This window comes from Mauremys mutica, chromosome 13 (assembly GCF_020497125.1).
Source record: "Mauremys mutica isolate MM-2020 ecotype Southern chromosome 13, ASM2049712v1, whole genome shotgun sequence".
NCBI classification, from domain to species: domain Eukaryota; kingdom Metazoa; phylum Chordata; order Testudines; family Geoemydidae; genus Mauremys; species Mauremys mutica.
Window position 1 is genome coordinate 51447121 of NC_059084.1, and position 63402 is coordinate 51510522.

General features: G+C 50.5%; 5 gene segments (V, D, J or C); all 5 read right to left on the reverse strand.

The window, feature by feature from the left end:
* Nucleotides 1–218: 218 nt before the first annotated feature.
* On the reverse strand, nucleotides 219–1022 carry LOC123347653. The segment is given in 3 exon segments: nucleotides 219–280; nucleotides 582–884; nucleotides 977–1022. Coding segments are annotated over 3 exon segments (411 nt in total).
* A 4773-nt stretch (nucleotides 1023–5795) lies between these two features.
* LOC123348497 lies at nucleotides 5796–6245 on the reverse strand (the record flags this gene model as incomplete). The annotated part of the segment is given in 2 exon segments: nucleotides 5796–6106; nucleotides 6200–6245. Coding segments are annotated over 2 exon segments (357 nt in total), but the record flags the coding sequence as incomplete, so codon positions are not given.
* Nucleotides 6246–22646: 16401 nt separating this feature from the next.
* LOC123347654 lies at nucleotides 22647–25037 on the reverse strand. The segment is given in 3 exon segments: nucleotides 22647–22844; nucleotides 24525–24841; nucleotides 24934–25037. Coding segments are annotated over 3 exon segments (573 nt in total).
* A 5291-nt stretch (nucleotides 25038–30328) lies between these two features.
* On the reverse strand, nucleotides 30329–31283 carry LOC123348474. The segment is given in 2 exon segments: nucleotides 30329–30760; nucleotides 31090–31283. Coding segments are annotated over 2 exon segments (396 nt in total).
* A 16123-nt stretch (nucleotides 31284–47406) lies between these two features.
* On the reverse strand, nucleotides 47407–47861 carry LOC123348762. The segment is given in 2 exon segments: nucleotides 47407–47729; nucleotides 47816–47861. Coding segments are annotated over 2 exon segments (369 nt in total).
* Nucleotides 47862–63402: the final 15541 nt, after the last annotated feature.

Here is a 63402-nt window from a genome sequence, read left to right on the forward strand (position 1 = left end):
CTGGATTTTATTTGATGACAGTGTTTTTAAAGAGCCCTCATCTTTAAGTCTAGTGGGACTTGTGGTGTAAGGTCTTGTGGTCCAGTTCGTGTAAATCCGAAGTAACTCGAGTCTAGCGGAAGCAGCTGCGGTGACTTTACACCAGCGGAGGATTTGGCCCTAGGGGAAATTCGCTCCATCCGTTGGGTCTGATGCGAACCCCAATGCGCTTGTCCCGTTTACACTGACATACGCTGTCCTGTGAGTCTGACACCGAGACGGGCCCCGGGGGAGCCAACGTGCCAGGTCAGCGAGGAGAGAGCGACTCAGAACAGGACTCACTCCGGATTGGGGTTCACAGATGAAGCGAGGGATCTCTGCACCCAGCGGGGCTCTGGGCAGGAAGGGGAGACACGTTGCCCGGGAACGGAAGGGTTAAAACTGCCGGGAGGTTTGTGTTACATTCACCCGGGTGCCGGGTCTCCTGTCCCAGCCCGGAGCGGTGTGTGTGTCACTGCTGCCCCCGCGCGGCTGCCGGGAGAAGCGCGATTCCGCAGCCCGGGTTTTTGTATGATCACAAACCGGTTTCGTGTCACTGTGTCTCGCACAGTAATAGCGGGCGGTGTCCTCGGGCTTCAGGCCGGTCATTTGCAGATACAGCTCACTCTTGGGATTGTCCCGGGAGATGGTGAATCGGCCTTTGACGGAATCAAGGTAGTATATAGTACTCCCACCCGTGTTTATATAAGCGACCCATTCTAGCCCCTTGCCGGGAGCCTGCCGGACCCAGTTCATATCCCAGCTGCTGAAGGTGAACCCGGAGGCTTTGCAGGAGAGGCGGAGAGAGTCTCCGGGCTTTTTCACATCCCCTCCGGACTCCACCAGCTGCACCTGGGACCAGACACCTGGGAATAAAGACAGGTTGTAAATTTCGGTATAAAAAGCAGCGTTAACACAATATTCTTGACACTGCCCGTTATTCAGAGGAGGAAAATACCTTCCAAAGCTGCTACAGCGAAAATGAACAGAAGCAAAAATCCCATTTTCCCTGGTGCAGGAGGGGAAAGTTCTCAGGGACTGGCTGGTCACTGCACAGACCCAGGGGCTGCGGATTGTGTCTCCCGGTGCAGCCTGGGCAGGGAGAGGCACAGATTTAAACAGGAAACTGTCTCCCTCATTTGCATGTCCCCGCTTTATAAGAGACACACACTCCTGCTGCCAGTGATCTGAGTGACTCGCCCTAGGGCTCTGGGTTCAGGAATCAGACTGTCCCCTCCTGTGTGTCTGTGCAGCGCCGGGCACAGGGCGCTGGGATCCTCATTAGATTTTCGGACCCCTATTAATTTCATCTGGCGACTCCTGGTTTGTGTATTTGGGGAAAGGCCCAGGGTAAATAACTGCTTCACTGCTTGAACCCACGCTGCTGCGGCTTCTCAGTGCCAGAGCTTCAGGGACTGGGGACTGAGGGGTTTTCAGCAGGGGAGGGGAGTAGCCGCATTTGCACCTTCCCCTTTTCCTAAGGGACTGGGGGATTCAACTGCGAGTGGGGTCCAGATCCCAGCCCCCAGCTCCCGGGGGAGAGTGACGGACTAGAGCGTCCAGCAAGGACTGTGTGACTGTGTCTTCAGCACGGTGCCTGATACTGGATCAAGCCCTGGTACATTCATGTATCACCCTCAGCAAACAGTGCTGGGGCCTGTCATTGCAACACCGATTTTCCTACCGTGCGCACAGGATGAGCTGTTGAAAGGGGACTCGTTATTGAGTGTCCCTCAGTTTGGTGTTGAGAAGTTGGGCGGTCAGCACCCCCAGAGAGGTGCAGCAATGTGGGTCCCCAACACGGGGCACGGTGGCCATTGGACACAGCCGGTCCATGTGTAAGGCGAGAGAACAAAGGAAAATCCATTTGCTGTTATGCTGTTGAAATAAGGTATTTCCTGTGGCGTGTGAGCGCAGCCGGGGCAGTTAGGCACTCTGTGCCCAGGGACAGGAATGGCCTTTGGACACGTGTTTGTATTTCTTCCCAAACTCCCCCAATGGCTCAGGTTGAAGATGTCGGTTGTTTGTGCCCTGGGAACACTCATCAATCGCGTTATTCTTGCTGTGTCTCTGCTCACCTGGCGCACATGGAATTCTCCCCCCGCTCTGCACATTGGCTGATGTCAGCACGAGTGTGGGGACCCCAAACTGCCCCTAATCAAAGCTCAGGGTTAGGGTGCAGGAGGGGTTCGGGCTCCCGCCTGGTGTTGCTTACCTGGAGCAGCTCCAGGGTGGCAGTGGAGCACAGAGGGCCTGGGGCAGGCTCCCTGCCTGTCCTGGCCCCGCACCACTCCCCGAAGCAGCCGGCACCACATCCTTCTGGCCGCTGGGGGAGAGGGAGCAGAGGGATCCACACGCTGCCCTCGCCTGCGGGTACCTCCCCCGAAGCTCCCAATGGCATTTCGGTTTTACCCCACTGGCTAACCAGGAATCGTCATACACGCAATTTCTTAGATAGTCCAAATTTCCATTATCACCACCAGCCACACTCCTTATGGGGATGGATAGTTATGGAAACCAACACCCCAGTAAAAGAGAACGTGTTCTCCCGATGCCAAAGCACCAAGCCCCAGACCCAGGCCAATGTATAAGTCAAATCTTACCCATAAATCATGCTGTTGCCAATCCTTTAGACTCTAAAATCTAAAGGTTTATTCATAAAAAGAAAGAAATAGAGATGAGAGTTAGGATGGGTTAAATGGAATCAAATACATACAACAATCGCAAAGTTCTTATTTCAGCCTTGATGGGATTACTGGTGATTTAAACCAATCAAATCTCCGGAGTGAAAACATCCCAGTTTGGATAGGTCATTCAGTCCTTTGTTCAGAGCATCAGTTTCAAGTATAGATCCTCCAGCGATCAGAAGCAGGATTGAAAATAAAATGAAGGGGTTTCTAGGGCCTTTTATATCCTCTGCCATATGGAAGGACCCCTTTTTTCATACTGTGGAAAGTCATTGCAGCAAGATGGAGTTTAGAGTCACATGGGCCCGTCACATGTGCATGCATGACTCAGTTTGCGGGAGGCAGCCATTGCTCACAGGGTACCTTTATCGTTCCCAGGAAGGCTCCTTGGATGTGGATTGGAGTTTCCCAAGGTCCACTGTCAGTTAAGTGTTTCTTGCTTGGGCACTTCCTCAGAATAGTCCTGTCTCAAAATGCTTGGCTGATGCTACTTAGAACCAAACACACTGAGAAACAAGTACATAGCCAATATTCATAACTTCAAATACAAAAATTATGCACACATACAGACAGCATGATCATAACCAGCAAATTACAACCTTTCCATAGACACCTCATTTTGATCTCCTTTGGTGCAACTATAGGACCTTGGTTGCAACAATGATCTATATGGTCACAGTTCATGTCAATAATGTCACACCTCAATGACTGGTGGGTCTCACAGGAAACCAGGAAGGGGGTTGGGGTGGCTGCTGTGCCCGTCGCTGCACAAACGCAGAGTCTGGGACAATCTCCCTCCCTCCCCCTGAGCCCTACTGAAACTAATAAATCAATCAGTTTGTGTCTTTTATAAGGAGCAGGATCTGCAAATTAGAGTGAGAGTTTCCTGTTTAAATCTGTCCCTTTCTCTGCCCAGGCTGCACCGAGAGACTCTCAGCCCCTTGGGTCTGTGCAATTACCAGGTGTGGGTACCCCTAGCCTGCTTTGAATGTCATAGGCCAGAAGTCCTAAAGAGCTAAACTCTGCTAAATCATATAGTGAAAATGGACAGTCGGTACCTGAAAGAATCTCCAGTCTAGGATTATAACCCTGCAGGTATTTGTACGCATGTGTTAGTGTGATTGAGAGAGAACTCCCATTGCTTTGAATGGGTCTAATTAAAAAAAAATCAGCTGCACAGAAGTGTTACGTCACTCTTCTTCTTCTTCTTAGTATTAGTGTTAATATTATTTTCATCACCCACTGTATATAGGGAATAATACAGATAAAAATGTCAACAAAACTAAATGAAAGTCTCAATGGGAGCACTGGATAAAATAATAAAAAATAACAGTAATACATAGACCTTAGAAGCTGAGCCCTGTCCCTGTGTTGATGCATTCTGATACAGGGGAGTTTTTAAAGGATCTTAACTTAAGCAATGTAACTTCTCAAATCCCATGGGAATTGGAAACCTCACAACTTTGAGTTCCTTTGAAAATCCCAGGCACACTCTCTAATGGGTGGAGGTCCTGTTGTTTCTCAGGCGAGATACAGTGCGCTCAGAGGCACAGCTCAGCAACATTTCGGTGTGGGCAATCTCTTACAAAGATTGCTGTGTAAAATCCCACAGCCGTCTGGGGTTGGGCTATTCCAAACAGTTTAAGGGACATAGTAGGTCGGGGGATGATTTTCAAGGATGCAAGTTAATTCGTGATTTCATCTAGACCCTAGAACAATTTCTTAGGTCTTGATTCAGGAAAGCACTTAGGCATTTGCGTATCCCGATCTCTGTGCAGGACTCCACTTCCAGTTCTACAATTCGTAATGCCATGGATTTAACTTCACACTTAATTCTCGGTAATGCCAGTAGCTATTCAAGAGCTGAAAGAATGTTTGTCTCATATCACTAAAACACATAGAAATCCCTAAATATTTACCTGCTGATATGAACACAAACATGCTCTTTAATACTAATGCCTTAAATGATTTAATGTAACAGCATTTAATTGTAGTTCACTGCTGCCCTCTGCGGCGTGTTGCTAAAGTTTTATCATTTCAGCTCGGTTTTTGTTCCGTGTTTAATAGCTTTAATCTGCTCACTCTGTGCCTAGCCCAGTGATACCGGGCGGTGTCCTCGGGCTTCAGGCCGGTCATTTGCAGATACAGCAGGTTGTTGGGGTTGTCCCTGGAGATGGTGAAGTGTCCCTTGAAGGGCTGGGTGTAGTTGATGGTAGTTGAAGTTGGGTGTATTTCCCCGATCCACTCCGGTCCCTTCCCAGGGGCCTGGCGGACCCAGATCATCCAGTAGCTGCTGAGGTCGAACCCGGTGGGTTTGCAGCAGAGGCGGAGAGAGTCTCATTGAAAATCAATGTCAATTGGCTACCTTAACTCATGTTTGTCCCGTTGAAAATCTCCCCTTTTAAGCTCTCAGTGCCTCAGTTCCTCACCTGGGATATGGGAATAATGCTTCCCTACCTTGAAATTCACTAATGATGGTGAAACTCTCAGATACTGCACGGTTTATAGGGTGCATTTGCCCTGTTTCTCAGCACTTTGTCCTGAATTTCGTGTTCTCAGTTGTGACAAACAAGGCAGGTTACAGTCCGATCCCCAGTTAGTGTAAATCCGGAGTAACTCGAGTCAAGCGGAAGCAGCTGCGCTGACTTTACACCAGCGGAGGATTTGGCCCCAGGAGCTATTCGCTCCATCCGTTGGGTCTGATGCCAACCCCAATGCGCTTGTCCCCGTTACACTGACAGACGCTGTCCTGTGAGTCTGACATCGAGACGGGCCCCGGGGGAGGCAACGTGCCAGATCTAAGAGGGGAGAGCGACTCAGAACAGGACTCACTCCGGATTGGGGTTCACAGATGAAGCGAGGGATCTCTGCACCCAGCGGGGCTCTGGGCAGGAAGAGGAGACACGTTGCCCGGGAACGGAAGGGTTAAAACTGCCGGGAGGTTTGTGTTACATTCACCCGGGTGCCGGGTCTCCTGTCCCAGCCCGGAGCGGTGTGTGTGTCACTGCTGCCCCCGCGCGGCTGCCGGGAGAAGCGCGATTCCGCAGCCTGGGTTTTTGTATGATCACAAACCGGTTTCGTGTCACTGTGTCTCGCACAGTAATAGCGGGCGGTGTCCTCGGGCTTCAGGCCGGTCATTTGCAGATACAGCTCACTCTTGGGATTGTCCCGGGAGATGGTGAATCGGCCTTTCACTGAATCAGGGTAGTATGTACCACTCCCATCGGATTCGGAGCTTATAGCAGCGACCCATTCAAGTCCCTTCCCGGGAGCCTGTCGGACCCAGCTCATGTAGGCGCTGCTGAAGGTGAACCCGGAGGCTTTGCAGGAGAGGCGGAGAGAGTCTCCGGGCTTTTTCACATCCCCTCCGGACTCCACCAGCTGCACCTGGGACCGGACACCTGGGAATAAAGACAGACCATTAATATCGGTATAAAAACAGCGGTAACACAATATTCTTCTAACTCTGCCAGTTATTCAGAGGAGGAAAATACCTTCCAAAGCTGCTAGAGCGAAAATTGCAAGTAGCAAAAATCCCATTTTCCCGGGTGCTGGAGAGGAAAGTTCTCAGGGACTGGCTGGTCACTGCACAGACCCAGGGGCTGCGGATTGTGTCTCCGGGTGCAGCCTGGGCAGAGAGAGGCTCAGATTTAAACAGGAAACTGTCTCCCTCATTTGCATGTCCCCGCTTTATAAGAGACACACACTCCTGCTGCCAGGGATCTGAGTGACTCACCGCAGGGCTCCGGGTGCAGGAGTCAGACTGTCCCGGCCTGTGTGTCTGTGCAGCGCCGGGCACAGGGCGCTGGGATCCTCCTGACACTTTGGGACCCCTGGGAGGAATGAACAGCTCCCTGCAGTGATTCTATTTCCTCACCCAGGAACTGAGGGACTGGCTATTGTGAGGTGATATTGGGGATTCAGGGGGAACTCAGCTCTGGAGCCACGTTCCAGGGGCACAAGGGCCATACAACATCCGGTCATGGGGGTCAGTGTCTGGGGAGGAGTCATGTCCCAGGGATCCATTGGGCTAAACCACCCGCTGGAGAGGGAAGATTCCCCATGGTGCGGCGGGGGGGGGGGGGATTGGGGACGGAAGCCCCTTTCCCTTCCCGGCAGTGACCGGCTCCATTGAAATGATCCGTGACACTAGGAACGTGATCGGAGCAAGCCTGGCTCGTGCTTTGGGCCGGGTCTGGGGCCCGCCTGTGGGTGCTGGTGGGAGAAGCTGGGGGGAGGGGGAGTCTGAGGGCAGAGTTAAGGTTTCGCAGTGGAGCCTCCCTGGGATTAGTGGGCCGAGAGCGGCGTGTCTGGGAGTTTTTCTTTAGGGGGGAGTCGAGGGAGGGATCAAGCTACAGTGAATGAAGATTTTTTCTGTGCGGCTGATATTTATATTCGTGTTTCTATTCCTGTTCCCAGTCACCCGCCAGTTCCCATTTACACTCGGGTTGAAAACTCGGTGGGACTGAGAGAGGTTTTATGGTCTGTGTTTGTACCGTGCCGAGGACTCTGGGAGCCTAGACTGTAATTAGGAACATAAGAAGGGCCAGACTGGGTCAGACCAAAGGTCCATCCAGCCCAGTGTCCTGTCTCCTGGCAGTGGCCAGTGCCAGGTGCCCCAGAGGGAGTGAACAGAACAGGCACTAGGACAGGGGTGGGCAAACTACAGCCCGTGGGCTAGATCCAGCCACACAGTAGCGGATTTACCATGGAGCCACTGCTATAAATGTAAGGTGTCTTGCACCTGGCACCTCCCTGTGCATCCAGATCCCCCACTGAGCTGCCTGCACCCAGACTGCCCCCCACAGAACCCTCTTACCCCCCACAGAACCCTCTTACCCCCCCATCTGGATACCCCCACACTAAGTCCCTCTGTGCTGGGACCCTGCTGCTGGGCTGAGCCTCCCTGCCCATATCTGAGGTGCCTGGCACAAAAGGGGCAGGCCCCCAGGGTGTTTCTGGGGCAGGCCTGGCCCTTGTGCTGGGTCAGGGTCAGGTTCAGCCTCACTGCCAAGTCCCTGTCCCGGGGGGCGGGGGAGGCTGCAGGGATCTCCCACCTCAGTGGCCTGAGCTCCCCACTGCCGTGGTGAAGCTTCCACATTTATTTATTGTAAAAAAAATAAAATTGCAGAATTTTAAAATATTATGCACAGAAATTGATGCAGAATTCCCTCAGAAATATGGGGTGCTGCACAGCTCTGATGGTGGGACTGTGAAGGGGGTGCTGGACAGTAGGGGATCTGCGGGTGGGGGAGCTGGGCAGGGGTATGTTGTGCAGGGTGCTGTGTAGTTGTGGTGGGATGTCAGGGGAGAGGTCTCGAGGCAGGGGGTGCTGGGCATAGGGATCTGTGGGGGGGTCTCTGGGTGAGGGGGCACTGGCATAAGGGCCGGGCACTGGGCCCGGGGGCAGTGTGGAAGGGGCATGCTGGCAGCTCAGGGCTGGGTGGGCCAGTGTGCATCTAGCAGTCTGGGGTTTGTAAACAGTGCCCTTGTGCTGGGCTGAGTGGGGCCACTCCCACTGCCCTGTGCCTCATTGCCCCCAACCGGCCCCTCACTCTGCGGCCCAACCCCCGTCACATGCCCTATTTCCGCAATGGGGGCCCACAAATATGCTTGGCACTGGGCCCACAAAAAGTAAATCCGGCCCTGCAGCCACCAACTGTTTTAATCCGGCCCATTAGCTCCCGCTGGGGAGCAGGGCCTGGGGCTTGCCCCACTCTGGTGCTCCAACTGGGGAGCAGGGTCGGGGGCTGGTTCCTATGTGTAGCGGGGCAGCCCCAGCCTTTATTCCCCTCCCACCCTCCGATCCCCTCGATCCCAGTCCGGAGCACCCTCCTCCACCCCAAACCCCTCATCCCCAGCCCTACCCCAGAGCCTGCACTCCCAGCCAGAGCCTGAACCCCTTCCTGCACCCCAATCCCCTGTCCTGATCCCCTTCCTGCCCTCAAAACCCCTCGGTTCCAGCCCGGTGCACCCTCCTCCACCCCAAACCCCTCATCCCCAGCCCTACCCCAGAGCCCGCACTCCCAGCCAGAGCCTGAACCCCTTCCTGCAACCCAATCCCCTGTCCTGATCCCCTTCCTGCCCTCAAAACCCCTCGGTTCCAGCCCGGTGCACCCTCCTCCACCCCAAACTCCTCATCCCCAGCCCTACCCCAGAGCCTGCACTCCCAGCCAGAGCCCTCACCCGCCACCACCTGGCACCCCACTCCCCTGCCCCTCACCCCCTCCCACACCCTGAATTCCTAATTTCTGGCCCCACTTTAGAGCCCTCAGCCCCTCCCACACCCCAACCCCAATTTTGTGAGCATTCATGGCCCAACATACATTTTCCATACCCCAATGTAGCCCTCGGGCCAAAAAGTTTGCCCACCCCTGTGCTAAGACCACAAGCAGCACCAAATCTATCACCGCTGAGCATCATCATCAAGATCATTTACTTAGTTAATTATTAATAAGCAATGAAGTGTAGACAGAAGCTTTCTCCTGGTTGTGTTTAAAGAAGTTGTGTGACATGAACACTACGTGTTTCAAAACCATCCCCAGGATGTAATATCAAGGGATAACAACAAAAACAACAAAATATTTCCATTCCCACTGACTTTCACACAAGTATCAGCGTTCACGCTGACACACAGATCTCCATTCCCATTACCACTCGTGTTCCCTTTCATATCCCCTGTCATAAACAGATAGTTAAGGGTTAATATATCTTTTACCTGTAAAGGGTTAACAAGCTCAGTGAACCTGGCTGACACCTGACCAAAGGACCAATCAGGGGACAAGATACTTTCAAATCTCAGTGGAGGGAAGACTTTGTGTCTGTTTTTGTGTTGTTGTGTGTTCTCTCTTGGGATTAAGAGAAGCCAGACGTACATCCAGGCTCTCCAATCTTCCTGAAACAGTCTCTTCTGTTCAATATAGTGAGTATTAGTTAAAAAGGCGGATTAGTCTTTTGTTTGTTTTCTTTATTTGCAAATGCGTATTTTGCTGGAAGGATATTTTACCTCTGGTTGCTGTAACTTATATTTTGGCCAGGGGGAAGGGAGTCCCTCTAGTTTTTATATAAGCTGAACCCTGTAAACATTTTTCCATCCTGATTTTACAGAGATAAATTTTACTTTTTCTTTCTTTAACTAAAAGCTTTTCTTTTTAAGAACCTTATTGATTTTTCCCTTGGTTGAGACCCCAGGGGATTAGTCTGATTCACCAAGGAGGAGAGGGAAGGTGAATCCCTCTTTGTTTTAGACTCAAGGAGTTTGAATCAGTGTGGTCTCTCCAGACGACCAAGGGAGGGAAAGTCTGGGAGGGGGAAAAGGAGGGGGGAATGGTTAACATATAAGAACATAAGAACATAAGAAAGGCCGTACCGGGTCAGACCAAAGGTCCATCTAGCCCAGTATCTGTCTACCGACAGTGGCCAATGCCAGGTGCCCCTGAGGGAGTGAACCTAACAGGCAATGATCAAGTGATCTCTCTCCTGCCATCCATTTCCATCCTCTGACAAACAGAGGCTAGGGACACCATTCTTACCCATCCTGGCTAATAGCCATTTATGGACTTAGCCACCATGAATTTATCCAGTCCCCTTTTAAACATTGTTATAGTCCTAGCCTTCACAACCTCCTCAGGTAAGGAGTTCCACAAGTTGACTGTGCGCTGCGTGAAGAAGAACTTCCTTTTATTTGTTTTAAACCTGCTGCCTATTAATTTCATTTGGTGACCCCTAGTTCTTGTATTATGGGAATAAGTAAATAACTTTTCCTTATCCACTTTCTCAACATCACTCATGATTTTATATACCTCTATCATGTCCCCCCTTAGTCTCCTCTTTTCCAAACTGAAGAGTCCTAGCCTCTTTAATCTTTCCTCATATGGGACCCTCTCTAAACCCCTAATCATTTTAGTTGCTCTTTTCTGAACCTTTTCTAGTGCTAGAATATCTTTTTTGAGGTGAGGAGACCACATCTGTACACAGTATTCGAGATGTGGGCGTACCATGGATTTATATAAGGGCAATAATATATTCTCAGTCTTATTCTCTATTCCCTTTTTAATGATTCCTAACATCCTGTTTGCTTTTTTGACCGCCTCTGCACACTGCGTGGACATCTTCAGAGAACTATCCACGATAACTCCAAGATCTTTTTCCTGACTCGTTGTAGCTAAATTAGCCCCCATCATGTTGTATGTATAGTTGGGGTTATTTTTTCCAATGTGCATTACTTTACATTTATCCACATTACATTTCATTTGCCATTTTGTTGCCCAATCACTTAGTTTTGTGAGATCTTTTTGAAGTTCTTCACAATCTGCTTTGGTCTTAACTATCTTGAGTAGTTTAGTGTCATCTGCAAACTTTGCCACCTCACTGTTTACCCCTTTCTCCAGATCATTTATGAATAAATTGAATAGGATTGGTCCTAGGACTGACCCTTGTGGAACACCACTAGTTACCCCTCTCCATTCTGAGAATTTACCATTAATTCCTACCCTTTGTTCCCTGTCCTTTAACCAGTTCTCAATCCATGAAAGGACCTTTCCTTTTATCCCATGACAGCTTAATTTACGTAAGAGCCTTTGGTGAGGGACCTTGTCAAAGGCTTTCTGGAAATCTAAGTACACTATGTCCACCGGATCCCCCTTGTCCACATGTTTGTTGACCCCTTCAAAGAACTCTAATAGATTAGTAAGACACGATTTCCCTTTACAGAAACCATGTTGACTATTGCTCAAGAGTTTATGTTTTTCTATGTGTCTGACAATTTTATTCTTTACTATTGTTTCAACTAATTTGCCCGGTACCGACGTTAGACTTACCGGTCTGTAATTGCCAGGATCACCCCTAGAGCCCTTTTTAAATATTGGCGTTACATTAGCTAACTTCCAGTCATTGGGTACCGAAGCCGATTTAAAGGACAGGTTACAAACCTTGGTTAATAGTTCCGCAACTTCACATTTGAGTTCTTTCAGAACTCTTGGGTGAATGCCATCTGGTCCCGGTGACTTGTTAATGTTGAGTTTATCAATTAATTCCAAAACCTCCTCTAGTGACACTTCAATCTGTGACAGTTCCTCAGATTTGTCACCTACAAAAGCCAGCTCAGGTCTGGGAATCTCCCTAACATCCTCAGCCGTGAAGACTGAAGCAAAGAATCCATTTAGTTTCTCCGCAATGACTTTATCATCTTTAAGCGCTCCTTTTGTATTTTCATCGTCAAGGGGCCCCACTGGTTGTTTAGCAGGCTTCCTGCTTCTGATGTACTTAAAAAACATTTTGTTATTACCTTTGGAGTTTATGGCTAGCCGTTCTTCAAACTCCTCTTTGGCTTTTCTTATTACACTCTTGCACTTAAGTTGGCAGTGTTTGTGCTCCTTTCTATTTGCCTCACTGGGATTTGACTTCCACTTTTTAAAGGAAGTCTTTTTATCTCTCACTGCTTCTTTTACATGGTTGTTAAGCCACGGTGGCTCTTTTTTAGTTCTTTTACTGTTTTTCTTAATTTGGGGTATACATTGAAGTTGGGCCTCTATTATGGTGTCTTTAAAAAGGGCCCACGCAACTTGCAGGGATTTCACTTTAGTCACTGTACCTTTTAACTTTTGTCTAACTAACCCCCTCATTTTTGTATAGTTCCCCCTTTTGAAATTAAAGGCCACAGTGTTGGGCAGTTGAGATGTTCTTCCCACCACAGGGATGTTGAATGCTATTGTATTATGGTCACTATTTCCAAGCGGTCCTGCTATAGTTACCTCTTGGACCAGCTCCTGCGCTCCACTCAGGATTAAATCTAGAGTCGCCTCTCCCCTTGTGGGTTCCCGTACCAGCTGCTCCATGAAGCAGTCATTTAAAGTATCGAGAAATTTTATCTCGGCATTTCGTCCTGAAGTGAAATGTTCCCAGTCAATATGGGGATAATTGAAATCCCCCACTATTATTGGGTTCTTAATTTTGATAGCCTCTCTAATTTCCCTTAGCATTTCATCATCACTATTACTGTCCTGGTCAGGTGGTCGATAATAGATCCCTACTGTTATATTTTTACTAGAGCATGAAATTTCTATCCAGAGAGACTCTATGGAACCTGTGGATTCGCTTAAGATTTTTACTTCATTTGAATCTACACTTTCTTTAACATATAGTGCCACTCCTCCCCCTGCATGGCCTGTTCTGTCCTTCTGATATATTTTGTACCCCGGAATGATTGTGTCCCATTGATTGGTCTCAGTCCACCAGGTTTCTGTGATGCCTATTATATCAATATCCTCCTTTATCACAAGGCACTCTAGTTCACCCATCTTATTATTTAGACTTCTGGCATTTGTGTACAAGCACTTTAAAAACTTGTCCCTGTTTATTAGCCTGCCTTTTTCTGATGTGCCAGATTCTTTTTTATGTGACTGTTTGTCATCTGATCCGGCCCTTACATTATACTTCTCATTCCTCTGCTCCTGACTATAACCTGGAGATTCTCTATCATCAGACTCTCCCCTAAGAGAAGTCTGTGTCCGATCCACACGCACCTCTGCAGCAGTCGGCTTTCCCCCATCTCCTAGTTTAAAAACTGCTCTACAACCTTTTTAATGTTTAGTGCCAGCAGTCTGGTTCCACTTTGGTTTAGGTGGAGCCCATCTCTCCTGTATAGGCTCCTCCCATCCCAGAAGTTTCCCCAGTTCCTAATGAATGTGAACCCCTCCTCTCTACACCATCGTCTCATCCACGCATTGAGACTCTGAAGCTCTGCCTGCCTACCTGGCCCTGCGCGTGGAACTGGGAGCATTTCTGAAAATGCCACCATAGAGGTCCTGGATTTCAGTCTCTTCCCTAGCAGCCTAAATTTGGCTTCCAGGACATCTCTCCTACCCTTCCCTATGTCCTTGGTACCTACATGTACCACGACCACCGGCTCCTCCCCAGCACTACACATAAGTCTATCTAGATGCCTCGAGAGATCCGCAACCTTCGCACCAGGCAGGCAAGTCACCATACGGTTCTCCCGGTCATCACAAACCCAGCTATCTACATTTCTAATAATCGAATCTCCCATTACTAACACCTGCCTTTTCCTAGAAACTGGAGTTCCCTCCCCCGGAGAGGTAACCTCAGTGCGAGAGGCAACCCCAGCACCATCTGGAAGGAGGGTCCCAACTACGGGAAGGTTTCCCTCTGCTCCCATCGACTGCTCTACTTCCCTGGGCCCTTCTTCCTCCTCAACAGCACAGGAGCTGTCTAAGCGGAGGTGGGACAATTCTACAGTGTCCCGGAAAGCCTCATCAACATACCTCTCTGCCTCTCTCAGCTCCTCCAGTTCCGCCACCCTGCCCTCCAAAGTCCGTACATGGTTTCTGAGGGCCAGGAGCTCCTTGCACTGAATGCACACATACGCCACCCGCCCACAGGGCAGGTAATCATACATGCGACAGTCAGTGCAATAAACTGGATAGCCCCCACCCTGCTGCTGGGCTTCTGCCTGCATTGTCTCCTAGTTAGTGAAAGGGTGGTTTACGGAAAGTAGTTTTGGAATGTGGTTCGGTTTATAGGTTTTAGGGGGGGGCACGGGGAAGGGGTTAGGGCTGGCGAGGGGCTCCCACCCCCTTCCCACTCCCCTGCCAAACTCCCTTGCGAAACTCCCTGTTAGCAGCCCCTGTTCGCAAAGCTCCCTGGTCGCTTGTGCGCGGCTTTATAAAGCCCTGGCCTGGCCTGAGTGAATGCCCCGCCCACTGATTAAGGCTCAGCCAATTACCAGAGGCTTCGAGCTTTCAAACCTTGTTTGTTTCAAACCTTCAAACCTGGTTAATTTCTCCTTGTGTTAAGATCCAAGGAGTTTGGATCTGTGTTCCCCAGGGAAAGTTTTGGGGGAACAGGAAGTGTGCCAGACACTGGAATTTCTGGCTGGTGGCAGCGCTATCAGATCTAAGCTAGGATTTAAGCTTAGAAGGGTACAGGCAGGTCCCCACTTTTGGACGCTAAAGTTCAAAGTGGGGAACAAACCTATGACATCCCCACACTCATTCACACACACTGGAGAGAGAGAGGGAGAGAGGCGGGCATTAGACACTAAGGGTAGGTCTATACTTACCGCACGGGTCGACGCAGAGAGTTCGACTTCTCGGAGTTCGAACTATCGTGTCTAATCAAGACGCGATAGTTCGAACTCCCCACGTGCTCCGGTCGACTCCGGAACTCCACCACCGCGAACGGCGGGGGCGGAGTCGACCTTGGAGCCATGGACTTTGTAGCTGAAGTCACGTACCTTAGTTTGACACCCCCCTTAGTGTAGACCAGGCCTAAGAAACTCCCTACTATTTATGTCCCACAGGAGCAGAAGGTCACAGAGTTTGGTGGCTTCCCAACAAGACCAGGAGACATTACGGTAGAGGAGTGGGTCAAGGCTGTGAAGGCAGCTCTGCGTTTGCTAAGAGTAACTGAAGAAGACTGTGTGGACTTCACAGAGGAACACCTGAAGGGCCAGGCCAAGGCCACAGTAAAGTTCATGGCAACGGCACACAAGAAAGATGTGGAAAAGGTATTTGAACTCCTCCTAAAAGTGTATGGAGACAAGGTACCTATTGGAACCCAACTAAAGGAGTTCTTTGAGAGAAAGCAGGAGCCTGGTGAAACTGTCCGGGCATACGCATATGACCTCCAGGAGAGAATGAGCAAAGTGGAGCGGTGAGACCCTCAATGAGTTCCAGACCCAGGTACGGTTCTGAAAGAGCAATTGGTGCTGGGTCTCCAGGATGATTCCCTCCACCGTGAAATGAAAAGGACCTTGAAGGAAGAGCCCAGTAAGAAGTTCCATGAACTCATGCAGGCTGCTATTATGTGGTCAGAAGAAGAGGAAGTTCCTGTGGCAGAGACGGCCAAGCCCAACCCCTGTACACAAAGTGGGGACCTAGTGAATGCACCTGCTAAAGGAAAAGGCCCTGCCCCAAACACAGTTAACACTGGAAAGATTAAGTGAAGTTGTCCAAGAACTGGCAGTCCAACAGGAGGAGATGCTGAAAGTGATGACTGAGGTGATGAAAGGAAAAACCTCCACAAAAATGACAAAGTATCCAAGGGCACTGGGATCCTGAAGATCCCCACTGAAGGACGAGCTGGGAAAGTACATTTGTTACACTTGTGAAAGGCCAGGGTATACTAGCCGAGAATGTCCACTGAGAAGGAGAACAGAGTCCCAGGCACTCAAAACCAGTGGGGCACCAGAAGCGAGTGGCCCATCTTCAGTAGAAGGCCAAGCAGTGGCAGAAGGATTCCTAGGCCTGTCCTTGGTGGAAAACCCCTCTGCATACAGTGTTGAGAGGAACGTGGGCAGTGCCAGCATATCTAGTAACTTCTGTAAGTGAGCATTTAGAGACTGTCTAACTGCTGAAGTATGTATAGCAGGGGTGAAGACCGGATGTTTGTTAGATACTGGCTCAGCAGTCAGCACCAATACTGAGTCGCATTTTCAAAATTATTTGGAAGACAAGGAGCTGACCATGCACAGCCCACAGTTTGTACGTCTAACAGCAGTTAATGGACTGGCAATCCCAGTGGTGAGATGCCACAAAGCAGAAATGGACTACATGGGTGGGACTCTGCCAGGGAAATGCATCTTCATCCTGAAAGACAAAGCCTCTGAAGGGAGCCATATTGGTGAAGGAGTCCCAGGGATTGTAGGGATGAACATCATTAGTGAGCGGAAGGAGCCACTGTTGCCAGTAGAAGGAGCCAGGAGGATGAACAATCATGGGCACGCTAAGAAGAATTCTGTGCTTAGTAGAGTGGAGAGACAAAACCTTTCACTGGGCCTTGCAGGGCAGATTGGAAATGTTAAAGTGGGCAGAAAACAGAAGACTGTTATTCCTCCTTGGAGAAGGAAGGTCACTGATGAACACTGCTGGGTACCAGGAAACACCAATAGATATCGAGCTCTTGTAGAGCCTACAGCTGGGATAAACCTACCTAATGGGCTCCAGCCAGCCAATGTACCAACTAATGCCATCAAAAGAAGAGTACCAGTGAGTCTTCTAAACCCAAGTTTGAGGGCTGTGGAGTTGCATCCTCAAAACAGAACTGCAGAGGTACACAGGCCTGAGGGTTTGGTTCCTCAGGTGAAGGTAACATTTGAGGAGAATAGAAATGAGCTGCACATGACAAAGAAGGAGACAGGAGGACAAGTTACCTTTCCTCAAGAAAGATGTGTTGGGAGACTGTCAGTTCCAGTTCAAGCGGCACGCCAGAGGCTGATGCCTGCACAGGTGGCTAACTTAAGGATGTTACCAGAGAAGCATCAAGAAGTCTTTTCTAAGGATGAGGTGACCAGTTTGGATGACTAGGTTAAAAGTCACCATGACAGACTGAAGATAGCTTGTGAAGTTGCTCTCAATACAACTATAGACACAGCCCAAAACAGGAAAAGGACTTATGATGGCAAGTCTAGTGGGGCTTTCCTCAGACCTGGTGACCGTGTACTAGTACATAACCATAGATACGGGGGGCGTAATAAAATACAAAACAAGTGGGAGTCAAATCCCCACACCGAAGCCACTCACATCTCCTCCAGACTCCACCAACCCCTGGGACTAGGCACTTGGGAATAAAGAAAGTTATGGCGAGTATCTTGGGCAATAGCACAAGAATCCCCCGCCTGCCCAACAAATGGAAAGGGAGAAAATACATTGCAGAGCTTCTGCAATGAGAACAAGATGTAACCAAAGCCTCATGGTCCCTGGTATTGGCAGGGAAAGTTCTCAGGGGGGTTAGCTGGGAACTGGGAGCTGCGGATTGTCTCTCTGGGTACAGCCTGGGAAGAGAGAGGGACAGATTTAAACAGAAAACTCTGACCATAATTTGCATATCCCCTTCTTATAAGAGACACTCTGTATTTCCTAGGCTGGAGAGGTTGAGAGAGAAGGGCTGGGATCACCATTCTCACAGCAGAGCTCCTAGCACGATTGCATTTGAGATTCTGAGCTGAATTTATGTAGGTCAAATTCACATCTTCTGTATCCCCTTCCCTGACTCCCAAACCAAGTCCTAACCCTAGTGATAAATTTGAACACTGACCTGAACACTTATTGTGATGTTATCTGATTAGAATATGGCCATATGGATCATTGTTGCAACCACTGTTATATATTTGCAGCAAATATTGTACAAAGGGTGTTGAGTGAGGTTCCTATGAGAAGATTATGATTTACTGATTATAATTATGCTGTCTGTATGCATGTAGCATTTTTGTATGTGAAGTTATAAGTATTGGAATATCCACCTGCTTTATGGGGATTGTCTGCCCTATTCTTTGCAGTTGACCCTAATGGAGTGACCACAGCTATCCCCCACTGGGACACAGGTCACAGCCAGATATGACATGTAAGATATGTGCAAAAATGTTATAATTTGGCAGAAATGACAATCTTCTTTATAAGTTTGTATTATCTTTTTATTATGAGTTATAGCTATGTATGTATGTCTGTATTTCAAACTTGTGCTGTGCTTCTGGGTGACACCTCAGACAGTTTGGCATCATCACTGCCTAGCCTGCTTGAAGGCCCATTAAGGACCATCAGCTACACAACTGACCCACTGAGAGAAGGCAGATACACCTTATGACTCAGCAAGGCAGGCAGGGACATGCCCATGTACAGAACTCTAAGGGCTTGTGTCAGGATTCCCTCCCCACTCTGAACTCTGTGGTACAGATGTGGGAACCCACATGAAGGGCCCCCTAAGCTTATTTCTACCAGCTTGGGTTAAAACTTTCCCAAGGCACAAATCCTTTCCTTGTTCTTGGACGGTATTGCTGCCACCACCAAGTGATTTAGACAAAAAATCAGGAAATGGACCACTTGGAGTCCCTATTTCCCCAAAATATTCTCCCAAGCCCCTTCACCCCCTTTCCTGGGGAGACTTGAGAATAATATACTAACAATTTGGTTACAATGTGAGCACAAACCAACCCCCCTGGTTTTTAGGACACTAAAAATCAATCAGGTTCTTAAAATAAGAACTTTATTATAAAGAAAAAAGTATAAGAATCACACCTGTAAAATCAGGAAGGAAGGTAACTTTACAGGATAATAAAAGATTTAAAACATAGAGGACTCCCCACTGGACTCAACTTTGCAGTTACAAAAAACAGGACTAAAACTACCTCTTAACATAGGGAAAATTCACAAGCTAAAACAAAAGATAATCTAATGCATTTCCTTGCTTTACTTACAATTTTTGTAATTTTAGATGCTCATTTCAGATATGTTTTAGGAGATGTTTTTTCCTGTCCTTCTCTCTCTCTATGTACAAAGAAGGAACAAACAAAGAGAGCAAAACAACCCCCCTCCCCCACCCACACCCACACCCACACACACACACACACATGCACACACACACACACACAAAAGTATCTTCTTTCCCAATTGGTCCTTCTGGTCAGGTGCCAGCTAGGTTAATTGAACTGATTAACCCCTTACAGGTAAGGCAATTCAGTACAGCTACTCAGAAGGGATTTTATGTTACCCTTAGATGTATGTTTTTGACACACACCCCAAATCACAGATGGTGCTGGACAGCCTGTTCCACACCGGGTGTGATTTCTTCCTGGAGGTCTAGGAGCATTAATAAGACACATGAATCCGCAGAAATACTATTGATTATATAAAAATGCCCATGGACAGAACTCTAAGGATTTGTCTACACTGGCACTTTACAGCGCTGCAACTTTCTTACTCAGGAGTGTGAAAAAACATCCCCCTGAGCGCAGCCAGTTTCAGCGCTGTCAAGCGCCTGGGAGCCTGATGGGCCCAGTTCATATTATATTCAGCTTCCCTCCTAGCGATGGTGGTTTTTCTAGAGCACTGGGAGAGCTCTCGTCAACTTCAGCTACGTGAATAACGTAGCTGGAGTTGTGTACCATAGGTTGACTTATCGCGGTAGTGTAGACATTGCCGCAGCAGCAGACAGGTTGTGCTGTTACTGCAGGGGGAGGTTTTTGTCTGAGCTCAAATTCACTTCCCCTCACTGTGTATCCCACGCAGTAATACAGGGCGGTGTCCTCTGCTTTCAGCCTGGTCATTTGCAGGTAGAAATTGGAGCTGTCCTTAGAGGCTGTGAATCGGCCCTGGATGGAGGAGGCGTAGCCATTGCAGGTGGAGGGACTATGGTAGCTGACCAGCCACTCCAGCCCCTTCCCGGCTCCTGTCTGACCCAGTCCATCCAGGCGCTGCTCAGAGCGAACCCGCTGGTGGCACGTTGCAGCGTATGGGACTCTCCGGCCTTCTTCAGCGCTGGCCCCGACTGGGTCAGAACCACCTGCGAGCGGGCCCCTGGGGGAGCGGGGGCAGAAAAGGGGAGATTGTAAATAAAGCTCAGTCACGCCATGAAGCCGGTCATTAGCCCCGTGTTCAAGGAGCGAATGAAAATACCCAGGGAACAGTGGGAGAACAAAGCCGCATTAGATACTTTTACATCAGTCGGTGTGAGACAACAGAATGAAGAAGTGTCACAAATCACACTGATGTCAGTAGCAATACTACCATATACCCTGCCACTCCAGTGACTAAATAGGGAATTAAATACCTTCTACAGCTGCTACGAAGAAAACAAAATGGAGCCAAAGTGTCATTTTCCCTGTTGTTTTGGGGTAAAGTTTTCAAGCCATTGTCTGGTCACTGCACAGACCCAGGGGGCTGCGGATTGTCTCTCCGGGTGCAGCCTGGGCAGAAGCAGAGACAGATTTAAACAGGAACCTGTCTCCCTATTTGCATATCCCGCCCCTTATAAGAAACACAAACTCCTTCCCTGAGTGATGTGAATTACTTGCAATAGGGCTCAGGGAAAGAGAGTCAGACTGTGTCTTGCCGTGTGTTTGTGCAGCGCCTGGCACAGTGCCGTGAGATCCTGGTTCTAGATGAGCATAAGAGAGAAAGTAACAACTCCCTTGAATATGTAATGAACGCAGCTGTGCTGGAATGGGCCATTCAGCTTGTATTAGTTCTCTCCAAATATTGTGATACTGAATTTGCATCGCCTCCTCTTTATAAGACACATCTTGGCCCTCAGCCAGCTCAGCCCCCCGGAGGTGGGTGCAGTGGGAAAGGGTTATCTGGGTAAGAAGAGTAAGAACTCCACTCACAGAATAATGGCGGAACTGGTCTCTACAATTTTTAGAGACAAAATTCCTCATTGATTGTTCACCTTCCACTCATTTCTGCCTGCTTGTCCCTCTGCTCTTGTGAGATCCTTAGGCCGGTGTGATCTAGTGGGGGGACATTAGCCTGGTACTTGAGAAACCGGGGGGTTATTCCTGTCTCTACTAGTAGTATGATGGGTGACCTTGGACAAGAGCCTTACACGCTCGGTGCCTCACTTTGTATGTCTATAAAATGTGGGGAGAAAGATTTTGAACCTCCTTTGTCAGTGCTTTGAGATCTACGGGTGGAAAACCACTATAGAGTAGCCAGGTGTTGTTATTACTACTCATGTCTGAAACCTTCTCCTTCTTTCTTTATGAAACTCCTTCTAGCAATGCTGGGCTAGATGACAGAATTATTACTTGTTATTATTACTATATTTTTGCCCTCTCTGCCCAGCACATCTCCCCGCCAGGCGCCTAGGGGATTTCGGTGCCTACAGGGTGTCGGCTTTGAGGATCTCGGTGGCATGTCCGATTTGGGCACATAAGGCGGCAGGTAGGTGCTGAATTCACCTTGTGGACCGAGCCTTGAACACACATCGAAAGCCCCTGGCAGGTCGCTGTCCAGCGCTCCTAGGATCCGTCCGGAATTCAAACCTGTCTGCCCGGGCTGAAGTTTTCTTGAGCTCCCAAGCGGGGAATGAAGTGTCCGTATCTCTAGGGCAGCTTGGAAACCGTCCGCCTGGCTGTTAGACGGGGGGTTAAATAACACGTTTTCATTCATTTTAATGTCGGTTCTCTCAGCCTGGGATATTGGGAGGCGGAAGGGGGAGAGGAAAGGCGGGGAGGGGCGGAGTGAGGGGCACAGAGTGTGTTGGGGGAAAGGGAAAGTTGCGGGCTGGTCTCTGCTAACAGGGCGGTTGGTCTGTGTCTGTATCTGTGTGTGAGAGTCACAGACAGGCAGCTCAGGGGGAAGTGATTAATTTCTCGCTTTCTCCGCTGCGAGCTGTGGAACTGCAGCGCCCCCCAGCGGAGAGTTTGTGCTTAGCCAGGGAGGGCAGGTTTCTGTCTGAGCTCAGCCCGGCTTCCCCGCGCTGTGTCTCTCGCACAGTGATACCGGGCGGTGTCCTCGGGCTTCAGGCCGGTCAGCTGCAGATACAGCAGGTTGTTGGGGTTGTCTCTGGAGATGGTGAATCGGCCTTTCACTGAGTCTGCGTAAAATTGTTGGCTCCCATCAGTGTAAATGTATGAGACCCACTCCAGCCCCTTCCCGGGAGCCTGCCGGACCCAGCTCATGGCGTAGCTGCTGATGGTGAACCCGGAGGCTTTGCAGGAGAGGCGGAGAGAGTCTCCGGGCTTTTTCACATCCCCTCCGGACTCCACCAGCTGCACCTGGGACCGGACACCTGGGAATAGAAAGATATTATACAGCGCATTGATATTCAGAGCAATGATAGACTGATCCCCTGCCCGCCAATGGATGAGAGGCGAGAAAATACCTTCCAAAGCCACTGCAAGGAACAGTACATGGAGCCAGAGCCTCATTGTCCCGCGTGCTGGAGGGGAAAGTTCTCAGGGGACTGGCTGGTCACTGCACAGAGCCAGGGGGCTGAGGATCGTCTCTCCGGGTGCAGCCTGGGCAGAGCTAGAGACAGATTTAAACAGGAAACTGTCACCCTGATTTGAATATCCTGCTCCTTATATGACACAAACTTCTTCCCTGGGTGATTTCATAGAAACTCATAGACTCAGAGAATATCTGGGTTGGAAGGGACCTCAAGAGGTCATCTAGTCCAACCCTCATTTCTTGCCCTCCTTTGTTCTCAAGGCTGTGGACCGGAGCTGTCTTCCCGGGTCTCTGCTGGGTGGGGGGATTGTCTGAGCTCAGATCGGCTTCCCCTCACGGTGTCTCTATGCGCCAGCGAGAAACAGGTGCGATTCACACTGGCGGTGTCCTGGGGCTTTAGTCTGTTCATTTGCAGGTAGAAGTTGGCGCTGTCCGTGGAGGCTGTGAAGCGCCCCTGGATGGAGGGGGAGTAGAAATTCGTGACTGAAGATTGGCGATAGTGAACCAGCCACTCCAGGCCCTTTCCCGGCTGCTGCCTGACCCAATCCATCCACCGGTCGTTAGGGACAAACCCACTCACAGCGCGTGTCAGCTGGGTGGATTCCCCGGGCTGCTTCCCTTCGGGACCCGACTGGGTCAGAACAACCTGCGGACGGAGCCCTGCAGAGGGGGGATGAGGGAGGAGAGGAAACAGGGAAGTGGGAAGGAATCAGCCAAGTTAAATACCTTCTCCATCAATTAACAAGAGGCAACTAAATCAATAGCATCGTGTTTACAGATAACTACATTAATGCCAATAATATAATGCCTCGGAATCCGAGAGAAGGGGGAGTTATGTGTCAGTGTGTGTAGCGCTTCGACCCAAATCCCACTGAAACCCAAGGGGATTTTTGTTAGTGGCCGGGATCGACATCGGATCAGGTCCCATGTGTTTGTGTGGAGTCCTGCACAATGGGAACCTGGTCCTGAAATGCTCCGGAAAGGGGCTGGCAGAGCAGGAGGAGAGGAAGGAGGGAGGGGGGATTGTAGCATAAAAGAGAGAAAGGAAGAAAGGAAGCTGCAGTCCCTGGTAATGACAGTCAAGGGCTTCTAGGCCACCTATCAATCACCATCATCTTCATCCTCCTCCTCCTCCTCATCATCATCTTTGGAGCATTCTCAAACTTTACCGGCAAATATTTTATATAATCGTTCTGGATAGTTCCTCATCTCTGGCAAGGGGACCGCAGCATTTTCCCCTCTCACAGAGGTGTTGTGAAAGCAACTACATTAAACATTGTGAGGCGCTAATGTATTACCTCAATTTGGGCCATACTAGCACCTGCGATAAAACCGGAGTCCTGAATCACTGCTATTCAGTTATGACAATGAATAATAATAAATCAATAATAATAATTTATCCTTTGTGTTGTGGTTGGGCCTGGGAGTCGTCTTTCGGATCCCATTAGTCGAAGCCCTGGGCCATCTCAGGACAAACAGATGTTCCCACTCCCAAAGATTTGTTTGTTGGATACAATTGATGTTGCATCAGTCCCAGCACGCGGGGCACGTGGAGGTGCTGGGTATGTTTGTTGGGATGGGGTGGGTGGAGAAGGGACCTCCCGGTGTGTAAGTGGCAGGGGGACGGGGTGGGAAAGCGCCTCCCAAACATGCCTTCTTGTATGAACGTGAACATCTAAGTTGGGTAAATTCCGGAACAGGGAAGTGGAGGTGACGGCAGGGATTGGGAGATTCCCCTGTTTTCTCTCTTTTCTCCTCTGCAGATTTTGGTGTTTGATCCTCGGTTCCCCGCCAGCAGCGACCTGACTCTGAAAGCGACAGGGCAGGTTTTTGTCTGATCTCAGCCCGGCTTCCCAGAGTATCTCACCACTAATGTCACCGTTACCCCGGTCTCAGTGAGTCCCCGATGCACATTTCAGTGGGAAGCGCAGGGAAGCGGAGCGTGTAAAATCCCTTGGTGGAAGGGGCTGGGAGGGTGGATGCAAGCGGAGAAACGCGGGTGGCTCCTGAGATCCCCTGTCGGCAATGCCCCGCCTGTCTGTCTCATCCCCTCCAGCACTAACTGAATGTCCATGTCGGCTGATTAGAAATCCGCTTCCCCTTTTTGTGCCAGTCCCGCTTTGCTCTGTGTCACTGTGTCTCTGGCGCAGTAATAGGTGCCGGTGTCTGCAGCTGTCAGCGAGCCGAGCTGGAGATAAACTTCGTTTTTAGAGGTGTCCCTGGTGATGGTGACACGAGGCTTGAGAGCCGAGTTATACTCTGTGGTCCCTCCCCGTGCAGTGCTCCGGATAAAGCCCATCCACTCCAGCCCTTTCCCGGGGGGCTGCCGGTTCCAGCTCCAGTAGTGATCACTGACAGAGACTCCAGAGACTTTACAGGTGATGCTGAGGGTCGCTCCCGGCTTCACCACCCCCGGGCCGGACTGGACCAGCTGCACCTGGCACAGGACACCTGGGGAGAGGGAAACGAAGCAAGGAAAGAATTAGCCACCGAAAGAATCTGTGGACCTGGTGATACTTTTCTCGCTCTCAATAAACACTCACAGGAGGGGGCAGAGAACAGGGAAAGGAAAAGCCACAGAGATTTCATTCTCGTGTTCATGCAGTGAGGGAATCTCCCCAGCGGGCAGGACCGGGCAGTTCTGTGTCTGGGGAGAGACTGAGGCTCCTAGAACCAGGGGTTGGTATTTAAAGAGGACACCCCCCCACCCCCGGGGCAGGGATTTGCATGCGGGTTCCCCGGTGGGTATAAGAGCTGGCAGGGGGTGAGCGCTCAGTACACGGAGATGTCCCCTCGGGACAGGGGTCCCCTTTACACCCTAGAGAGACTGGGCGGTCAGCCCAGCGTGGCTGTACATTAGCCTTTGGTGGTTCGCCTGTGGCCCCAGGAGACAGGATCGGTTCCTACATCACCGCACTCGCTCCCTGTTGCCGTTTTGTGAATCCACCTAGGGGCTCTGCAAATTCCCACTCGTGTCAGTGGGTGGTGGGTACCCAAATCCCCTAGGCGGGTTGGATAATCTCAGCCTTACTGAGTCAGGGCCTCAGTTCCTCCTCTGTAAAATGGGGCTAATGACACTTCCCTGCTTCACGCGTAAGGGTAAAATCCAGGACTGGGTGTGAGTCGCTCGCACGCTCCGGTGACAAGGGGCAGAGAAGAGCAGAGACCGGGTGGAGGCTGGGCATCCAACTGCCAGTGAAATCCAGTGAGATTCTGGCTTCGAAATGCTGCAGGTTTCTTGATAAACCCCCAGCCTGACTCCATCTACAGCGTGTTGTACACCAGCGTCGGGGGCAGGTCAATGTGGAATTTGCACATATGGTTGCGGGTTTGGAACGGGAGTTAAGGGAATTAGAATCCCCAGACCCACTGGATTTGGGTGCCTGTTGAGTTGTTCACGTCATTTCCCCTGGGTGGGAAAAAGAACTTGGAAATAAATCCAATGGTTTGAAACAGGCAGATGTTCACACTAAACACAGGAGAAGCCAGCGCAGGGAAGCAAGAGGATTCAATAAATGGAGGAGGGATTTTGGTAAAGGAGGTGGGTCCTGGGAGCAGGGCTGGCTCCAGACCCCAGCGTGCCAAGCGCGCATGTGGGGCGGCATTTTGCCGGGAGAGCAGCAGGCGGGTCCGGCGGACCTTCCGCAGTTATGCCTGTGGAGGGTGCGCTCGTCCTGCGGCTCCAGTGGACCTCCCGCAGTCATGCCTGTGGAAGCTCCACCGGAGCCACGGGACCAGCGAACCCTCCGCAGCTGCGGGAGGTCCAATGGAGCCGCAGGACGTGTGGACCCTCCGCAGTCATGCCTGAGGGAGGTCCGCTGGTCCCGCGGCTCCGGTGCACCTCCCGCAGGCATGACTGCTTGGGGCGGCCAAATTCCTAGAGCCACCCCTGCCTGGGAGGGTTAGGGCAGCTCCCTCTGTCTGGATGTCGCTAGCTAAGAGGCCACCCAGCCTAACCGGGAGAAGGAGAAAGGTTGGGTTTTACCAAGTAGCATCAGCCAACAGCTCTCAGGGCAGGAGCAGGAGGGAAGGAAGTCGGGAGACAGGAAAGTTCTGGGCTGTATCCACAGAAGGCCTATGATTGTGGTAGGTCAGGAGCGGGCCTGGGACACACACTGGGCAGGGGGAAGGGGAGAATTTGCCAGGGATATTAAACCTTGTCCTTTAGGGTTCAAACCAGTGATATTCAGACCTCAGGGGTTCAGGAGCCAAATTATCCATCAGTATCACCCAAACAGCAACGTAGTGTGAATGACAGTGAAAATATTTAGCGTATATGTATACATATAGACACACTTTCTCTATATATTTAGTATATGTACATAAATATTTATATATAATAAATATAATATAATATTTAGATATCTAACTATATATCTATATCTGTATCTATAAAATTCCCACAGTAACTTGATAACTTAGTGCAAGTGGATAACTCGATTGGTTAATAACATAATAAAAACATCCTAACTGGTTGGAGTGGGTGAGCTCCACTTACCTCCAGCTTTCTTACCCCCATGTCTTGATCTCTGTGGCTTTTTTTTTTTATGTTTGTCCTTGGTTTAGATTTTAAAAAACATTGAAAAAAGAAGAAGAAAAAAAGGGGAAGGGTAGGAAGAGAAAATGCTTTTTTCTTAACCTACATTGGTATTGAATAGTTTAAATGCTTTATTATCCTGTGCTTACCAAACAGGTTTTGCCTTAGTAAATTTTACATTTATCTCAAAATTTTCTATTCTTTAATAGCCTACCAAACTAAGCCTTTACCATCATCTCTCCTTACTCAAACTCACTAAAAATCTCTCTTTTTTCAAACTAACCCTTTAAAAACAAAAATCATTCTATTCTTTCATAACCTGCCTTTATCAGCCTCTTTTCTTCAACAACTTACCTCTCTTCTTTCAAATTTCCTTTTTTCTCTAAACATCACTCAAACTTTCTTTTTTCATCTTTAAACTCTCTCACTCTCTTCTTTCAACCTTTTTCTCTCCACGTACCCAAGCACAAACATACACAACACTTCCCCTAGTCAAACACATACACATACACATTTCTTCAAAATGGCCAACAACACCACACTTTGGCGCCAATGGAAATGGGGTGGGAACGCGGGACATAAGCCCTAAAAGAGGCGTGGAAATCTGTCAAAAATGCATGGTGATGAATACTATCGAGTTCTATACTACTCACAGCCCCTCTGCCAAGCAGCGGCCCGGAGAGACAGGAGGCGCTGGGTTGCCTGATAATTTGCTTCTCTCCCTCTCCTGTGCGGGCACATCCACACAAATACAAGATCTGCAGGGACATGTGCTTTGCAGGGCTGCATGGAAAGGTGCAGGGCTGGAGCCTATCCCCCCCCCCCCCCCGGTAGTCAATGGGAGTTTCTCCCCAGGAAGGGTTGGAGAGGGAGGACTCCACCATCCCATTTCCAGCCTTGCTCCTTCCCCAGCTCACGACCGGTGGTGAGACCCCGTACAACAGGAGCCCTGGGAGAGCTCCGCCATGTCGAGGTGTAGCTGACAGTGGGGAGGGGCCACAACAGATGTATAGATCCTGTCCAGACATTCTTATAAACTCCTGGGGAAGAAATTGACAGGGGATTGGTGGGGATCCGGATCCAGATCAGTTCAGTGCCAGGGCAGGGTCCTTGCTGACAATGTTCCCGCAGAGCTGGCACCTTCCTGCTCACGGAGGGGATCCAAGCTCAGGAATGAGCCTCTGGCTCTGCTCAGTGCATCAGCGCCCACTGGGCTGTTGCACTTCACAGACACGTCTTCATTGCAGGTACTAGATCAGGGGAGAGAGAGGGAAAGGATCCCGCTAATGCAGGGTTTTGTGCTCCCCTGTCCATCCAGCAGGGCAGAGCCTAGGGAAGGCAGGTTGTGTGGTTGGATGTGGTCTATGGGGCTTTTAAGAGCGGGTCACTTGGTCCTGCAAACAATCGCCCTGTTCACTGCTATGGAAGCGGTGTGCGAAGCAACCGCAGCTCACCCAGCGGGGATGTCACCCTGTGGAAGAGCTGATTGAATGTCAAAGGAGAGAAAACTCAGTGTTGGCCTGGAGCAGGCTGCTGGTTATACCTGTTGGGACTCCCCTGGCCAGCCAGTTGTGCTCAGGAACCCAATCCGACAGTGTCCTGCAGGGATCAACAGGGATCTGTGCTGACTTCTCTCTCATGAGAGCAGGATCCAGGTCTCAGGTGGCGGAGATAGTCCCGGACTTGTGTCACACATGCTGGTATAGCTGAGAAACACCTTTGGGGGCAGCTCCTCAGATGCTGTGAATGGTCAGAGCTGAAGTCAATGTCAATTCACAGAAGCTGAGGATCGGCCGCTGCTTTCCTCTGGTCTTTTTGCAGAGCGATCAGAGCCGCAAAAGGGGTGCCTGGTACAGCGCAGCCCTGCTAGCAAAAGAGCATCCAGTAACTCATGCAGATTATTGTCTGGCTGCGGTAAAACAACAAACAGAAAAATATCCCCAGCAATAAGTGTAATTCACAGCTGCTTGGATGCAAACCCCGCTAGTGTTGGAGAAGAAGAGAGAGAGAGATTTGGGAGCTAAGCTATCTGGGTGAGGTTTTTTAATGGCTGTGGGCAGACTGAGTGGTGCCCCAGACCCTGTTGTCCTAATCCCAACTCCTCCACTTCCCTTTTGATTTGTAGGATATTTCCAGACCATAGACATGTGAGGCATTTGCTACAGAAGCAGGTCACTGGAAGGAGGGTGGTGAGGAAAAGCGGGGACTGGGGGGCTCAGGGGACATTCCTTCCAATTAAGGTGAAAGGGAAAGACACCAGGAGCCTTTTACAGAAAGGAGAGAGAAGCAGGAGAAAGAAACACTGGTGGGTTTTAGATTTTAAGGAGTGAAACTCTCTGATCTCACTTCTAGTCTGGGTGGGAAGTGAAGTTGGAGGGGCACGCACTGAAAGAAGAGCAAATGCAAAGGAGATTCTCCTTTAATAAGACAAGTTGCCCCCAATAAACCAAGTGATGAATACAAGCTCCATGTTTCTTTTGAATCTAAGACAGGGCTTTTCAAACAGGGGTCACCTCTTGTGTAGGGAAAGCCCCTGGCAGCCGGGCAGGTGTGTTTAGCTGCCCCGTATGCAGGTCCATCCGATCGCGGCTCCCTCTGGCTGCGGATCACTGCTCCGGGCCAATGGGAGCTGCTGGAAGCAGCGCAGGCCGAGGGACTTACTGGCCACCGCTTCCAACTGCCCCCATTGGCCCAGAGCAGCGATCCGTGGCCCGTGGGAACCGCGATCAGCTGGACCTGCAGACGGGGCTGGTAAACACACCAGCCCGACTGGCCAGGGGCTTTCCCTACACAAGCGGTGACCCCTGTTTGAGAAACCCTGATCTAAGAGATGCCCTTGGAATGAGGTTACAGAGCCATCAGCAGCCGTTACTGAACAGAGTAGAAAACAATGCAAATCAGGGGCTGTGCAAACGTGTGTAAAAGCCAAAAAAAAAAAAGTGGGGGTGGCCAATGTTTTTTTTTGCTTGGGGCAGTAGGGATAGCTCTGTGGTTTGAGCGTTGGTCTGCTAAACTCAGGGTTGTGAGTTCAATCCTTGAGGAGGCCACTTAGGAATCTGGGACAAAAATTGGTCCTGCTAGTGAAGGCAGGAGGCTGGACTTGATGACCCTTCAAGGTCCCTTTCAGTTCTAGGAGACTGGTATATCTCCAATTATTACTTTATTACCTAGAGCGGAAAAGGGCCTATTTTGTGGCCTGCTCTTATGAAGTGTGGCGATTCTTATCTTCCTCTGCAATTGAGTTCAGCTGGAGTGGAGCAGTGGGGAGCACTACAGGATTCCTGCAAGGTCTGGACAAATAAGTAAATAGTAAAGGCTGTTTTAAGAGCTGCTTTATTTTCTGCTTTTATCTACTCTGTGCTGGATGCAGGGAAAGGAGCACAAGCAGACAGACCAGCCTGTCTCCTTCTGAGCGTGTTTGCGGCCAGGGGCTCCCTGCTGTGTAGCGCCGGAGCGCCACCTGCTGGGCGCTTCTTTTCCAATTCACACCCGGCGAGGTTTGTGTCTGAGCTCAGACCGGCTTCTCCTCGCTGTGTCTCTCGCGCAGTAATACCGGGCGGTGTCCTCCGCTTTCAGGCCCGTCATGTGCAGGTAGAAATTGGAGCTGTCCTTGGAGGCTGTGAATCGGCCCTGGATTGTCGGGGAGTAGCTGTTGCTGGACGATGAATAATAGTAGATCAGCCACTCCAGCCCCTTTCCCGGAGCCTGTCGGACCCAGCTCATACCATAGCTGCTGAGATCAAAGCCGCTCACGGTACAAGTCAGTTTGGTGGATTCTCCGGGTTTCTTAATCTCCGGGCCGGACTGGGTGAGAACCACCTGTGCCCGGGCCCCTGGAGACAAACAAAGCGGGTTGTTAGAAGTAATGTTTAAAAACAGCAATTAAGTTAGCGAAACAGATACGACAGAGAAAAGGAGACAGACAGACCTATACATAGATATTGGTCTGATACATCCCTAGTATGACTCCCCCGATCTCAATGTCTTCTCACGCAGGATGAGTTGTAGAGGGGAATTTTTTCTAAAGCACTTACATTATTTAGCATCACAAGCGCTATTGATTTTCTAAGTGTTCCTAGATAACCCAGGAACTTTACAAAACCCCGCTCCGCAGAGAGATCTAAAAGGGAGGCGTGAACATACAACAAACAAACAAACCCACCGGAGAGGCCAAGCAGGAAAACGCAGATTCCCAGCGGACCCAGCATGGTGATGGGATCGGAGCGCAGCCCGGTAAGTCCCTGAGCCGGATGCGGGGCCTTTGGCTGAGATGCCGGAGTCGGTGGTTAAGTAGGAGGTCGGATCTGGCAGCTTTGCATATTCCGGGGAGAGCCGGGCGGGCTGGAAATAAAAGGGGCTGAACTCAGCGAGAGGCGCAGGCCGGGCGAGGGGCTGATGGGGGTGTGAAGCTGCAAGGATCTGAGCGTGGCCTGATCTGGAAAGCAGAGATCAGAACCCTGCGCAGGAAAATAGGACTATGGACAAATAGAAAAGGGAAAACTGTTCTCTCAGCCTTAGGCAGGGCCAGCTCCAGGCACCAGCCAAGCAAGCTCCTGATTCTAAGGGGCGACGTTGTGTCCGATCCTTTTTTTTGTTTTGTTTTTTTGCTTCGCCGCTTCGGCAGCCCTGCAGGTTTTTTTCTCTTTGGTTCGCGCTCCAGCCGCCCTGTAGGGGGCAGTGGCGGTGCGGAGGAGGGGAGCGCCCTGCAGCAAGCCCGGCAGGGCAGCCCGCCTCTTTCCCTCCGCCGACCGGAGCAGCGCGGAGCCCTCCCGGCAGGCGGGGCGGCGGAAGCCCTGGCCACCCTCCTTCTCTCTCCCCCCTCCCCCCCGCTCCCGCTGCCCGGGGCACGTCTGCAGCGCCGGGAGTCCCACCGCACCAGCGCTCCTGCCGCCTCGCAGGGTTTGCTTTGTTTTCGCCTGGGGTGGCCCTGGCCTTAGGACACCGCCTACAGAACGGGACGGTGCTTTGCTCTGCTTTTTCCTAATTTAGCCCCTGTGCCAAAGACCGTTGCCTAGTTCCTTCTAATATACACTCCCTGCCAAAGGCCGCTGCTTCCCTGCCCTGAGCAGAAGTTCAGCAATGAAGGATGGAATGTGCATCGGCCCCATCACTCTCCCCCCCTCCCACCCCCATGGCCTAGGGTAGGATGGGTCTCCCCAAGGAGGCCTGGCTTGTGCTGTGCTTAAGGCACCGGGATGTGAATCAGGAGCTTTGTGAACTCGCTGGTTTGGGGCAAGTCCCTCAGACTGAGATTTTTCCAAGCAGATGAGAGGAGAAGGGGGCCTCATTTGCATTGAAATACCCTGGGATCTGGAGGCATAAATTGCCTAGGCCGCTTTGAAAACCCCAAGCTACAATGACTTTTTCATAGTTCAGCATCCAACCCTGAATACTCCTAGTCAGTATAGATCACCTGGCCCTGAACACATTCAGCATACACCGAACAAACCTGTAGCTCTGCCTCTCTGTGCTTACCGATTACAGTGACGCCTGTAATTGTTCCAATAGTTTATTATGGAATCAGACAAGATGTTGGGATCAAGGAGACGCGGAGTCAAGAGGTTTGTCAAGCAGGCGTCCCGAGCTCTCTTGAGCTGGGTTTTTATTAGTAATTAGAACAAAGAGCATGAGATCATAGTTACTTGTAACATATTGATTGGTTCACCCATAGCCATCTCCCCTTGTGCAATATATCATAATTGGTGAAGGGACTACGTGAGCTATTGGAGGGGCTACGTGCGCTATTGCCTAGTCTGTGCTTAATCAATAACCTGAGCATTGCTTTACCTTAAGCCAGGAGTAAATGTAATAAACACGTGTGTGGTTTGCCAGCACAGCATGTTTCACTACATCTCCCCCTTTTTGTTTTTAAGCAATTTGCAGGCATAATGAATGCTCTGTTTTGTATTAAGTCGTTGCCAAGGGCAGCCGTGGACAAATAGGCTAATAAGTGAAGGAATACACTGTAATATGCAGCAACAAACTATTAATCCTGCAGCTATAATAATAACATATGCAAACATTTGCTTTAGCCAGGATAGGTCTGGCAGCCATCCAGTAAGCCAGTCCCAGAATTCTGAAAAACCAACATCCATAGTAACTTCTTTTGTTAAATTATGTAGTTTTACAATTTGGTTGTGCACTGCTTTTTCATTATTGCTTAGGTTAAAGCAACACATACCATCCAATTTTTCACACCCATAATGATGTTGCATTAAAAGATAATCTATGGCCGCTCTGTTCTGCAAAAGTCCATGTCTTAATTCGCCCTGTTCCTCATTTAACAAGGCTAGAGCTTTAGAAGTTGTATTTAAGGCTTTTACTGCCGAGCAGGCTAAGGCGTTAATGTTTTTACTGTTTCGTGCCACCAGACCAGGCACTCCAACCAGGGATACGGCCAGCGCGACGTATTCGGCCTTACTAATTAGGGCCGCGTGACTATCACAGCTTTCATCAAGGAATACACTTCGTTTTGTTTTAGTAAGTGGTGTACCCTTAGCTTCCTTTTGAGGCAAAACCAAAGACAGCCTACTAAGACAGCATGGAGTTTCATGACTGATGTTGGCTGGAATGTAGTTAAAGGTATATCCGGGGCAGGACCAGAACCAGCCCCTTGGCAATTGTAGGTACTCATACATATATGATATATTAACCATACTTGAGCAATTGAAGTTCCCTTTTGGGAATTGAATACAAGTCTTTTTGGTACAATTAACCATTCTAGCACAACTAACATTAAAACTAGCAACATGCGGTGTTAACAGGGTAACGGCAAAACGCGGTTTGTGCGTTAGTCGATCTCCCCAATTATGGTACCCGGGGTACCCTAAGGCCCTAAGGGTAGAATTTTGTTCTAGAGAATTATAAAACCATGTATCATTGTTGATGTCTTTGGGATTATGGCATACTGGTATTAGGCAAGATCCTAGCACCTCCCCCACCGCCCTCTGCTCCGTTAAGCAGAAGGTACTTTGGTTTAAAGTCTTTGCAAATACCTCCCATATATTAAGATGAACCCCCCCAGTCACTACCGGCCCCCCTTCCGTAGGGACAGTAGTTAAGCTGAAAATAATTATTGTTAACAAAAGTACAGAATTGGCATTTAATGAGGCTATTAATGCCATCATATAGTTCTCTGCCGTTTTCTCTTGTCCTGTTTTTTCCAACAGTTGTTCAGCCTGATTAGCTAGGTTCTTTACTTGGCCCCATGTGGCAGGTGCATTTCGTTGGCCCCCTCGTTTTCGGCCCGTTGTCACTTTTCCTTGTTCATCATATAAGTGTATGTTGAAGTCAGGGATGGGGTTGCTCAGTCCCTGATGCCACGCCATCCTTGTATGGTCGAACGTATCGTGCAGGTACCCAGAGCGGGCCGCTCGGTGTTGATACAGCTGCGTAACCGCGCCCCCAGGTGATTAGTGGCACAGGTTCGCTCCACTCCGGGACAGGTAGCTGACGATAGGTTACCTTTGGAGCAGGAAGAACTTCGGTCGTCTGATAATGCCGTTGTGCCCTGGTGAAAAATTGAGAATTGAAAGGTAATAGATTTAAATGATTGAGTGTAAACAGGACTTGAGCCAGCCATTCTTCCTTTTCTGTCAGGCTGCCGGGGACAATTCCCCCTTTTTGTTTTTGCCGCAGGAGAGCAGTCTTTAATGTGCGATTAGCTCGCTCTACAATGGCTTGTCCTTGGGAATTGTATGGGATGCCAAAGGTATGCGTGATTCCCCAGCGCGTGCAGAACGCTGCCATCGCGGAAGAGCAATAGGCTGGGCCGTTGTCAGTTTTTAAAGCTGATGGCTTTCCCATCACTGCAAAGGAACGAATGAGGTGATTACAGACGTGTTTCGCCTTTTCCCCTTTTTGTGGCGTTGCCCATATATATCCAGAATAAGTGTCTATGACTACATGCAAATAGGACCAGGGAGCTAATGGTGGGAACCGAGTGACGTCCATTTGCCACAATTGGTTTGCACCTAGCCCCCGAGGATTTACCCCGATAGCGGGTCCTGCGAGGTTTCCAGTACACTCAGGGCACTGCTGAATAATCGCTTGTGCATCAGATAGTGGTATGGAAAATTGCTTGGCCAATGCCCTAGCATTTTGGTGATGTAAGGAGTGACTTTCCATAGGAGAGCAGGGGAAAGCCTTTAAGGCGTTATCAGCATAGGCATTGCCTTGCGAGATTTCTCCGGGGAAAGGCTGATGACTTCTAACATGTGCGATAAAAAATAGATGTCGTCGGTGACGTAAGATCAGTTGTAGGGAAAGAAATAAACCAAGCAAATTATTATCCAAAGATGCAGTAACACAACTAGAAGCAATATTACTAACAACATTTGCAGCATACAAACTGTCTGTTATGAGGTTAACCGGTTGATCAGAAAATGTGTTAAAGGCAAGAATTAACGCAGCCAGCTCCGCACGCTGAGGAGAGCGTTGCGGTAAGGTAAACTGGGATTTCCACTGGTCATTTTTCTTCCAAGCGACCACCCCTCTGGAGGGGCCACCATTGGTGAAAATGGTAAGAGCTTCTGTTATGGGAACGGGAGATACCAAGTAGAATACTTTCAGTGGAATATGCTGAGCAACTTGGAGACGAGGATCCTTGGGAGTATGGTAAGTTACGGACCCAACATAATTGGCTAGGGCTATTTGCACCTCCTCCGAGTGCATACATGCAACTTCTCAGGTGGCGATGGGGATGGGGATAATAATGTTTACTAAATCCATGGCAAACAAGTTTAGTGCTCGATTGCGTCCTTTAGTGATTAATTGAGCAAACATTCCAGACAATGGGACGAGTGTGTTTTTGTGTGTGTGTGGTAAATACATCCACTCGAGGATAAATTCTCTCTCACTTGTATGTTGAAGTAATGCCCCCATGAATTGCTTAGTGTCCCCAAGAATGATTAAGGACGGGGGGCACGTCAGGTACTGCTCTATCTACCCACCTTTCTGCCATGGCTTCGTTGACCTTATGCACTACCTCCTGTTGTTCGCTTGTTAGTGATATTATGTCTCCCGGTTGCTTTCCTAATTTTAGGGCATTAAACAGTGGAGTTAGCATAGATGTGGGAATCTTGTAATACGGTCTTATCCAATTTATGGATCCTAGAATTTGCTGTAGTACTACATATGTTAATTTTTTTGGCAAGGTAAGTTTTGGAAGTATGGGCATGGAGGATGCTGCAAGCATTTTATGACCTAAATATTGAAAAGGTTCGGCTTCCTGTATTTTTTCCGGGGCTACTACCAGACCCGATTGACTTAAGATATCCGTTAACTCACTTTTCCATGTGATGGGTAGGGGCCTACCGGCTATTAAGATATCATCCATATAATGGTATACAAGTAGCGTTTTGAACTTATTTCTGAAAGGTTGAAGAGCAGTGTTTACAAAATACTGACACATGGTAGGGCTATTTAACATGCCCTGGGGTAACACTTTCCAATGATAACGTGTTGTGGGTTGGGCGTTGTTCAGGACTGGCACTGTGAATGCAAAATACTTTCTATCCTTTTCCTGTAACGGTATTGTAAAGAAACAATCCTTTAAATCAATTATTGCCACCTGGTAGTCATAAGGGATTAAATTTGGATTGGGGAGGCCACACTGCAGGGGGCTCATTGGTTCTAATATTTTATTAATTTCCCGCAAATCGTGAAGGAGCCTCCATTTTCCTGATTTCTTTTTAATTACAAAAACAGGAGTATTGTACGGGCTTGTAGTATGCTCAATGTGTTCATCTTTCAATTGTTGCTCAACTAATTGCTGCAAAGCTTCTAATTTTTCTTTAGGTAATGGCCATTGTTCTACCCAGACTGGTTTATCAGTTTTCCACTGTAACGGAAGAGCCTGAGGCTTACTCATCTTCCAAAACCAGTTTTGCCCCTATCTGTTCTAACAAATCTCTTCCCCAAATGTTAAACTGTAAAGGCAATATGCAGGGTTGAATATATGCTATTATGGGACCTTGTTCCTGGGGTTTTACCGGTAACCATTGAGCTCTTTTTAGATGCTTGGCTTCCTCCTACCCCGAATACCGCAGGGGCTATCTCAGAGGGCCATTTAGGTTCCCAGTCCTTTTCAGCTATGACAGAAACATCCGCCCCTGTGTCCAACAAACCGGTCAGCCACTTACCTTGGAGGTTATACTTACGTTGAGGTTTGTGCAGGGATATTCGATGTACCAACGCCGCCACCTGTGGGTGAAAGGAAGAGTCGCTGTCGCCTTCAGTACGGGTGGATCCAAAACCTCCTGTACGTGTTACCTGTGATTTTTCTCCAGGGAGCTCATATGGCAACAGTATCATTTGTGCCCAGGAGTCCCCTCGTCTTAAAGTAAAAGGCAGGTGACTCCAATACTGAACATATATTTTTCCCTGATAATCAGCATCAATCACTCCTGGAACTACCATAATTCCTTGTTTACTTGCTGATGACCGAGGGAGTATAATGCCCACCGTCCCTTCAGGAAGGGGCCCTTTTAGTTGAGTAGGCATTAAAAGAACTTCCCCCGGTAAGAATGAGGATTTTTCTTCTTGATTATACAAGTCTATTCCAGCACTGCCGGTCGTTGCCGGTTGCACCCTAGTCAATTCTTCCGCCCCCGTTGTTTTTCCGGGGCCCGGGGAGGGCCCGATCACTGGTTTCCCTGCCCCAGTCCTGATCGACATTGATTTGCCCAATGATACCCCTTGTTGCATTTAGGACACTTTTTGGAGGGCCTACCCCCTTCCTGGGGTCTCCCTTTATGTGCTCCCCCTCCAGGTGCCCTACACTGGCTTTTAAAGTGACCCGGTTTTTTGCAATTAAAACAATTTCCTGTGGGTTTATTACCTTGTCTTATAGCCCCCGCCAAAAGAGCCATAGCATGGGTTTGACTACCGACATCCGCGCAAGCCTGAATCATGTCCGCTAAAGTGTACGAGGGGCGATGTATTATAGATTGCAGTACCTTCTTGCAATCAGCATTAGCTTGCTCATAGGCCAGTCGCCGTAAAAGCTCTGGCTGTGCCTCCTCGTTATCGACCTGCCGCTGTACTGCTTCCTTGAGCCTATCTATGAACTGCGGATACGGCTCTGTAGGCTGCTGCCGGGTGGCTGTGAAAGACCTAGTCGGTTTCCCACTTAAGGGAACCCTTCTGAAAGCTCTCATAACACTAAGTTTAGTACGAATATATGTGTCTGGGTCTAACTCCAACTGTCCCTCTATAGTGCTAAATTGGCCTGCTCCATAAATCTGGTCAGGCGTGGCAGCTGGGGTTGAGTATCCTACAGCAGCTAACCTGAACTCACTGTCCCACACCATATACTGGGCGGGGGTCAGCACCATACGAAATAAGTCTTTCCAATCTTGTGGAGCCATCGTGTAGCCATTTCCAATCCCTTCTAAGATGCCTGCCACGAAATTAGACCTGATGCCTGTCTCCGTGATAGCTTTTCTCACCTCCCTCAGTACTGTATACGGTAGCGCCGCCCACTCTCTGGCGGCATTGCCCTGTGCATCGACTCCTGCCGCTATAGGCATTAGCATGGGCAACTCTCCCTCCCACTGATGTTCTTCCTCCAAACTCAATTCCCCCGTCTCACGCGCCAACGCAACCGCCGCCCGGACGCAGCCCCCACGATTCCCCCGGAAACAAGGCTGATCAGTTCCTTTATTAACGGAGGGATCCGAGGGCCGCTGCCCCGTATCCGACACCGCAGGTGCTGGTGGTAGCACCCGCGGGTACGGAGGCGGTGTCGTCAGCGCGAGAAGCGGGGCGGCAGTGAGAGACGCCTGTGGCCCCAGTTTTCCCACTGCCTCAGTACAGCGCTGCCACATGAGCAGGTGCTGTACTGCTGCTCTCGGTGTCTCAAAGAGCTGTGTTCCTATCTTTTGCCAATCTGCTTGCTGCAGGGACCCCTCTTCGGGATACCAGGGGCATTGGCATTCTATTTCCTTAACAAAATCCTCTACATGCCGCAGCGTAACTGCTGGGCAACCGCTCCCCTCAATGAGCTTAAATAATTCCTTAGCATGAGCCTTTTGTGGCACTGATAAATCGCTCCCCATACTCACGAGTGGCTGTTTCCAGCGGGTGCACATAGACTATTCCAGTCGGATGAGCAGGGGTCCTCGGGATCCGGTGAATCACGTTGGGGTCACCAGATGTTGGGATCAAGGAGACGCGGAGTCAAGAGGTTTGTCAAGCAGGCGTCCCGAGCTCTCTTGAGCTGGGTTTTTATTAGTAATTAGAACAAAGAGCATGAGATCATAGTTACTTGTAACATATTGATTGGTTCACCCATAGCCATCTCCCCTTGTGCAATATATCATAATTGGTGAAGGGACTACGTGAGCTATTGGAGGGGCTACGTGCGCTATTGCCTAGTCTGTGCTTAATCAATAACCTGAGCATTGCTTTACCTAAGCCAGGAGTAAATGTAATAAACACGTGTGTGGTTTGCCAGCACAGCATGTTTCACTACAAGAAGACAATGTGGCCCAGACGCACAATTTAGCCTTGTTTAGTGGTGTGCAAAATTCAAGGACAGGCTACACCAGGGGACGGCAACCTTTGGCATGTAGCTCACCCAGGGTAAGCACCCTGGCAGGCCGGGTGGTTTTTTACCTGCCACGTCCGCAGGTTCGGCCGATCGCGGCTCCCACTAGCTGCGGTTCTCTGCTCCAGGCCAATGGGGGCTGTAGGAAGTGACGCTGGCCGAGGGATGTGCTAGTCTCCGCTTCCCGCAGTCCCCACTGGCCTGGAGCAATGATCCGTGGCCAGTGGGAGCCGCGATTGGCCAAGTGCGAGATGTCGTTGTTGAAAGCAGGCTCAGCAAAATGAGGTGGGCAGGATATGTGGCCTGACTCAGTGACAACAGATGGACTGCAGCTATATCTGAGTGGTATCCATGAGAACTGAAATGGCCATGCTGTTGGCCTCCAAAGAGGTGGGATGATTTCCTAACAAGGAGATATGGACAAGCATGGCGAAGGATGGCCAGAGCAAGAGAAGATTGTTGTGATCGGCTCAGTTTTAACTGATGAAGGACCGACAGTCTATGCAGTCTACACAGTCTACACATTCCCTGAGAAATATCCCACCCTCTGACTCCACCACCTCAACCAAGCGTCACAGTCAGCATTGCTGTGTACAGTATTCAACTGTTTGTTTAAAACTTATACTGTGTGTATATATAAAATATAATCTTTTGTCTGACAAAAAAAAATCCCTGGAACCTAACCCCCCTATTTAATTAATCCATATGGGGAAATTGGATTCACTTCACATTGTTTCACTTAAAGTAGCATTTTTCAGGAACAGAACTACAATGTTAAGTGAGGAGTTACTGTATATTTTTTTAAAAATGTAAAAATGTGAGGGCTCTGGGGATGAGGGGGTTGGGGTGTGGGAGGGACTCAGGCAGAGGACTGGGGAGCAGGGGTGAGGGCTCTGGGATGGGGCTGGGGATGAGGGGTTTGGGGTGTAGGAGGGGCTCAGGCAGAGGGCTGGGGAGCAGGGGTGAGGGCTATGGATGAGGGGCTTGGGGTGTGGGAAGGGATTCAGAGCTAGGACAGAGGGTTGGGGTGTGGGGGTGTGGGTTCTGGGGTGGGGCTGGGATAAGGGGTTTGGGATGTGGGAAGGTGCTCAGGGCTGGAGTAGAGGGTTGGGGTACAGGAGGGGATGAGGAGTGAAGGCTCTGGGAGAGAGTTTGGGGGCAGGAGAGGGTGTGTGAGAAGAGGGCAGGGGTGCAGGCTCTGGGATAGTTTGGGGGTGGGTGTGGAGAAGGGGATGCAGGGGTGAGGGCTGTGGGGTGTGGCTGGGGATGAGGGATTTGGGGTGTGGGAGGGGCTCAGGGCTGGGGCAGAGGGTTGGGGTGCAGGGGGTGAGGGCTCTGGCTGGTGGTGTGGGCTCTGGGGGGCAGGGGTGAGGAGTTTGGGGTACAGGCAGGCTGCCCCAGGACAAGGGCCAGAGAGGAGGAAACTCCCCAGCCCTTTCCCAGGTGGCAGCAGTGAGCTCTGGGGGAGGGACCCCTCTCTCCTCCCCGGCAGCACACTCACCCCCACCACTGTCACTGCACATGATCCTAGGGCCCCTCTCAGGTCCAGGAAGCCCCCTTGTCTCCCCTGCAGTGGGTGCGGGGTGGGGGCTGCCATCACATTGGCGCCTCCTCCCCTGCTGCTGCCCCTCACTGTAGCCTCACTGGGGGCGGGCATGGGGCTGCCCCTTGTCCAGCGTAGGGCAGGAGCGGTGACTGGGGGGGGGGCTGTGCTGGTGTCTGTGCCCTGCTGGAAAATGAAAGGGTCCATGGCAGAAGGGCAGGCTCAGGGTCAGCCTGCCCTGGCAGTAGTGGTGAGGGGCACTAGGACCCTGCGGCAGCAGTTGATGCAGAGGGACAGCTGCAGGGGAGAGCCATGGACGCTCTGGTTCAGGGCCCCGGGGAGGCGTTCGAGGGCAGCGAGTGGAGGCCTGGGGACACTAGGGGAAGGCACGTTTCTGTGCTGCAGGGTATTTGTAAGGGGCTGGAGTACTGTGGACGTGCCTAGTCTCACACAGTAATACACAGCGGTGTCTTCCTCTTTCAGGCTGTACATCTGCAGATCCAAGCTGGAGCTGTCCATGGAATCGGAGAATCGCCCCTGCATGGCAGGCGAGTAGAAGATGCTAGACTGGGAATAGTAGTAAACCAACCACTCCAGTCCCTTCCCCGGAGCCTGTCTTATCCAAGTCATGATAGATGTGCTGTGATCGGCCCCCAGCACATTTCAGAATAGTGGACTCGCCTGGCTTCCTCACGTCTGGACCTGACTGGGTCAGGACAACCTCAGACAGGACACCTGAAAAAGAGAGAGAAATATTTGAAAATATTTTTTAAAAATACCCCTCTGTCTATCCACTCATTCTACCTCCTCTCTGCACTCTGGCTAGCTATTCTTTCTGCAATATCCATCAAACCATCCTTTCCTCTGTATGTATGCTGGTTGCATATCTTTCTCTGTGTCTGTGTCTCCCACTCTCTATCTGTCCCTTCACCCCTGTAGTTTATGACCAGATTTATAATACACAATTATTAATAAATCATTAACTAACATGAAAGCCCACTCAGGAAAATGAAGCTGCAGACGGGTAAGGGCACAGCCATAGGATTGCTTAGAAGGTGAATTCAGCAGGTCGCTGGCAAATCGAAGGAACAAGACTCTCTGGACCACTGAGTTTTTAAATAGCAAATAAGATTGGGGAGTTTTGCATATCTCTGAGAGAACATATATATGTAGATGGGGGAAATGCCCATTTTTTCGAAAGGAGAACACAACATCCTCCTTCATAAACAGTGTTGGGAAAGAAAGGGAAAGAAGAGGAAAATGGGGGGTGGGGGAAGAGAGAGAGAAATTCATTAATTGCTTCCTTCCATTCTGAGGACAGGTTTATTTCTACTGGTAACTTAACCTTTATTCTTAACTTGTTTTTAATAGGCAAATTAACTCATTGGGCAGAAAGATGTTTTCAATCAGAAAAACATTTCTCACCTGCTAGTTGAGCTTATCAGAGATCCCTCCAGTATAGATGTGATGAAGTGTGTGTGTGGGGGGGTTATTGGGGTTTTTCTGTGTTTTCCAGTGGTTTGCATGCACAGGAGGTGGGACTCAGTGTCCCTGGGTGTTACTGGTTTAACAGGTGAGGGGAGAGGGAGTTTGTTGTTACAGAGGACCGGAGAGGGACTCGGGACACCAGCCGATGGCCTGGAGGATGGAGACCCCGTTGACTGGTGACCTGGTGACCCGGAGACCTGGCTCAGGAGACACAGCCGGTTCTGGCCAGTGGGAGGACAATGGGCTGCAGAGAGAGAACCCTGGTGACCTGACCAGCCGGTTCCAGCCAGAGGAGAGCTGAGAGGAGAGGAGACCCAGGAACTTCCTGTTTATGACCCTGTTTACCTGGAGAGAAGCCAATGGACAGAGGCGGGTCTTGGGGCCGGGGATATCGGAGGCCCAGCTGGGAAGCAGGGGGTTCTCGGGGCTGGAGAGGGGGAGCAGGCAGAGCCCACCTGGATGCAGGGGGACTGGGATTTGCTGTTACTGAGAGAGACCAGGCCTGAGGCCCTGAGAGTTTCCTGTGCGGTGTTCAACTCTCAATAAACCCTCCTGTTTTATGCTGGCTGAGAGTCATTCTGGGCTAGAGAACAGGGTTGCATCAACCCCTTCGGAGGTGAGGAGGCCCCGGAGATCCAGAGCGCATGGACTCCCTGAGGGGGCCCATGGTGAGAAACAGGTGTGCTAAGGCTCAGAGAGGTGCGGCTCCAGGAGGTGGAGGGGCCTGACCCTGAGAGAGAGCGGACCCCCGAGAAGGGCTGTCTCACTGAAGGGCGCACCCCCCACAGGGCGCACAGGGCCAAGAGTGGGCACGATCTGAGAGACCGTGACAATAACAAATGCAAGATTTCAATAAGGAAAGTCTTACACAGAGGTAATGCGTATGTACTTTATTTGATCACAGGATATAGGGCAGGACAGAAGAAAAAAATGGTGTAAATGTATGTTTTATTGACTGTTTGCTTTGCAATAAATAAAACTTACCTGGCCCGAACTGGCAGTAAAACCAACCCAACAAGCCATAAATACATTTGACAGGCTGAGTATAACAGTTAATGAAATCAGAGCGTGTAAATGGCCATAGCTCCATTGAAATCAATGGGATAGATCCCAAAATAGTTTAAAACAGCATAGCTCCATTGAAGCCAAAACCCCTGATCTAGTAAAATCTCTCTCTCCCTCCCTCCCTCTCCATGTTCTTAGAAAGGTTAATAAAATAATAGATGGGGTGACTTGTGGGCTGCTTTCCTGGTTCTGGGAGTGGAGTGGGCTAGATGAAGGTGGGAGAGGGTGAGCCAGGACTCCTGGGTTCTAGTCCCAGCTCTGATGGAAGCAGAGTGTAATCTCAGGGGTAGGACCAGAGACAGAGGGGCACAAATCACTGCCATTTGCAGTTTCCTTTCCAGTATTTGAAATGGTCCCGATAATTGTACCATAGAGAGATCTATCCATCACACAGTACTACATGCCAGTATGTTCCGGGGGAGCAGAGCAGACCTGTAAGTAGAACTCATTCCTGGCTGTGTCTCTGGTGATCACTATGTGGGTCTGTAAACTGTGTGTAGACCGTGTTACTCATGATGACCCCCCCCCCATCCATTCCAGCCCCTTCCCCTGAACCCATCGGAATCAGCTCCACCAACTGCTGCTGGAAATGGAGTTTCCGGACACAGCACAGGTCAATTTGAGGGGCTCTGAGGGCCTTGCCAGGGCTGGGCCTGACTGGACCAGCTTAAACTGGGAAAAGGCACCTCCGGAAAGAAGGTGGACAGGTGAACTGAACACTTAGAATCACAGAATATCCAGATTGGAAGAGACCTCAGGATGTATCTAGTCCAAACCCCTGCTCAAAGCAGGACCAATCCCCAACTAAATCATCCCAGCCAGGGCTTTGTCAAGCCGGGCCTTAAAAACCTCTAAGGAAGGAGATTCCACCACCTCCCTAGGGAACCCATTCCAGTGTTTCACCACCCTCCTAGTGAAAAAGGTTTTCCTAATATCCACTGCAACTTGAGACCATTACTCCTTGTTCTGTCATCTGCTCCATCCTCTTTGCAACCTCCCTTCAGGTAATTGAAGGCTGCTATCAAATCCCCCCTCACTCTTCTCTTCTGCAGACTAAATAACCCCATTTTCCTCAGCCTCTCCTCATAAGTCATGTGCCCTGATCATTTTCATTGCCATCCGCTGGACTCTCTCCAATTTGTCCACATCCCTTCTGTAGTGCGGGAACCAAAATTGGATGCAATACTCCAGGTGTGGCCTCACTAGTGCCAAATAGAGGGGAATAATCAATTCCCTCGATCTGCTGGCATTGCTCCTACCAGGGGCGGCTCCAGGCACCAGCAAAACAAGCAGGTGCTTGGGGTGGCACATTTCTAGGGGCAGCATTCTGGCGCCAGCCATCAGAGGTGCTGACTCCGGGCCATGGGGAAAAAGTCACCCCACCATCCCAGCTCACTGCCCCAGCTCACCTCTGCCTGCTCCCCTGAGTGCGCCGCCCGTCCCCCCTCCCTCCCAGGCTCCCTGTGCATGAAACAGCTGTTTTGTGCATCAAGTCTGGGAGGGAGGAGAAGCCCAGCGGCGGGTGCTTGGGGAGGCAGCGGCAGTGGAGTGGAGGTGAACTGGAGTGGGGAATGGTTCCTCTACCCCTCGTTACTTCCTGCACCCCCAGGGGTCGCTCTAGCCATTTCACCACCCCAAGCACGGTAGCACGCCGCAGGGGGCGCTCTGCCGGTCGCCGGTCCTGCGGCTCCGGTGGACATCCCGCAGATGTGCCTGCGGATGCTCCACCGAAGCCCCGGGACCAGCGGACCCTCCATAGGCACGCCTGCAGGAGGTCCACCGGAGCCGCCTGCCACCCTTCCGGTGACCGGCAGAGCGCCCCCTGTGGCATGCCGCCCCAAGCACGCACTTGGCGTGCTGGGGCCTGGAGCCAGCCCTGTGCACCCCCCCACCCCCTAGCTCACCTCCGCTTCGCCTGCTCCCCTGAACGCCCCTCTGCTCCGCTTCTCCCCCTTCCCTGCCAGGCTTGTCACACGTGAAACAGCTGTTTCGTGCAGCAAGGCTGGGAGGGAGGGAGGAGAAGCCCAGCGGCGGGCGCTCTGGGGAGGCGGCCAGGGGAGGCTCTAGGGATTTTGTCACCCAAAGCACAGCAGGCAGGCTGCCTCCGGCTGCGGGAGGTCCACCGAAGCCGCGGGACCAGCAGATCCTCCGCAGGCAAGCCCCCGGAGGCAGCCTGCCTGCTGCCCCCACGGCGCCGGCAGAGCGCCCCACATGGCTTGCCCCATGGCTTGGAGCGCTGGTGCCTGGAGCTGGGGCAGGGAGTGGTTCCTCTATCCCCCGTTACTTCCTGTGCACCCCCCACCCTAGCTCACCTCTGCTCCGCTTGCTCCCCTGGACGTGCGCTGCTCCGCTTCTCCCCCCTCCCTCGCCTGAGATTGAGTGGGGAGAAGCGGGGCGGGGGCACACGGGGGGGAGCAGGCGGAGCGGAGGTGAGCTAGGGTGGGAGGTCGTGGGGGCCCCCAGGAAGCAATGGGGAGGGAAATGCTGCCCGCCGGGGGGGGCGGGGCTGGGGATTTGGGGAAGGGGTTCAGACGGGGTGGAGTTGGGGAGGTGCCGGGGGGCATGAAAAAAAAGTGGGGGCAGCCAGGATTTGTTTTGCTTGGGGAGCAAAAATCCTAGAGCGGCCCTGGCTGGGCCCGGCAGCTGGCACTGACTTCAGGCAGAGCAGTGCCCGCTTAGCGCCTCTGACACTGACTTCAGGCAGAGCAGTGCCCGCTTAGCGCCTCTGGCACTGACTTCAGGCAGAGCAGTGCCCGCTTAGCGCCTCTGACACTGACTTCAGGCAGAGCAGTGCCCGCTTAGCGCCTCTGGCACTGACTTCAGGCAGAGCAGTGCCCGCTTAGCGCCTCTGACACTGACTTCAGGCAGAACAGTGCCCGCTTAGCGCCTCTGACACTGACTTCAGGCAGAGCAGTGCCCGCTTAGCGCCTCTGGCACTGACTTCAGGCAGAGCAGTGCCCGCTTAGCGCCTCTGACACTGACTTCAGGCAGAGCAGTGCCCGCTTAACGCCTCTGACACTGACTTCAGGCAGAGCAGTGCCAGCTCAGCGCCTCTGACACTGACTTCAGGCAGAGCAGTGCCCGCTCAGCGCCTCTGACACTGACTTCAGGCAGAGCAGTGCCCGCTTAGCGCCTCTGACACTGACTTGAGGCAGAGCAGTGCCCGCTTAGCGCCTCTGGCACTGACTTCAGGCAGAGCAGTGCCCGCTTAGCGCCTCTGACACTGACTTCAGGCAGAGCAGTGCCCGCTTAGCGCCTCTGGCACTGACTTCAGGCAGAGCAGTGCCCGCTTAGCGCCTCTGGCACTGACTTCAGGCAGAGCGGTGCCCGCTTAGCGCCTCTGGCACTGACTTCAGGCAGAGCGGTGCCCGCTTAGCGCCTCTGGCACTGGCGCCCCTGGGCCAACGTTTCCTACCCGGTGTCTGAGTCTGGGAGTGTGAATGGTTCGGGGCCCAGCGCGAGTCCCAGGGAGCCGGATTCCCGGAAGTGGATAATCGCCCACAGCTGTGACTGACGTCACTCAGCGATGCAGGCGCGGAACGTGCTTTGTACTGAGGCCCGGAGTATCTCACCATTCATGTCACCGTCACCCCGGTCTCAGGGAGTCCCCGGTGCACATTTCAGCGGGAAGCGCAGGGGAGCGAGCGTGTAAAATCCCTTGGCGGAAGGGGCTGGGAGGGTGGGATGTAGGGGGAGAAACGCGGGTGGCTCCTGAGATCCCCCTGTCAGCAATGCCCCGCCTGTCTGTCTCATCCCCTACAGCACTGAATGTCCATGTCGGCTGATTAGAAATCCGCTTCCCCTTTTTGTGCCAGTCCCGGCTCTGCTCTGTGTCACTGTGTCTCTCGGGCGCAGTAATAGGTGCCGGTGTCTGCAGCTGTCAGTGAGCGGAGCTCCAGGGAGTTCTTGGAAGGGTTCACGGAGATGGTGGTGCGACTCTGGAGGGAAGAGGCATAGTTTGTGCTTCCCCCTCGCTCTATACGCCCGATCCATTCCAGCCCTTTCCCGGGACTCTGCCGGATCCAGCTCCACCAGCAGCAACTACTGCCCAGGGTGTCCGAGGAGGCGCCTGAGATGGAGCAGGTGAGGCTGAGAGTCGCTGAGGGTTTTACAGTCCCGGGCCCTGACTCCACCAGCTGCACTTGTGACAGGACCCCTGTGGAAAAGACAGAGCCGAGTGAATTCATCCCACAACCCATTCATCTCCCGCTGCTGTGCAGATCGGTCCCACCCAATACTCACATGAGGGGGCGGCCAGCAGGAGAAGGAATCTAAGTATTGGTTTCATGATTGTACTGTCAGAGAACAGAGCCTCTCTCAGCCAGAAACGCCAGAGCGTCTGAGCTTTCCACCGCCAGGAGTTTGTGTTTATACAGGACACGCGTGGGCAGGGATTTGCATGCTGGTTTCAGATATAAGAGAGAAGAGGGGTTGGAAGGGAAATGAGAACGGTCTGTGCATTGCACAAAGGAGGCACAAAATTCAGATCCACAGCTACTGACTTTGAATCGTAGGTTTGTCCAGCAGAAATTGAAATGAGCCAGGCGGCTCAGGGTTTGCGCTGGGCTCTGGGCATCGTCTCTGGTATTGTCAAAGCTGCAGGGAGAAGTGGTTCTTGGTGTGTCTGTAGAGATGTATCAGAGAGCTCGCCCTTAGTCTATATCCACAAAAACAAGGAGGAATCCGGTGGCACCTTGAAGACTAATAGATGTGTTTGGGCATAAGCTTTCGTGGGTAAAAACCAACTGCTGCATCTGAATAAGTGGGGGGTTTTCCCCCACGAAAGCTTGTGCAAGGAGTACTTGTGGCACCTTGGATAAATGTGTTAGTCCCTAAGGTGCCACAAGTACTCCTGGTGGTATTTGCTCATATCCCGAAATTTCTAAAAGTGCCGAAGATCCTGTTTTTTAAATGTATGTAAGCAACTGGCGGGATGTTCAAAAGCACCTTCCTGCCCAACACCCAAAGCAATCAATGGATTTTAGGCTTCCAAGTGTTTTGGAGAATTCCATCAGCCACCTAAACCCCTTTGAGAATGTGGCTCCTCCATTGCTGATTCACGTAGGTGCTTTTTGGAAACGGCCCAGATCAGTCTCGGTTTCAGTCAGTCCCTTTCTGCCTCTTTCCCTGTTTCTCTTTCCCGGCCAGACAGGCAGGACCGGCTTTGTCTGATTGTTAATTAACCCCTTGGAAGAGCTATAAGATTTAATTTTACTGGACAAGGGCTTGGTAGCGCTTATGGATATATTGCCAGCAGGGGATACATGCACGTCACTGAAAGTATGATCCTCCTCTACGTGGCATCCAAATGGTCCAGATATGCGTAAGAAATTCCCTCGGGTTCCTTACCCGCCTCCCCTTTGCGTTTTCTTTCCATGTAGATCGATGTTAACGAGGGGGGGGGGGGTGTCGCAGCTGTTTTACATTAAATTCCCTCCTTGCATGAAAACGAGAATGAAATGGACGTGGCTTTTCCTTTCCCTGTTCTCCGCCCCCACCCGTGAGTGTCTGTGGGCGTGGGACAGTAGGGGCACAGAACCGGAAGATACTTACACACCGGAGTGGCCAATAAGGAAGGGAAAAATCAATAACCAAATCAATAACAAATTCATATTGTTTGATTAAAAAGGAAACCTTCCCTTCCCTGTTGGAATCACTAGTATTTAAAGAGGAACCCCCGGGGCAGGGATTTGCACGTGGGTGTCACCCAGCAGGGATGGGAGATGAAAGGGGCCGGCAGGGAAGCTCTAGCTAGATAGGGAGCCCCCTGCAGGACATGCCGGTGCCTCTCAGCTGATAGATACATGTGGATCTTCCCTCGAGACATATCTGTGCCACTCGGTTTGGAGAAATGAATTCAGCAACTGCCATAGATCCATAGAATGTAAGGACCCTTATGGGCATCAGCTCTGATCTGCATAACACGGGCCGGAGAATTTCACCCAGTGCTTCAATTAATTAATTCTAATTGCTGTCTAATGTCCACGAGCCATAGCATTGGAAGAGGCCTCATTGTGCAAGCAGTATCGATTCGCAAAGCCTGTAATTTCTATTCTGTGGCACCTTATAGACTAACAGAAGTTTTGCAGCATGAGCTTTCGTGGGTGAATACCCACTTCTTCGGATGCAAGAAACTGCTTGCATCCGAAGAAGTGGGTATTCACCCACGAAAGCTCATGCTGCAAAACTTCTGTTAGTCTATAAGGTGCCACAGGATTCTTTGCTGCTTCTACAGAACCAGACTAACACGGATACCCCTCTGATACTTGTAATTTCTATTGTCTTTTGGAAAGAGCTGTCCATTCCCAGCTTGGCTCCATCCACGGGGAGTTAATGAAGGGGCTGTCTAGGAAGAGATGAAGAATTTCTGACCCAAAAAGAGGCCCTTTATTGCATCCTAGCTCTCTGTGAATATGTCAGATAAAATGTGGTCTCCCTTTGGAATAAATCAGAGCATTTAGAGAGGAAGGATGGTATTGGGATGAAACATTGGGCTACACTTCAGGAGAGCTGAGTTCAGTTCCTAGTGCGCTTTCTCTCTCAAACTCTTTCTGTGGCCTTGGTCAAGTCACTTAATCTTCGCGTGTCTTACCCATATGGTGTGTATACGGCCCCCATTCCTATTGAACCTCAACGGCTCATAGATTTTAAGGGCAGAAGAGATCATGAGATCATTTGGTCTCGCCTCCTGCAGAACACAGGGCGTAGAATCTCACCTAACTTCACTCTATTGAGCCCAGTAGCTAGAACTTGACTAAAGCATTTGTGCCAAAAAAAAATCTTGTCTCGAGTGAAAGCAAAGGTGCCACAGTCAGAGTATTTATCCTCAGACCACCACTGTGAATACATTCTTCACCCGTTTACTGGTGGGGAACAGAAACAAAGCTAGTGAGGGCCAGATTTTAAAGGTGTCTGGGCGTCTAAAGACGCAGATATGCGCCCAGTAGGATTTTCAAAGAAGTGTAGGCAACTGGGGCCAGATTTTCAAAGGTATTTAGGCTCCTAGTGGAGTTTCGAAAGAAGTCTCTGTCTCTAGAGTCACAGCAGAGCATCCAAACCACAGTGCCCTTCTCCTCCTTAATTGTCTGCCTCAGTTTCCCTGCCTGTCAAATAGAGTTCATGAGGCTTCTTGATTTCACAGATTGGTGGTGAGGGCAAATTAATGGCTTCGCTTTTTGTAAATGTTTTGAATCTCTCTGTTTATAAATCGTGATGAGAGGATTTTCACTGGCACACGGGAGGAGAGGTGCCCAATTCCCAGGGAAGGTGGGTGCCTAAAGCCCTGTAGGCTCCTTTGAAAACCTCACCCAGGATTCCTCGGAACAGGGACCGTGCCCTGAACTCCAGAGATGGGGCAGTTTTAAAGGGACAAGTATTTATCTAAAACACCCTCCCTTGGGGGATCTGAGTGTGAAGGGTGTGTCCCCCCCACCCCTTTGTCTGTCTCCCGCATTATCTCTCTCTGTCACACTCCATCTTTCGCACTGTCAGACTCCATCTGTCTGTTGCACACACTCTCTCTCTCTCTTACCATGTCTCTCTGTCACACAGTCTCATTCACTACCTCTTCATCTCACTTTCACACTCTCTGTCTTCCTGTCACACTGCCTGTTTCTCTCACAATTTCTCGGTCACACACACACACACACAGTTTTTCGCGCTTTCTCGCTGTCACAGTAACTCTCTCTCTCTCACACACCCACTCATTGTTTATCTCTGCCTGCCTGTCTCTGTCACACCCCGTCTCTCTCTCAAAGCAGGGAGGTTTTTGCAGGGTCTCTGGGTCCCGGTGGGTTACTGTGCTCCACTGCCGTATCTCATGGCGCAGTAATAGATTGCGCTGTCCGCCTCTCCAGCGCTGTTCACTTGCAGGTACACTTGGCTTTTTGCTGGCTCTCGGGTGATGCTGATCCGGCCTCTGAGAGCTGAATGATAGTCCGTGCTCCCTCCACCCCAAAGTGTCCCCATCCACTGAGGGGATTTTCCAGCTGGCTGCCTGATCCAGTTCACCCCGTAATCAGTGACTGAAAACCCGGACACGGTGCAGGTCAGTCTGAAGGTCTCCCCTGGTTTCTTGACTCCCCCGTCGGATTCCTCCAACTTGATCTGGGAGTAAACATCTGTAGGAAAGAAAGGACACAGGGTCAATGCGTCTTGCACTGAGACTGGGATCCTCCAAGGGTCCTAAGGGAATTAGGCTCCTATTGAAACCAAATGGGAGTTAAGTATCAGAGAGGTACCCGTGTTAGTCTGGATCTGTAAAAGCAGCAAAGAAACCGGTGGCACCTTATAGACTAACAGACGTTTTGGAGCATGAGCTTTCCTGGGTGATGCATCCGACGAAGTGGGTATTCACCCACGAAAGCTCGTGCTCCAAAACGTCTGTTAGTCTATAAGGTGCCACAGGATTCAAATGGGAGTTGGGAGGCTAAATGCCAATTGATTTCACTGAGGGAACGGCACCCTTTGAAAATCAGTAGAATCTGCAGCTCTGCGCCTAACACCCTCAGGCACCTCGGGAAATCATAGCAGGAATCTTTGGCGAATTAAATCTCCCAGGCTATTAAGATCCCGCCCTTACATGATGGGAAGAAGACCAGGACAGCGATGGCTATGCTGGTTCTCATGTTCCTGGGGCAGAAATCCGCTCTGGAATGAAGGCTCGAATGCGGCCTCCCGAAGTGAGACCAGATGCAGCATCCTCCGTCACGCTCTGTGTTTTAACAGGGAACTGACTGACCTGGTTTGCATGAGGCGTGTGTGCGGTGGGGAGTATAAAATGGGGCCCGGTTTTCAAAAGAGTTCAGAAGAGTCAGATCCCCAGTTGGAGTCAGTCAGCTGTCACGCCATTGGAGTCAATGGAAAGTTAAAAAAACAACAACCCCCCAAACCAGAGAAGTTCATGGTGGACAGGTCCCTCAATGACTATTAGCTGGGCTGGGCAGGGATGGTGTCTCTAGTCAGAAGGTGGGAATGGGCATCACTTGGTGGTTACCTGTTCCGCTCATTCCCTTTGTGGCACCTGGCACTGGCCACTGCCGGAAGACAGGACACTGGGCTAGATGGACCTTTGGTCTGACCCAGTCTGGCTGGTCTCATGTTCTTACATAATGGACTAGATACCTATTTAGGGTCAATTGGCCATTGCCCCATTAGATTAAATGGGCACAAACCCCTAGATGATGTAAATGTTCCTATATGAATTTGAGACAATAGGGTCACATCCTCAGCTGGGGTAAATTGGCTGTAGCTCCACTGGAGTCAATGGTCAAGATTCACAGCTGGTTTAAATCAGAAAAGCTCAATTCGAATCAATGGGGCCAGTTCCCTAGCGGGTGCAAATCTCTGTAGCTTCATTTGAGTCAATGGACCAGATCTACACCTAGTGTAAATGTGCAGCGATCTATTGATGCCTGTGGAGTAAGGCAGGTTTATATCAGCTGTGGTGGTCTCACTCTTTAATGCCACTGCATTTTAATATGTGAGATGCAAAGGGTTCTGGGAATTAACATGGACTGGAGGGAAATATTGTGTCTGTGATTGGGGGAAAACATCAAGGGGGTCGGCCTGATCGCACAGACAGGTAGGGCTGGAGACCCTCAACCTGAGAACTGCACGGTCAGGGGCGTTGCAGGGTATTTAAAGAGGGAATTTGATCATTGTCTGTTAGGTTCACTCCCTCTGAGGCACCTGGCATTGGCCACTGCCCGTAGACAGGATACTGGGCTAGATGGACCTTTGGTCTGACCCAGTATGACTGTTCTTATTTTCTTAATTATTCAATTTGCATCTCTGGGGAGATAAAATCCCAGAACTGGGTGTTGGGGGACTTGGATTTCCTCCCTAGATGAGCAAGCAATCCACCCCGTGCAGCGAGGGAGAAGTGAAGAAGGAAATATCCTTTTCACCAACTTTTGCTTTCTTCCTCTCTGTTCCTCCCATGAAGTTGCGGGGCATCTTCAGTCTGAGTTTTAAAAATTTCTGTCCAGCAGCAGACCCCAAATCTCTCACCCTGTGCATCCAAAAACTGCAAAATCGCCACTGAAAATGTACTTATCTGACTCCTATCACTATAGGATCGGATCGGCTCACACTCTTTAATGCGTGTAGTCTCACAGAACTCCTACCTGGCAGGACTATGATTACTGTGAACCGAATAGAGGAAGTGCCGTTTCATTCAGTGGGCATTGGAACGGTTCCCAAATCACAGCTGAAATGTGTGTAAACACGTCTTCCCCCTAAAGGGAGAGCTGAGCTGTGTGGCGCTTTTCCTGCACAAGAGGAAACAGAGCCATTGACTTCAGCAATGATTCTGTCAAGCAACTAATGGCAGTTAGTGAATTAGCTTATCTTTCCAGAAACTACACAAATCAGAATAAATTATCTAATTTACTCTTGATAGACTAGAAGTATGTTGTTTTCATGGCGGAACATCAGCTATTCCTTTTTAACCTGCAAAAATAATTCTAAATCTTTTAATAAAGAGAAAATTAAGTGGAAAAAAACCTCTGGTTTTTATACTAACCAGGCTCCGCTTTGCAACCATCTCAATGGAGCATGAGCTGGCCAGAAAGCAGTTCAAATCTTTGCAACCAAGAAGGCAGGGAAAGCACCACTTTGATTATTCAAACAGATACAAATGCCAGTGTTTACTATGCAGACAAGAAAAGTTACATTTGTTCTTCAGGCATTTGAAAGTTGCGCTACTTAAAATGTTTGGACATGGCATTTTAAGTTGTTAGTTCCCCTTTATTGGGGTAGGCAGTGAGCAGCACCATGAGAGGAGTAGAACAGGAAGAAGGCAGAATTGAGACCTTTCAAAGTTTTGGCCCAAGTGAGGGAGCATGGGGGCGTCATTTGAGTTCCCTGCCTCAGGGGCCAAAAAGTTGGGGCCTGCCCTGCTCTCACACACGCACACTCAGACTGTCCTGTCTCTGTCTGTCTCTCTCTCTTACTCTCTCTCTCACACATGCACACACTGTTCTGTCTCTGTGTGTGTCTCTCTCTCACACACACACACACTCGTGGCTGTCTCTGTCTCCGTCTCTTTCTCTCTCTCTCACACACACACACACACAGTCTCTTTCACACACACCTCCTTGTATTGTTGTTGTTGTTACTTCTTGGTACTTCCTGCAGTGCACATATATCCTCTGTAATTTTATTCTTTTAAAGTGTGTTATTTTAGTGTTTTGGCGGGTCTGTACATTTCACATGTTTTATTTCTCTGACACTTTAATTTCCATTATTTGAGTGGTGAGTTCTAAAGTGCCTAACCTGTCCTGCCTCTAGTAATTCTCCCTATTGTAACTTTGTATATATATTAGCTAAGGGTTTTGTTGTTGTTTTTGTTCCCACTGGCGGTGCACATCCGCACATACCTCGGTTGACATAACAAAAGTTATTGCTCAGTGGATGGGAAAAAAAGAGGGAACATGTGGTCCCAGTTTCCAGCGGTTGCTAGGGGCATGGAAACTCCGTGTGAGATCTTTCCTTTGTCCTGTGTGTAACTGCTGCCCTCTCCCGGTTACTGCGATCCTTGGGCCTTCCGATCGCTGGGTTTTTATATGAAGCATCATAGGCTTCCCCTCGCTGTGTGTCTCTCGCACAGTAATACACCGCGGTGTCCTCGGGTTTCAGGCTGCTCATGTGCAGGTAGAAATTGGAGCTGTCCTTGGAGGCTGTGAATCGCTCCTGGATTGCCGGGGCGTAGTTGTTGCTGGACGGTGAATAATAATGAATTATCCACTCCATCCCTTCCCCAGGAGCCTGCCGGATCCAGAACATGTTATAGCCCATAACGTTAAAACCGCTGACTGCGCATTTCACCGTATGGGACTCCCCGGGCTTCTTCACCGCTGTCCCCGACTGGGTCAGAGCCCCCTGCGAGCGGGCACCTGCGGGGAGATGGAAAAAGGGAGCTTGCACGTTACGTTTGTAATATTAGACAGAAAATGGGTGGAAGGAGCGAACCCAAACCCAACTCACAGGAGAGCGCGGCCAGTGCAAGGACCAGCTGTACCAGGGGCAACGCAGCCATGGGGCAGTCGGGAGCGACGAACAGATGGGTCTGAACCGAACAGGAATCCCTGAGCCGGGTCTGGCCGGGACTCTGGGTTTGGACAGAGACTGTGTGTGTGAGCGGGGTGTAAGTAGGAAGCAGCAGATGTCAGTTTTGCATATCGCTGACAGGCGGAGCTGCGACAGTATTAATGTTAGATCCAACCTGGGGCGCGGGTGTGTGAGAGAGATTCCCGGGGAGGTCACTGCCCTGGGAAGGAGTGATAAGGCTGGGTTAGACCCAAAGGGGAAAGTGGCCAACCCAGCTCCGCGTCTCTCTATTCTGTGAGAGTGGCTGTGTGTGGGGGGGGAGGGAGGGTTGGTGGCTTTGAGCGGTAATGCGGATCTGTGGGGCAGTTGGGGGAGGTGTAGAGGGGAGGTAAGGAGGCCGTTCATTTGCACGTCTATAGGGTTACATGGCTGAGTGGGTGCAGTAGGGGTAGATATAGAAGGAAGGAATAAACCCCTCTGCTGGGTTCTGCATGGGGTGAGAGTGGTTGGATAGTTAGATTGGATATTTTCGTTAATGACTTGCGTATTAGGACGGAGAGGATGCTTATAAAATGTGCCAATGCTACCAAGCTGGGAGGGGTTGCAAGCACTTGGAGGACAAGATTAGCATTCAAAGGGACCTTGGCAAGTTGGAGAATTGGTCTGAATTCAAGGAGATGAAAATCAATGAAGACAAAAGCGAAGTCCTGGACCTAGGGGAAAAAATCAAATGCAGACCTATAAAATGGGGAATAACTGGCTAGACAGTGGCATGGCTCAAAGGGATGTGGAGGTTATGGTGATTCACCAGTTGAACAGGCCACAACAATGTGATGCAGTTTCCAATAAAGGCAAATGCCAGTCTGGGGTGTATTAACAGGAGTGTCATATGTAAGGTGTGGGACGTAATTGCCCTGCTGCACTCAACACTGGTGTGGCCTGAGCTGCTGTACTGGGTCCACTTCTGGGCACCGCAATTTAAGAAAGAATTGGACAAATTGGAGAGTCCAGCGAATATCAACACAAATGATCAAAAGCTGACCTATGAGGGAAGGTTACAACAATGGGGCATGTTCGGTCTAGAGAAAAGAAGACGAACGGAGGAACCTGATAACAGTTTTCTGATAGGTTGAGGGCTGTTATAAAGAGGGCTGTTACCAATTGCTCTCCACGACCACTGCACTAGGACAGGAAGTAGCTGACTTAATCTGCAGCCAGGGAGGTTTAAATTAGACATTAAGGAAAATTTTCTTACTCTAAGGGTAGCTAAGCAGGAGAATCAGCTTCCAAGGGAGGTTGTGGAATCCATGTCTTTAAGAACAGGTTAGACCAGGGGTGGCAACCTATGGCACAAGTGCCGAAGGAGGCACACGAGCTGATTTTCAGTGGCACTCACACTGCCTGGGTCCTGGCCACCCGTCCGGGGGGCTCTGCATTTTAATTTAATTTTAAATGAAGCTTCTTAAACATTTTTAAAACCTTATTTACTTTACACACAACAATAGTTTAGTTATATATTATAGACTTGTAGAAAGAGACCTTCTAAAAACGTTAACCTGTATTACTGGCACGTGAAACCTTAAATCAGAGTGAATAAATGAAGACTCGGCACAGCACGTCTGAAAGGTGCCCACCCCTGGGTTAGACAAACACTTGCCAGGGATGGTCTAGATTTACTTGTTCCCACCTCAGAGCAGGGGCTGGACTAGGTGACCTCTCGAGGTCCCTCCAGTCAACAATTCTACAATTCGGTGTGAAACGCTTGTCGGCACATTTACCCCTTTTATACAAATAAGGAGTGGAGTACATGAGGGAGGGTCAGAGAGTATGAACTGGGGAATAAGAACAGTTGTCACTGTAGGGAGATTATTACTAATCATTCACATTTATGTTGACATTCATATCCTCATCCATATCCTTATTCACACACTCTGAAATAGCCGTTTATATTCGGATTTCCATTCACAGGCATATCCCCTTCTCACTCCCATTTACGTTCACACACCCAGCCCCCATTCCTGTTCCAATCCTCATTCACACAAACACTCATACGTCCATTCACATCTAACTAATGGCTGTCTGTGATTGCTGCAGGGTTTGGGGTCCAGGCATCAGGAAGTCAAGCAGTACCAGCAATGACACAACATGGCTCTTCTGCTTGAATATCTTCCCTCCTCCCTCCCCACCCCCAACAGCAGTGTCGGTAACACCAAGTGGTGCTTGAAAAGGAGCCAGCACGGCCCGTTGGGCTGGATGCCTGGCAGAAGATTTGGGAAATGAGGAGAGAGCAAAGGCTGCTGGGGGGAGAGAGTCGAGGAGCCACAGGGCTGTTGTTTGCCCCTGTGAAGATCTCTTCCAGGGGAGGGGTCACTGGATGATTCCCTGTTCTGTTCATTCCCTCTGGGGCACCTGGCACTGGCCACTGTCAGTAGACAGGACACTGGGTTAGATGGACCTTGGCTCTCACCCAGTCTGGTCATTCTTATGTTCTTCACCACGTGTCCTATGGGAGAGAATGAAATACAAGTACAGGCTCCCTCGGTTTGTTTTATTTGTCCTCATTCCATTGTACGGACAATGAACGCCACCTAGAGCAAAATCAACCTGCAGTGAAGCCGGGAGGTTTTTGTCTGAGCTCAGCCCGGCTTCCCCTCACTGTGTCTCTCGCACAGTGATAGCGGGCGGTGTCCTCGGGCTTCAGGCCGGTCAGTTGCAGATACAGCAGGTTGTTGGGGTTGTCTCTGGAGATAGTGAATCGGCCTTTCACAGCCGGGGAATACAACTGTTCACTTCCACTTTGGGAACTGATCCGCGCCACCCACTCCAGCCCCTTCCCAGGAGCCTGTCGGACCCAGTGCATGTAATAATCGCTGAAGGTGAACCCGGAGGCTTTGCAGGAGAGGCGGAGAGAGTCTCCGGGCTTTTTCACATCCCCTCCGGACTCCACCAGCTGCACCTGGGACCGAACACCTGAGAATAAAGAGCGGTTGTTAATATCGATATAAAAGCAGAACTAAGAAAATATTCTTCTAACTCTGTCAATTATTCACAGGAGGAAAATACCTTCCAAAGCTGCTGCAGCGAAAAGTAAAAGGAGCAAAAATCCCATTTTCCCGGGTGCTGGAGGGAAAAGTTCTCAGGGACTGGCTGGTCACTGCACAGACCCAGGGGCTGCGGATTGTGTCTCCGGGTGCAGCCTGGGCAGAGAGAGGCTCAGATTTAAACAGGAAACGAACTCCCGTATTTGCATATCCCGCTCTTTATAAGGGACACACACTCTTACCCTAGTAATTTGAGTGATTATCACATGCATGGTCCCTTCCTATGTGCTGTGCAGCGCCTGGGCGGCCGGATCCTGCTGACACTTTTACCCCAGGGAGGAATTAAGTGATCTCCCGTCCCTAAGCACCATCTTATGGCCTGATCGAGCGTGTCTTGAGTGGTTCAGTGCAGGACACCCCTTGTTCTTCATGGCCTGGGGGTCAGAGCGTTGGACACAAAACTATCTGGCAGGAGAGCGGGGCGGTGCTTGTGAGACTCTCCGGGACCATGAGGAAATCAAGGCTCGCTTGTTTCCAGCAAGGGAAGTCCTGACATTTAAATTCAGGGGTTGCCTGATTTAGGGTGGGACTTTCCCAGGCGGACTAAGGGAGCACTGGGCTCTATAGTATTCAGTAGGAGCCGCGTTCTGTGTCCTTCCTGCCTCCGGTCTCTCTCCAGCCCGGGGTCTTGTTCTCCAAACTCTGCATCAGCCTCTCGCGGAGCGAATCCAGTGACCCCATCTTAGAACCCTGGGTCACGTGACTATCCCCACTGACCGAGGGCCAGCGCTGGGCTGAGTGATGTCATCAAGGGCTGAGGGGCGGGGTCTTTTATCTCCATGGTTACATCTTGTGGGTGCGATGTCTCAGCTCCACCCATTGACACCAGCTGAGACTCAGGGCTTTGATTTACAGATGTGATGTCAGCTGGGTGAAAACAATCCAGGAGCCGCTTGGGAAAGTCCCGGCGGTGCCACATCCCCAGGCTCAGCGGAGTGGGGTTTGTTCAGACGCTGGGTGATCTCTGCCCACAGCCCCGCCCGGACTCTGAAAGGCCCATTTCCATATCCAGCCTCCAGCTCTCCGTGCCTCAGTCTCCCCGCTCTGACCCAGGGGCTGGGATAGTTCCCGGCCTCCCGGCGGCGCTGTGGGGAGAAAGGCGATAACCGCGTGTGAAGGGCCGAGACGCCCCGGTGCGGGGCCCCACACGGGTCATAATGAACTAATCACCTTCCGCTGCGTTAATCCGCTAAACGTCCCAGTTTGCTGAAAGGGCCAGAGCCTCCCTGATGTAAATCCGGAGTAACTCGAGTCTAGTGAAAGCAGCTGCGGTGACTTTACACCAGCGGAGGATTTATCCCTATGAGGAATTCGCTCCTTCCGTGGAGTGTGATGCGAACCCGACTGGGCAGCAGGATAGATCCTATTGATCCTGAGGGGCACCGGATCAGTCCCGCCACGCGCTTGTCTTCGTTACATTGTCAGGGGCTGTCCTGTGAGTCTGACCTCCCTCTTGACTGCTGGTTGCCCCGGGTGAGGCAACGTGTCAGGTCTCCGAGAGGAGACCGACTCTGAGCAGGACTCACTCCGGATTGGGGTTCACTGACGCAGCGAGGGATCTATGGACCGCAGCACCAGCAGGATCTTCGCAGGAAGGGGAGACACTGCCAGGCAGGGCCGGATTAAGACCTCTAGAGGCCCTAAGCACTGAAAAGATGATGGTGCCCCCTATATGGAATTCAAAATAAAAACAATAGTATAGCACCAAATTCAATTTAATTTTTCGAAATGTCACACAACGCACGTGTATGCTGAAATTAAAGACACCCTCCCCCCAAACTCTGCCCCCCACCTGCCTATGGCTCTGGGAGGGAGTTTGGGTGTGGGGAGGAGGTCGAGGGTGCAGGCTCTGGGAGGGAGTTTGGGGGCAAGAGGGGTGTGTGTGGGAAGGGGAAGGGTTCAGGCTCTGGAAGGGATTTTGGGCATAGGCGCCAACTCTGTGGGGCTGGAACACCCAGGGGGAAAAGTTGCTGGGTGCTCTGCACCCACTGGCAACCAAGGTCCCCTCTCCACCCCACCTCACCCAACCTTGCCTCCACCTCCTCCCCTGGGCATGCTGCCTCCCCACTTCTCCTCCCAGCGCTTGCCGCTGCAAAACAGCTGTTTCCTGGTGTAACAAGCTCTGGGAGGGAGGGGGAGGAGTGGGAATGCGGGGGGGGGGGGGGCTCAGGGAAGGCGGCAGAGCCGGGACGGGGGGATTTGGGGAATGGGTTGGAATAGGGGCAGGGAGAGGCGGAGTTGAGGCAGAGACTTTGGGGAAGGGGTTAGAATAGGGTGGGACAGGGGCAGGAGTGGGGCAGGGTAGAGGTGGAGGGGGCAGGGGCAGTGGGGGGTCGAGATAATTATTCACTATTTTATATTCATATTTGTGTTCACACTCCTATTCCCATTCCGATTCCCATTCCACTTCCCATTTATATTCGGATTGTAAACTCAGTGGGGTAGAGAGCGGTCTGATGGTCTGTGTTTGTCCCGTGCCTAGGACAATGGGATCCTAGCCTATGACTGAAGACCCCGGGGGCTAGGATCACAACCACCACACCACTGAGCGCATATGATCATCACCATCATTTACTTGGTTAATTATTAATAAGCAATGACGTGTAGACAGAAGCGTTCTTCCTTTTTATGAGCAGCAAAGAGTCTTGTGGCACCTTATAGACTAACAGACGTTTGGGAGCATGAGCTTTCGTGGATGAATACCCACTTTCTCGGATGCATGTCATGGTATTCACCCACGAAAGCTCATGCTCCCAAACGTCTGTTAGTCTGTAAGGTGCCACAAGACTCTGTGGTGCTTTTACAGATCCAGACTAACACGGCTCCCCTTCTGATACTTACTTTTTATGATTTTTAGATTTTGTATGATGTAATATTCAGAAATTCTACTACTACTGCTACTTAATAATAAAATATTTACGTTCCCACTTATATTCAGACCCCTATAATCGTTCACGCTGAATCACGTATTTCTATCCCCATTACCACTACCACTATTACCACCATTACCACTACCATTAACACTCCTATTCCTCTTTATATTCCGCTTCCTGTTCACCCACACGCTCCCATTTCCACTTCCAATCACACTCACGTTCCTATTCTCTTTCATGCTCACAGTCCTATTTCTGTTCACACGGATATTCCTCTTCCAGTCCGATTCATATTCCCATTCCAATTCCTTTTGCACAAACGGGGGTCACTCGGAGCATTGGGCCCTGAACTCATTGTAAGGCCGAACAGAATCAGGTCTCTCTGTTTGAACGTCCCCCAGCGGGGCTGTCAATCACTGCAAAGGTTACACAAAGGAGGCCGCCTGTCTATAGGATCACAGGAGAGAGGATGCTACACTGAGCCAGAACATCACAGGATTTGTCCTTTTGTGGAGGGGTGGGCAAGGACAATGTGTTGCGGGGAAGGAGGGGGAGGTGGAAGGAGTCTTTATAAACCTGTTAATGTCTGTGATTAAACATCTGGATTCTTATTTGGCCTGCTGGGCAATTCTCCGTGAGACAGAACCTGACATTAAACCCCTGATTTCTTTGTTCGCTTTCCTTTGTCCTCACCGGGCTCATTGTAACGCGCAGACCTTGAGCGCCACCCAGAGCAGCGGCCTCACGCCGTTGCAGAGGGAGGGTTTTTGTCTCAGCTCAGACCGGTTTTCACGCACTGTGACGCTGCACAGTAATACCGGGCGGTGTCCTCTGGCTTCAGGCTGCTCATGTCTAAATAGGCCAGGTTCTGGGAGTTGTCCCTGGAGGTGGTGAATCGCCCTTTGACAGAAGCGGCGTAATATTCCTTACTCCCATCGAAGAAAATCACAGAGACCCACTCCAGTCCCTTCCCGGGAGCTTGTCGGACCCAGTGCATCCCGGCCTGGCTGAAATCAAATCCGGAGCCTTTACAGGTGAGACGCAGAGATTGTCCCAGCTTCTTAATGTCCCCTCCGGACTCCACCAGCCGAGCCTGAGCCCGAGCCCCTGAGGGTATAAAAGCCACATTAACAGTCAGATAACGGTGCTGGTGCCAAAACCAATATTTACTAACCGTGCTGCTGCTCATATCATTGTTGCTTCTGTTAATATGACTGATCATAATTCGGATTCGAATATTACCATCAATTATTAAATAACAAGGGTATCTCCATTTCCCAGCAGAGGAAATACACACCTTGGAAAGCCGTCACAATGAAAAGGAAATGCAGCCAAAACATCATGTGTGTTTGCTGGAAAAAGTTCTCTAGAGGGTAGGGCCGGGCGCTGCAGACACCGGGAGCTGCCTGCAGGTTCCCAACCCAAAGGGGAACCGCCGGCTTTAAGCAGGGGATACAATTACTCGATTTGCATATCCGTGCTCTTAAAGTGCAGTCGCAGAGGCTGGGATTTCATTTCTCGCTGAGGTCCCTTGTCCCGGGCTGTGGGAGATGCCATGATACGGTATTAGACCCTGAGAGAATAGAAGCATGTTCACAGTAATCTAAAGCACTGAGTGGATCCATGCGGTGACCTATAGCCCAGGACTGATTACACCCTTGGGTGACAAAAATACTCAGCTCTGTAAGGGAGATTTGGGAAAGAACGGGGAGCTGTAATGTCCCCTTCTGCGAGGTGGATAAACTGAGGCACAGAGACGGAAACTCATTTGTCCGAGGTCTGTTGGCTGTTAGGAGAAAATCCA